The sequence below is a fragment of the Rhodamnia argentea genome, chromosome 4, assembly GCF_020921035.1.
Source record: "Rhodamnia argentea isolate NSW1041297 chromosome 4, ASM2092103v1, whole genome shotgun sequence".
NCBI lineage: Eukaryota > Viridiplantae > Streptophyta > Magnoliopsida > Myrtales > Myrtaceae > Rhodamnia > Rhodamnia argentea.
Window position 1 is genome coordinate 16,276,282 of NC_063153.1, and position 69,282 is coordinate 16,345,563.

Sequence of the window (69,282 nt, forward strand, 5' to 3'; positions counted from 1 at the left end):
GTAGTGGGAGCTAGAAACTCTGGTGGAAGAGGCTCCGTTCAGGCTGGCCCATTGTAAAAAATGCTTCCTTGGCCCATTGTGGCCGGTTTGCAAATCCAGTTGCCGATTGGATAGCTAAGGCCCAATGCTGAAATTCCCTCCCCTCTTTTTGGGTTGTCAATTCCCCCGACTTTTTTGGGATCTTTTATGTTTGGATGCCTTCTCTTCAGGCTTTTCGTTTAAGTACTATTGAATTTAATAAAAGTTCGCACTTTTTCCACTCCCTTTATGGCTTTCACATTTATTTTTGTGTGTTTTGACCATCTTATTCTTTGCATGGCCCACCACTTCTGGTACAATTTTATAAGATTCCTTTTTTTCGCAGACTCTTTTATTTCATTTCTTTTTTTTTTCCTTGCGAGTCTCACTTTCTTCCTCCTTCGCACTCCTCTGTTTTCTCTCTTGCACGATATTCCCTTCTACGCCTCTCACTCCTTCTAAAAACCCACTTGACGTTCTCTTTTTATTATCTATGATGCCAATTCCATCCTCCTCCACACTTTCGTCGGCACCAACATCGGGCTCACCGGTGACCTCCCTAGCGCGAGCCCTTGTTCTCCTCCAAGATTACCGTTCATGGACGGGCATTAATCATCTTCAGCCTAAAGCAATGAATTGAACTTGCGATCAACAAAACTCTATACGAAGAGAGCCTTGTTATACGGGAGAGGCATGAAACATCTTCATCCTCAAGCCATGAATTGAACTTGGTACCAAGAAAACTCTAAAAGCCAATTGACGATCGGTGCTCTCTGGACAAGAAGCAAAAAAAATATTTCCCCATAAATTTCTCCATCAAAGTTACAGGCGAAGAAGTAAGAAACACAGAGAGGGAAAAGAAAACGAAATCAAGAATGAGCAACAGACAGTATTAGACACAATTGGGTGGTGGCAAATAAAACCCATGTCGATGCGGATGAAGAACCCACGAACGAAACAACTGAAAAAAAAAAAACAATAATTATGGAAGAAACAAGCAAAAGATTGGAACTTCTTGCACCATGGAAGGTAATATTGGAGGGGAAAAGTGGAACCGCAAGGGAAAAAAGAAAAAGAAAACGAAATAAAAGAGTTGACATAAAAAGGGAATCGTATAAAATTATATCAGAAGTGATGGGTCACTCAAAGGATAGAATGGTCAAAACATATATATAAAAAAAAAAGGAGTGTTAAAGCCATAAGGGGAGTGAAAAAAGCGTGAGCCTTAAATAAATCATCGACCTCGACCAAAAAAATAAAAATAAATCATCGATGACATTTTCGATTAAAAAAAATTGGCACAATTGAAGGTTTATGAATAAATTGGCAAATTGTCAAAATGTTAAAGGCTAAATTGGTTAAAATAAAAAAGTTTACGACGGAATCATCGCAAGTACGACAGATTAAGGACTATTTAGAGAATTTCACTGTCGAAAGTGACATTATCATCGGCCTTATCCACACAGGTGTTTGGCCTTATCAGCGACGAGGGATCGGGTCCTCCAGCAAAGAAGCGGGAGGGCGCCCTCTCCCATCCAACAAGTAATGCTTCTCGAACTTGAAACCTCATTGCTAATAGGATTCAAAAGGCTTTTCCTTTCCCATGCAAAATCTTGTTCAACCAAACTTGATTCTGACACATCAGTAGGCACAAAAAGATTTAGAGATAATGCATAATAAAAGGATAAAATTAAATATTACAAAATAGAAAGGAAACTCAAGCGGCCAAAAAAAAAAAAAAGAGAGAGACCGGGATTGAGTCAAATCTGACCCGGGGTTTTGGTGACCCTGGACCAAGCTAGCGAAATCACACAACCCCGGGACAAATCTGGCCGTCGCGGGAGTCATGCGACCTTGGTGTTAGCGTGTCACCTAGTCGAGGTTGCACAACTTGAGGTCGGATTTGGGTCGAGTCGAGCAACCTAGGCCAAATCTAGCCCTCGAGGTCATCGGATCCCAACCATTCATCGCTTGGGGTCCCCCGACCCCGCCGAAGCCTGGAAAGCAAGTGTTTGGCTGCCTTGGCGGTGCCTCTCCCCGCCCATCTTCTCTCTCTTTTTTTTTTTTTAAAAGGTCTCGATAATTTATCTAGTTTACACCTAAAAATTACAAGTAAGCTTCAATTTATACGATCAGTATTGATGTGGTGCTTACCTATTTTTCCACGTCATCATTCCCACTTTATTTCAATTCAAACAAAAAACATGTACTTTTTTTTTGTCAGAAAAAACATGTACTTTAAAAATCCAATTACGCAAAAGGTAGTTCAAGGACCTGATCGAACAATACGAAACAATTCGGCAACTTCTTATACTTTTTCCCTCCATTACATTGCGACTCTATTTCCTTCTATTAAATCCACAATAAATGTGCTTATCGAAATATAAATTTGAAGTTTTGGGTTTATTAGAGCAGTATATTCTATACGATCTATCAAATTACTCAAAAGAGCTTTGCCTAAGGATACTTATATTCTCACAATGTGAACGTTGAATGTAGTCACACTAAAATTTTCAAAAAGAGAAGGTACTCGTTTGTTTTAAAGTCAATCTGGTACTCTTATTTGGGTTGGGATGAAACTACATAGATGTTCTAGAAGCGCCACACGTGACCATTACATGCCCATCGCATAATTTCGAGAAAATTGTCAAATAAGTCCTAAACATATTTTAATTATATCAATTCAATTTGAAACTTTTTGTATTTGTGTCAATTCAGTCTATTTAGACGGCTGATCTTGAAGTGACACTGCCGACATTGACGTTAATATTTTTAAATAATGTTTTAATATTTTTTTCTCTTCTTTTCTTTAGTTTTTTTTTTCCCCAATGCTTAGGGCCGGCAAGGGATGGGACACCCTTGCCTAGATCTAGCAAGGGCCACGACACCCTCACTAGATCTAGCCGGGCGAGGGGCACGATGGCCTCGCTCAATCTAGGCAACCGTGGCCATCGGCCAATGCCAACGATGGCGTCCCGACCCTCGGAGGTCATCATATCCCAACCATTCATCGCTTGGGGTCCCCCGACCTTGCAGAAGCCTGGAAAGCAAGTGTTTGGCTGCCTTGGCGGTGCCTCTCCCTACCGCCTCCCGCATGTTCTCTCTTTTTTTAAAAGACGGTCTCGATAATTTATCTAGTTTACACCTAAAAATTACAAGTAAGCTTCAATTTATATGATCGGTATTGATGTGGTGCTTACCCGTTTTTCCACGTCATCATTCCCGCTTTATTTCAATTCAAACAAAAAACATGTACTTTTTTTTTTTTGTCAGAAGAAACATGTACTTTAAAAATCCAATTACACAAAGAGCAGTTCAAGGACCATATCGAACGATAAGAAACAATTCGGCAACTTCTGATATTTTTTCCCTCCATTACATTGCGACTCTATTTTCTTTTATTAAATTCACAAGAAATGTGCTCATCGAAATAGTTTTGGGTTTATTAGAGCAGTATATTCTATACGATCTATCAAATTACTCAAAAGAGCTTTGCCTAAGGATACTTATATTCTCACAATGTGAACGTTGAATGTAGTCATACTAAAATTTTCACAAAGAGAAGGTATTCATTTCTTTTAAAGTCAATCTGGTACTCTTATTTGGGTTGGGATGAAACTACATAGATGTTCTAGAAGCACCACACGTGACCATTACGTGCCCACAGCATAATTTGGAGAAAATTGTCAAATAAGTCCTAAACATATTGTAATTATGTTAATTCAATCTTAAACTTTTTGTATTTGTGCCAATTCAACCTATTAGGCAGGCTGGTGCTGAAGTGGCTAGCACTGCCGACATTGACGTTAACTTTTTTAAATAATGTTTTAAATTTTTTTTCTCTTTTCCCAATCCTTAGGGCCATCGAGGGATGAGACACCCTTGCCTAGATCTAGCAAGGGCCACGACACCCTCACTAGATATAGCTAGGCGAGGGCCACGACGGCCTCGCTCAATGCGGGCGAACGAGGCCGTTGCCCAATGCCAACGAGGGCGTCCCGACCCTCATTGGCCCTAAGGGTAGGGGGAAAAACTAAAGAAAATAAAATAAAAAATTATTTAAAAAATTCACATCAACGCCGACCGGTCAAATGGCCTGAATTGAATACAATAAGTTTATGACTAAATTGCAAAAAAAAAAAAAAAAAATTATGACTTTTTGTTAAGGTAAATTACTTCAAATCATTTGAAAGGCTGAAAACTCCAGAATCGCTTATGCGGAAGATTGCTCAGAGCGCATCAGTTTGTCATCTATTGAGAGCCAGGAATTTGATGGCCCATGAAGGCAAATTGTCTGTGGACGATGATGTTAAACCCGTCGAGCATGATGCCGGTATTCACGATGATAGTCCCAACAAGTGAGGAAAGGTAGCCCAAAAAAAAAGCCTTGAATTGGAATTAGAAACTGCAGAATCTTGAGTTCATCCATTAATTTTCCTTCAGGAGAGGGATGGATTGCTGGAACTAGTTGGCTAAAACTTTTTACTAAGCATTCGAAGCGAAGTGATCGAACGGGGTCAACTACGCAACCAAGTTACTCTATTGCCAATGAAAACTCTTTACGCTTCATCAGCTGTATAACCTTCCCAGCACTTTTGGTTGTGAAGCACTCCAACGTCCCCACAAGTTCTCCAGAAGTGAAGCAAACGCCACCCAGACCAGATTGAAGTAGAGAAGAATCCTTCCCTAAGCCAAAGATCTCGCCGACCCCCTCAGGAAGCCTGCGTATTCGAAGGGTACAGTGCTCGTAGACGACCCGAGCTGAAAATATAAACGTTGAAAAGTTTGACAGCGAAATTTCATGGTTTATTATGCACGTCGTGATTGACCAAGTTCATCATGATGCAAGGTTAGGCCGAAGTCTAGGGATCAAGGAAGCAGGTTCCATTCCATGCTACAGCCCCTCAAAAAATGTCTGATACAGATCGGTCCAACCCTACTTTTTATTCACATTTTGCAATCAACCTAACTCCTTAGATATTAGTCTTGGCCACGGAGTAAAAAATGATAGCCGTGTGGCCCAAGTCCACCTTGATCTTGAATCAGAGACATCTGATCTGAGCTGTTGAAGACCCATGTGGGAAAATCCCTAACCAAATTCTTTTTTATTGCAGAACATGGAGTTGGTCACCTAATAACAATGTCTGATGTGACATTGGTGTGGAGGCTCATGGTTGACATTCTAAGGAAAAAGAAACGAAACTGCAGCTGTCTTACGTTCAATTAATTTGGCCGGGAGCTGTCAGCCTCTTGACTTTCTTATTTTTCTGGAAGAGAACTCATGGCAAACTGCGATTTTCTTGTTCTTTCTGTCGTCCCCCTCAAGTCTGCCTGAGCTGGTCCATGTCCATACAGGGAGCAAGAACTTAATATTAAAGGGTAGAACAAAATTTCCCAGAAAACATGATTAAAATATGATTAAACCCGGAAAACATCTCGAATGTTTCGACCATTATGACTTCTCCAAATCGAGCGAAAACCTTTCGAAGTCACGTCCGCTGATTGCCAACAGCACTGTATATCCAGAACTTCTCACACCAATCGCAGTTGAATGAAGACGCCTTCATGCTGAAGAAATCGCCAGAACTAATTCAATTTTCTTCCATTTTTCAGGAGATTTAACGAGGTAGTCAATTCCTTAAATCCATGACTATTTTCCATGTTAATGATTCCAGCTGACTCGAAAAAGGATTCCTTATTGTGTAGTCCCTTAAAATTAGTTACGTGAGGATTACTGCAATTAATTATGAATTGTTCAGTTGATGCATCTACTATTCTTTCTTTCTACGCCCAGCACACCAACTGGTCATTTAGGACAACCTTAAGAATACAGAAACCTTCCGGTGATATGCGTGAACTCAATATAAACTTCAAGGGTTTAGCTTGTTTTCAAATTTACCGGTGAATCTGCAATCAAAGTTAGTTGATTTCTATCTACTCATCGGACTAATCTGCAGGGCATCTTGAGAGAATTGTGTTGACATTGAACCAAAGAACTCCTCTGTTTGATCAGACTGGGTAAGTCGGTGAATTCATCAGCGTCGTTTGGATTTTCCTAACCAATTGTAATTGCCTTTTAACCTTTCCTCTGATGAAATGACAGGCGATGGTTATGGAGGATGTGCTTCTGCATGGAACGCTTAACTTGACGATATTCGAAGTTGATGGAATTTCTGGAGGAAAATCTGCTGTTTTCTTTCATAAGGTATACAATCTCCTACCGAAAATGTTAATGCCGTTTTGAAGCAAATGTATTGAGTTAACTCTCATCTTTAATAGTCATCTTTTCTGCATATCGTTTTGCCTTTCGACATGAAGAAGGGCGGAGAGGATAGTAGGGAATATATCTCTGGCAATAGATTTAATGTAAGCAAAGTAGATCATGATTCCAAGTTGAAAATTTTCTGAAGAGGATAATTACTATGCTTGAAAAATGATCTCTTTAAAAGTTTCCGCTGAAATGCTCACTAGTACAAGCTTGTCTAGCTTCTCCGGGTTTCAGAACATTCTCTGTTCTCTGTCTTCTGTGAGCTAATGTTGATGTTAGATCCTGTACCTTAACTTCTAGTATGTCTTAACAACTCCACGCAGCTAGCAAAGGAAATTGGAAAATGTATCGGGTGCGGAAGACCCACGTTCAAACTTTATACTACGGTCGATATAGGCAAAACTCGAGTTTCGCAAACCCGACTAACGGAAAGTGGTCACTGCAACCCAATATGGAACGAGTCCTTCCACATATACTGCGCCCACTCGGCTTCTCAAATTACCTTCTCCATCAAGCAAGCTGATCCTATCGGAGCAACTGTGATCGGAACTGCTTCGCTTCCCATTAGGGAGATCGTGAAGGGACAAGAAGTCGAGAGGTGGCTGGAGATATCAAGGGGAGAACACACATCCCTCCACCATGGTTCGAAGATCCATGTCAAGCTGAAATTTGATAGCGCCGCTGGAGACCCGCACTGGTCTAAAGGGATTCGGAGTCCTGACTTTCCGGGAGTGCCTCACACATTCTTCGAACAAAGGAAAGGTTGTAAAGTCACTCTTTATCAAGATGCTCATGTCGAAGACGGCTTTAGCCCGAAGATCCATCTGGCCGGCGGCAAGCACTATGAGCCTCATCGCTGTTGGGAGGATATTTTTGATGCGATATCAAATGCCAAGCAATTGGTTTATATAGCTGGATGGTCGGTGTACACGAAGATCACATTGATCAGGGATCTAAAGAGGCGAAAACCAGGAGGAGACATGACCCTCGGAGACCTCCTGAAGATGAAAGCTGACGAGGGCGTCACTGTCCTAATGCTCGTTTGGGATGACAAAACCTCGGTTCGAGATCTTAAGAAAGATGGAGTGATGGCTACTCATGATGAAGACACTAGGAGTTTCTTCCATGGGACTAGAGTTCATTGTGTCCTATGCCCTCGGAATCCAGATAATGGCCGGGGCCTTGTTCAAGGTACGGAGATTGCTGCTATGTTCGCGCATCACCAGAAGATGGTGGTGGTTGATAGCGAGGCGTTGGGTGGAGAATCCGGGAAGAGAAGGGTTGTTAGCTTCATCGGCGGAATCGATCTCTGCGACGGGAGATACGATACTCCTTCCCATCCCCTGTTCAGGACATTGGACTCGGTTCATCACAGCGATTTCCACCAGCCGAATTTCAAAGGCGCGTCCATCAAGAAAGGCGGACCAAGAGAGCCTTGGCACGATGTGCATTGTCGGCTCGAAGGCCCAGTAGCCAGAGATGTGTTGATCAACTTCGAGCAAAGATGGAGAAAGCAAGGACAAGGCGACAACTTGCTTGTCAAAGTGAATGCCGATGTATTCATGTCACCATCTGAAGAAGTTTTGCTCGATGATAGCGAATCGTGGAACGTTCAATTGTTTCGCTCCATCGACGGCGGGGCGGCTATTGGATTGCCAGACATCCCAGGCGATGCGGCGAACCACGGCATCGTTAGGGGCAAAGAATACCCCATTGAGAGAAGCATCCAAGATGCTTATATCAACGCAATTCGACGGGCGAAGAATTTCATTTACATCGAGAACCAATACTTCCTGGGAAGCTCATTCTCGTGGGAGTCTAGCGACACCAAGGTCGAGGAGGCCGGCGCTCTTCCTCTTCATCTTATCCCCAAAGAGTTGTCGCTAAAGATTGTTAGCAAGATTGAAGCAGGGGAGAGATTCGCAGTGTATATCGTCCTCCCGATGTGGCCGGAGGGAGTTCCAGAGAGTCAGTCAGTTCAAGCTATATTGCACTGGCAGAACCGGACGATGGAGATGATGTACAAGGATGTAGCACGGGCCATCCGCGACAAGGGGCTCAACGCAGACCCGACGGACTACTTGACATTCTTCTGCTTGGGCAATAGAGAGACTGAAAAACACGGGGAATACATACCTGCTGAGCAGCTAGAACACGATTCAGATTACCAGAGGGCACAGCATGCGAGGCGATTCATGATATACGTGCACGCCAAGACGATGATCGGTACGAAATCTTTGTATTGTCAGTTCACTCCTAAGTTAAAGTTTGCTGTTAAACAGATAGACTAACTCTTGTGCTGTTTAGTCGACGACGAATACATAATCGTTGGATCAGCCAACATCAATGAGAGGTCAATGGACGGTGCCAGGGACACCGAGATTGCGATGGGAGCGTACCAGCTGCATCATCTAGCCAACGAACGACACCGAGCCAGAGGCCAGGTCTACGGCTTCCGGATGTCCTTGTGGCACGAGCACCTGCGCGAGCATCACCACTCCTTCGATCACCCCGAGAGTTCGGAGTGCGTCCAGATGGTGAACCAGATCGCTGATCGCAATTGGAGGCTATACTGCTCGAAGAAACTTGATCGAGACTTGCCGGGTCAATTGCTCAAGTACCCAATTACAATCACTGAGGATGGAAAGGTTGCAGAGCTACCTGGTATGGAGTTTTTTCCAGATACAAAGGCTAAAGTTCTTGGGTCCAAATCACATGTCCTACCATCACTACTCACTACATAGAAATAAAATTCAGTGCATAATAATTGTTCACTAGTCACAGAATTACTCAATTTTTAGTTGTTCTTAAAAAAGATTGATTTATTACTTTCCGTATATATGTCAATGTATTTACATTAAAATATGCTTTTTCAATTAGTACGAGGTTAATGCTGTTGTGTCCATGTCGTTGCAAAACATAATCTAAGTTTTGGATATTATGTTGTGGTCCATAAATGGCTACTGAATTACTTGAAGAGTGGAATTTATGGCAAGAAAGGATAAGAGCTATGTTGCAGTTTATGGCCAGTGAGGATGATTGCTATGCCAACTTCAATAAAAGGAGAAAAAGGCAAGTTAGAATTTCGTGAAAGCATGGTGCTGGGTTGGCTTTGGTTAACTGTGACCCAGATTATGGGACTAATTTGAAGCATTAAATATTGATCAATTCGTATAATTGGTTTATTTGGAAGACGGTTTCAATAGGGAATTATGAGTGAATCGGGCCGAGTCGTTACAGATTGTATTAGCCCCCTTTTGTTATATATATATGATTTGACAAATGTTAGCCATCATAGATAGTGGAGGTGAAGGGAAGCGGTCCTCATAAATGTCGGTCAGCATAGATCCGGGTGAGGGTCATGAGCCCTCATTGAAGGGCTAGTGGAGGTCGCCGGCCCTCAATCGGTGGCCGGCAAGGCTGCCGGCCAACACCCTAAAAAAAGAAAATTAAAAAAGACAGAAAAAATTATTAAAAAATAAAAAGTAATTCAAAAATTTTAAAATATTACAATGTTACCGGACACGCCAACGTTGACCGGACAAATGGACTAAATTAGCATGATTGCAAAAAATTTATGACTCTATTGAAAAAAAAAATTATGGCTGAATTAACACAATTATAATAGATTTATGACTTTTTTAGTAATTTTCTCTATAAAAAATTGAGTTACGCATGCTATGTACTTAAAAAGACTAATCTATGTCCAAATTCTTCGTATCCTTATTTCCACAAGAGTAGTCAAAGCCCACTCACATCATCCTTTGCTAATCTCCAATATAATAATCTTGTTCTAATCACTTTATGAGGAAGAAAGAAATTCGACGTACATGATCTCATCTAACAAGTTAGGCGTGGGAGATGAGATGGGTGACGTGGAAGCCCCTTCTTCTTCTCTGGTTTTAAAATTCTTGGCCAATGAGAGAGAGAGATCCAAAAGATACGGATTAGTGATCGTAATCATTAATTTAAGTTTGACACCACGTACTTTTCTTGGTGACAAATGACGATTGTCTATGTGGTTTGTCCAATATTGGAACATCCCCTACATAAGCTCCCACGACAAGCAAAGTAAAATGAGTACATGAATACTGCCCCCTTTATGTAATTTAGATGAAGTAATTCTAGAAGTAGGGTTAAGATATAAATGATAGTAAAGGTGTAGTCTTTTTTCGAGATAAATGATGGAAAATGTGTGATTATTTAAGATAAATGATGCAAATTGTGACGACACCTAGGCAACATGAAGTAGAAGTGTAATTCTCGTTTTGTTTAGTACATTAAGAGAAAAATTACCTGAAAAGTCTTAAACATATTGTTCATCGATCAATTCTGTTTTAAATCATTCAATTGTGATAATTTAGTCATAAATATTTAGACAATTTACAAATGTAATCCTTCAAGCTAATTATGCCCGAAAATCGTTGACGTGATTGTTGAAGTTGTCGTCTTACATTGCTTGACAACGGGTCGACAACATGTCATATATACTCTTTATATTCATATAGCCTTTCTCCACCTATCGGTTTAAACTTTTGGGTTTGACTTTCGAATATGGTATCAGAGCCCTTTCGTGAATGTTTGTCAATCCCCTGTTAGTCAAATTTCACATATTGCTCGTAATCCGGCTTGCATATGAGAGGGTGTGTTGAAGTTGTTATCCCACATCGCTTGAAAATGGGTCCCACATGCTCTTTATATTCATGTGATCTCCCTTCACCTATCAGCTTAAGCTTTTGGATTGAACTTTTTAAAGCCCAATCACTTAGGATGCATTTATTTAATGAAAACTGGGCTTGTATCGCTTACAAAAATAAATGAATGTAAAATATTTCGTCTTTTGAAAATAATTAAACACGAATTATTATTGATAATAAAAATATTTAATTAATCATTTTAAATCTTAAGTAATCCGTAAACCAAACGCTTTAAAAAAATCGTTCTGCTTTCCCAAGAGAATAATCATAGTTTCTACTTCGTTGTCAACAATAGTTTCCTTTTACTGATGACTATATAAAAGGAATCTACTTGTCGAGCACCTATTGCAGCCTCAGCCAAAGACATGAAATTACTTTGACTGCAAGTACAAGTTCACTTCTAATCAAACCATGGTATTGGCCCAAAAGAAAAATCAATTAGATTATTAATAAGGGTATGGGGTTAGGCAGCAACTTATGGAGTTTATCATTCTGCTTCGCCCTAACAAGAAACTGACATCATCCAAGACCACTCTTTTCTTGGCACTGCCGTGTACAACACCAACACAAGACATAGCAATCCGTGATTGGATCTCATGGGGTGCTTTTTCTTGGGTTGTCAGATTAAACTAATCAGATGTTCCATCACGATAAGACGGTTATTAAACTCCGCTTAGAAAACATGAACCCCATTTTCTCCGCCGATTTTCGGATGGTGACTCGTTCGGCTGCGATAGCAAAATGTTGGAGAAGAGTTGCGATTGCTCGAAAGGTTGAATCGACGAGTTATATGGGCTAACCGGGTGTTGTGGCTTGCTAAATTACTTGCTAAGTAGTCTTCTACCCTAACAAATCTCAACATCGATATCGAGTAGCTATGAGGGCTCGTTTGGCCACGAGGGCGATTCTCACTCTGCAATGACAGTAATCCATGAGATCTCTTATATAACCCAGATAGATACCGATATACATCGAGAGAGGGCATATCAATCAACAATTCCTTCAAATATTGATATACATATGGAGGATCCATCAACCGAATATTATACGAAATTATCAACATTTTATTTGAGCTAATAACCAGCTTTTTTCTCAACAAAGTAACCCAGTGAAAAAGCTGGTAAATTAAAAGAAAGTCAAATGAAGCGTAGGTAACTCATTTGGTAATTCGTACTTGGTTGATAACTTAGTCGGAGAAAAGTAGATAAATCATTTAAAGGACAAAAAAAAAAAAAAAGAATCACATGCTTACGTAGGTGGTTCCATAGTTGATGAATGTGTTCTCTCTCTCGATTCAGCACTATATAAACCTTCACTCTCCACCCTCATTATCTCATCACCTCACCCTTCACTCTTGCTCATTCCCCTCTTCTCTACACCATCGACCAAGCCAAGACACCAAAACATGAACCTCGTCCCGAGCTCCGACGGAGCATCGTTGGCCACGGCCATGGCGGTCTCGGGCACGTTGATCCTCTTCGCCATAGGCTTCCAAAAGTCCTACTCGACCACCCGCGGCATAGTCGACCACATCGCTGAATTCTCGGACCCAGACATCCCGTCTTGCACGATCTCCGGTACGCTTAAAAGCTTTCGACTACACATATGTAAACTCTAATCTGCACTGCAAGTACTCCATAACTGATCGGGCCGTGGCCCTTGTGCAGGCGCAACCAAGAAGAAGAAGAAGATCAAGAGAGAGAAAGCAAGGCGGAGTGTCCACTTCGAAGAGGATGTTGCAGGCCCTGATTGTTACAATGAGGAGTTCGAGATTCGTCGTGACGGGAATAATGAAAACGATTCTAAAATTAATGATTATCGTTCTTCGTCAAGCACAAAGTCCAAAAGCTCGTCCAAGTTCGGAGGAATGCCAGCGAACAGAGCGGCGCTTTACGAAGCAGTTCTCAGGGATCGCATCCGTCACAGAGTGGCCAGTTGCTATCGATAATTCGCTTTCTTTATTTTCACGTGAAAAGAAGAGGATGAAAATATCACGTTTGTATAATATCTCCATCATCAGCCAATTAGTATATTCCGATAAATATTCTATATTTTCTCTTCTTTTTTTATCCTTTTTTTTTCTAGCTCTTTTTTTTTTTTTCCTTATGTTCTACCTTGGTATGAAGCAAGGATGTGTAAGGAGCCCATAGAGATTGATATGTGGGCTCAAATGTGTATTTTTTTTAATGAATGTGTGGAAGGAGGAGGTTTTTCTTAAGTAAAATCTTTTGGTTGGTTGTCCCATTTATGTAATTGTAGTAAGGCTATCTAAGAATCACAAGTGCCACAACTTACTTAAACAGTTAAACTTAATTTAGATGTCATGCTATATGGAATGCTAATTAATTGGGTAGCTAGAGACCAAAGCAGAATCACTTTGTTTCCTCGACCCAAAAAAAAAAAACCGAAAACTCAGGGAAGAACGCTTGACCAACTAGCTCTCCTCGCTCGACCAACCAGCTCCACCGCCGCCAATCGCACCGCCGCCAACCGCCGTCTGTTGGAGAAAAAGGAAAAGAAAATAGAATACAATTACCTTTTTAAAAAAATAAAAAAAAAATTAATTTTTTAGAAAAAATTTAACAAAATCACTAGATTTGTATTGGATGAAAGTGTTTTAGCAAATATTCAACGATTTGGTTAAATATAGAAGTGTTTAAGTAATACGGTCGGGTTAAGTATGGGTCGTGTCGAGTATGGATCATTAAATTTATACCGCATGAAAATAGATCAATATGGATCCGACTAAACCCGACCCGACCCACCCATTTGACACATTTAGTCGTAGTCCAATTCCATCACTTTATGTTTCTGACTTTTGTAATCTTGTTTTTTTATACTTTGCAACATTTATGTTTATCGTAGCAAGCAATTTAAATGCAAACTTTGTGGAGCAGTACCATTGAGCTTATGTTCAATCCGTCTCTACATGATAAACACTTGAAGGAGTCTAGGGTTATTCAAACTTCTTTCATAAGCTAATTTAAATGTAAATTCGTGGCAAAAATTTAAGTGCAAATTGCCTACTAAGCTTATGTTTTTTTATTAAGGATCTTGCATATTTCTTCATACTCAAAAAAATAAATAGACTAATTATGGATTATGCATTATCTGTATTTATTTTAGTAGTGATGCTATATAAGTTGACTTTATAGTGGCAAGATGTAATTATTTGACTTGAATAAAAAAAATGGGAAGAGAAATTGTTTCCGGAAACATAAATTTTATACACTTACCAAACGCATTTCTGTTCGGGAATGGAAATTTTGTGCAATTATCAAACACGTTCTGATTTTCTAAAACTCGTGTAGGAAATAGAATCAGGAAAAATCAATTATTTGGATCAGAATCATTATGAGACACACCTCAAGTGCCGGAGAATACATGATCAATGCAAATCAAGATGGATTTGTGGAGGTGTTTTAAGCATCCCAGTAATGATTCGCATGGAAAATACAGTTATTTCGAGTAAAATCCGGTGGACCAAACTTCTTTGCATCAATTCAAACTATATGTCGAATAGTTAGAGAACCCCGAAACCACCTTTTCTGTATTTATTGTTGAAGTTTGTTTGTAAAACAAACAAAAAGTTGCCTTTTCAAATCCTACATAAGATAGAAAGAAGAATGCAAGTCTTTTTATTAGTTAGAAGGCTACTATAGTCTTTAAAATAAAAAAAAAAAATGAGCAAGTGGGTTAGACCCCACTATAACCCGCATGCATAAATAATTAACCGACAACTGTTCACGTAGGAGTTAAAGTTAATTTCTATTTTATTCGTAGTATTTACTTTTGAATTTTAATACAATGAAGAGTTACAATTTTTCAGACACGACAGTTTTCGGACAATGAAAGGTTGTGTCCGTCCGAATGGTAGTTTTCACACATGAATAGTAATGTCCAAATTGTGATTTTTCGGACATGAACGGTTGTGTCCAAATGGTGGTTTTTACACACAAACAGTTATGTCTGAATTGCAATTTTTCGGACATGAATGGGTGTGCTTGTATGGGTGGTTCGAACACCAAGAGGTGTGTTTTATTCGTATTATAAAATGGACAATTCTGTTCATTTTCAGTTGTTCCTTTTCATTCTTCCGTTTTCATTCAAAAGAGAAACAATCATTTTTTCAATTATTTTCGCAGAGAGTTTTAGGAGATTTACTGGAATTTCTATCACGTATTCTCCCGGTGATTTTGTTGTATCTTGAAGAGAATTTGCCAGAAACCTATAGCCATTTCGTAGGCAAATTGATCTTAAAAGAAAGTGATTACACACCTCAAAGTCCAATTATATTGTTACTCCATTTGCTTTGATTATTTTCCAACATTTATTATTGGGTGACTGATTTCTACTAAGATAATGACCTCATCATCATGAGGATGGAAATTTTTATATGTAAAAGAAGTAATCAACTTACTTTTCTCAGCTATGGCAGCTGATTGGCCATGGGAGGTAAGAGAGAAGCTCCCAAGTCTTATCCTCATCTTCCCCGTTCGTCCTCTAGTGTGATCACTTCAAGCATTTGCATCAACATAGTTTTGCTTTGTATGTTTTTCTAATGGAGCATTAATAGATTCGTTCATGTAAGTTGGACCTGGCGTATGACCTCATCTAACATTGTTGGTGGGGCAAAGTGGGTGGTGACGAGAGAGCTCTCATCTTTCCTACTATTCGACGTATAGTTTGAGTTGCTTAGTTTAAGAACGAAATGGCGGAAAGCGGATTTCCCCATTCTTCCTCTTCTTAACGTAGGATATTGGGACAATTGACGCGATTGGTTTCTATTGATACACGCAAATTTAACTCATGCGCGCGTATCAAATGAAGCTCGACTAGTAGTTTTACCTACATTAGCTCGAAGTTAGCATGAGCGGGACTCGTGGGAGAGGGCGCGATCTGAATCGTCGAGATCTCGCGCGCCCGAACCGAGTGCTTGAATATTCAACCAACTCTCCACCAACGAAAGAAATTTTGTCATTGACTAATTTCAGGTAAGCTTGTGAACTATTAAATGCAAATGAATTCGTTAAATAGGTGATGGGTAAGTTTGGATTGGCTTTTAGGAAAACTTTTTGTGAATATACAAAATGCCTTTAGGTTTAAGGGATTTTTTTATATGCAAGTGGTATTTGGTAAATCATAATTTGAAAGTGCATTGGAAAATAACTTTGATTTAATGCAGTATCTGGAAAAATGACACCTTGAAAAGCACTTTTACTATTTGAAAAACAAAAAAACTAAAAACCGACGAAAGATCGGCGATCGATAAGGTCAAATCTAGCTACTGCCAATCTCGCTTGGGTCGCGAGACCCCGGGCGATGCTCGCCTAGGTTGCGACCATAGGCGGCGATTGCTTAGGCCATGTGACCCCGGACAACCGCCACCTGAGGTTGCATGCCGGGGGTCGCGCCACCCGGGTCCCAAGCAATCGTCACTTGGGTCGTGAGACCCTCGCCTAGGATCAAGCAACCGTCGGCCAACCGTACACAACTCTCGATGGAGCTTCACCTACGTAGAATATTAAACCGTTCTTATGAGGACAAAATCGAAAAACCAAAAAAAAATTGGCAATGGTAGTTTTAGAAGAAACAAAAATTGACTAACCGCAGAGCGAGCTTTTCGAAAATGCTGAGAGCCCAAAATATGTGTGGACTTACCTTAGGTTCACAAGGCCAGCATTTGGCCAAAGGATTGGGCAAAAAATTTGCAAATAATCCTAATTTTCCCTCGGCCCTTTGGGAAAGTGGTTCCCAAATGCAGCCGGTATGTTACTTTGCTCTTGGTCTAGTCAATCCAAGCATTTTACTGCATCAATTGGACTGAATTCATCTCGGCCGTCAATCATACAGACCCTACCTATGGAATTCCACACGTCACCCAAGCGATCAACGGTCAAGATCGGCCCCATTCCTCGTAAATAAGCCGTAAAGTAAACTCCCCCGAGCAATTCCGACCCCAAAAGAAAAAGAGAGAGAGAGAACCTCGGAGCAATCAGTCCTAATCAGTCCTTTGTAATGACCATATCTTCTTCCATGGAGGACTTGAGGAGGCGTACGTGGCACTTGGAAATTGGGCTCGAGTCGTCCCAGTGGCCTTAATCCCAAATTGAGTTCGGATGTCAATGGAAGAGATTCGACGGTCGGTGGTGTCCATCTCCGAAACCAGCTGAGCCATTCATTCGACAAAACCACATGATTCGGCAAAGCTCGCTCTACAGTTTGCGATCGCGCCTTAATCTCTCCAAAACTTGATTCGTCGTCGTCTTCCTCTCTTTTCTTTTTCTTTTAACCTCACGTCACAGATTCTCGGTCCGTTTCTTGGGCCGAACAAGATTCAATTTTTGGGCTCGAGCCCGGGACATCATCGTCGTCGGAGGGCTCTTGGCCATCGTCGGCGCGCTCGGTCAACGAGAATTGGGGGGAATTCGAGGTAACAACTGCACCCAACGAGACGAAAATAGCCGCTACTTTTCTTGGCTGCGACGACCGAGGATCGACTTCTTTTTTCTTCTGATGAATTTTCCTTTTAATTTTCGATCCGAAAGCGACAGTATTCTTGCAATTCTGACTCCCACTTCTCGCTTCGGCATACGTTATTCGTAGCGTAGGTATCTGTTATTAATAAAGAAGAAACAAAATCCCATCTTTCGGTGTCATCGTTTTCTTGATTTGGGTCTTGACAGTAACATGGTGTTGCTCAGTAGCTCGAGCACAGTTTGGATCCGCCACATTCTCGCTTGCATGGGGTAAGCCCTCGATTCGTTCTTTTCTGATTTGTTTGGGTCCTCAGGAAGTGTTTTTGGCTGGTTTCTGGGAGAAATTTCTTGCCTTGATCGTGGTAGTAATTGTTGGCTTGTCGGACTCTGTTTTGTGCGTTGTTCTCTGCTTAATTTGGATTTACTATTTGGGTTGCGTCAAATTTGGTAATTTGTGGAGTTTGATTCTAGATGGGTTCCTGGATTTATCCATAGCGCTCTTGCCTCTTGACTAGTAGTCCTGTTTATTGAAATTGAAAGTGGAATAGTTTCTCCCTCAGAAACTATTTCAAGAAGAGAGCGCTTCTTGGTAATTTATCGTTAAAATGATTTGGAATGGATTTGTGATGCCCAATACCGAGAATAAGACCGGGGTTTGAATAATCGTATTTCTTGATCAGGTTCAATAGTGTGTTCCTTGCTGCTGGTAATTCTTGCTTACGTGATTAACATGGTTTATGACGTAGCAGTGGCTGCTTTGGATGCTATTCTAAGCCCACACCAATCATAGCTGTGGATGAACCGACCAAGGGGCTTCGAATTCAAGGGCAGACTGTGATGAAGCCCAGCTTTTCCGATGATTTCTGGAGCAGTAGCACTTTTGATGTGGATAATGGCGCTTTTCAATCTCAGAGAAGCCTGTCGTCTATCAGCACGTTGACTATTAATCAGAGCAACGACTCCGAGTTTGTAAATCACGGTGCGCTTTCAACTCCATGTTGCTTGTTCTGGTATGGGGAGAAGTGCTCCATCGTTGTGACAGTTTTTGCTGCTGATGAGCTTAGTGCTTCGCATGAATTTTTATGCCCACTTTAAGGTGTTTAGTCTGCTGTTACTCTTGTCACCTTATGTAATGTTGCAGCTTTACTGTTGCAGGCCTTATACTATGGAATGAGAGCAGGCTGCAATGGATTGGAAATGGGAGTTCCAGGGATCAAACTAAACAGAAGCGTGGGCGTACATTGAGGTGCGTACTCTAGCCATCTCCTCCTCTTTGTTTGCAAAATCTTGCTCGCTGCTACTTTCTCTCCATTTTCTTCGGTGCATCTTCGTTCTAACTGATATTAGCAACTCAATCAACCCAATTACTATCACGTGGAAGTAATTAAGAAAGTTCAAAGAGTTATGCCATCTTTTAAACCCGATTTGGGGTCTATAAATCAAATTGGCTCAGTTGCTAGAGAGGCCTTTCATTTTCCAGAGATCAGATTGGAGCTTTTATCTCATTAAACCCGTCCCATACCTCACGCAATGAGAATGAAAACGGGAAATAAAATAATAATTAGGCTTGCGTGTAAAGAAGATTTAAGAAGATTATAATATGAGGAAACTACCTGTAGAGGACTGGTTTGCCTCACATTATACAGCTCGGGTCAACCAAATGGGTACTATAGGGTGTGTGACCCCGTCAATCCCCGAACCAACTATTTCGATCCTCAGATTCCATGGATTCAGCTACATGATGTACTTCATGAAGCTATCCATCATCTCATTATTAAGTTCATGGCATATAATGTCATGCTGTTCCTTGCACACTGACAAGCTGTCAGCATCTCGGTATCAAGTTTTGTTGCTTCAAAAATCACTTCATATTATGTTTTCTACTGATATAAAGCATTTACTCATCATATGCTTTTGGAGTGAAGTGAGAAGAATATATTGTGTGGTAAGCTTATGCGACTGTCGGCAGTCCTATATGTACATATCCTCACCTTCATTTGGTCCGTCACATTCACAGAACATGTATATAGTTATACACTTTCAGACACCTAGTATTCTTCTGTTTGTGATTATACTTTCTGAATATATGCAGTTGGAATACCACTTATGAAAGCGTACTCGCTAGGAGAACTCCTTTCGCCAGGCCCGTCCCTTTATCAGTAAGTATGACAGAGTTGTATATTTCATCAGACATAGTGATGCCAATGCTATTGTACCAACAACTACTGCATACTTGCCAACTAAAACCCGTGATTTCTTCTTATGCTGAATTCGCAGGAAATGATAGAATTTCTGGTTGAAGCCTGGGAGCAGGAGGGGATGTATGACTAAGGAAGTATGTCCTGAGAAGTTCCCCATGTGTATCCTGCATTGATTCGTGATCTTACTCTGCCTCTTTAATGTTAACCGAGAGGTATTTGTATAGAGCTGAGAATATCAATGAAACACAAGAAACAGCCAATGATGTGAAGAAAGGTCTGTATCTCAGTTCTACCACCCGCTGTGATTCTGCCCTGGTCCGCGTGAACTTATGTGTTCTCTGTGCAGCACGCCGATCATGTTCTGTTGTATATCTGATCTTATATGTACAGATTAAGCTTGTTGGTTGTTGTATATTAGCCTAGATTCTTACACTTTGCAAACCTGGCGGGTCGCTCTAATATGATCAAACGCTTGATGGGTGCAGTATCAACTATCAAGATTGGAAAGCAGATGATGTCGTCGTCGTTCCGAGATTGTGATGGCTAGTGAAGCTATGTCTGTGAATTTGGATTAAGTTGCAAGTTCCATGACGCTACTGACGATCCTGAAAGCTTTCAGAGATAGAAAAAGCTGTTGCAGAAACTTGCTTTGAAAATTCAGCAGAGCAATTCCGTTTCGTTTGCAGGATGAGATTGCATTGTGGACGATGGTACGGTGTCTTCTTCAGAAGCAAATGTGGCTTCTTATCAGATCTCAAGTGTTATAATCACCGGTTTGGTCCATTTAGTAACTTTCCCCAATCTCGTTCTCAAAATGTATTAAATCATGACTTTTTTCGACACGACAAGTCGGCAAATTAACCGCCCAGGGTAATTGCAGATGCCCTCTTGCGAATTTCAAATATTTCATAGCAGTTCAAAATGCTGGGCGCGTTTTTATGCAAGGATTGGGTACAATCGGTAGATATGGCAGGAAGAGAATTTCAATTTACTGGGGTCAAAGGCATTAATTAAGTCTACCAAAATCTGTAAACGGATATTTACAGAATTTGAGGATTGAAAAAGAAGATATTTCACTGAAGCGACGTGTTACGAAAGAAATTTTCAGATTTTGCGAAACACGATTCACGACTCTGTGCTTTGAGAATACTACTCTTTTAACATTTTCCTTCTTCATTTAATTGCTTTAAGCAGGTCTATTTTTATCAAGAAACTAGTGTGGCTCTTCATTGCCAAGAAATCACTACATCAAAGAGTACCAGTGGCATCATCTCTGGATAGAAAGCTAAGAACCCTCGTAACGATTTCGTGATCATCATGACTACCATAATCTGCAGCGCCAAACATTTACAGCTTTTTGTTTTATTATTTATTTACTAGATTTGTGGGTGTATCAACCCGAAATTGCTGTATTTTCAAGGGGTCGATCATCTCGGCGAAGGAACAGCTGTCTCGGAGCAGTCTGCACAGTGATTTGCTTCACGCCCTCTACATTGGATCAGCAAGTCATTGTTCTAAGCAGACTGGCATTTGCCAAACTCTCCGTCGGTTTCAAGATGATGTCTTCCAGCTTAGCACAGAGGTTCTTGTAGAACTGTCACAGACAACAAAGAAGTTAGCTAAACCGGGTTAGATTCACGATGCATTATGGTGTGAAAGGGAAATTGAGATGCTTGTGGACTACAAATTGCACCCTGGGTGGAGTCGGTCGACTCGAAGAGACAAGATCAAGCACCTTGAACCAGTAGATCAACTTGACCAGAAAAATGTTAGTAGTTCAACAAGAACTATTGGTTCAAGAAAAATTCAATGGAAGGGCACTAAAATATCAATCGACCTCAATTAGTAATACCTTTTCCAAGGCTTTGATTAGATGAAGATTAAATACTCGGCTTCAGCAATGTAAATCTGATGTAATTGATACTTTCAAACTCACATGAACCGAGATAAATAGGTCAAATTGCATAGACGAAGTGAGATCATTGAATGAACTTCTGCTCGACTCATCACCTACTCGAGATTGGCTCGAATTTTTTCAGGCTCGAGTCAGTTACGAGCCTAAAGATACCTGACTTGATCAGCTCACAAGCCTAATCAAGTTATCTCATTTGGTATATAGTTTTTTTTTTTTTTTTAATTTTGTACAAGGTTATGACTTATAATATTGCTTCTTTAGTATGTAGTTACACTTTCACCTTTTAACATAATTTTAGACACTAACAGAAAGGTGGAGTGCAAGTATTTCAAGCCAAGTCAAGTTCAATCAAGCTGGAAAAGTTGAGTATGTCAAGAAAGTTTTGAATCAACAAGTCGAACTCAAATCAAGTTTCGAGCTCCGAATTTATGAGTCCAGTCAAGCTTGAGCTGCCTGACATGTCAGCTTGACTCCACTGGACTCGAGTGGACACCTAGTCATTACTGGAGGTGTGTTTTTTATGGATCCAAACAGGGATTACCAGATAGAAGATCCTGAATCGAATCACATATTAAGAGCTAACCTTATGATACTCGAGTGTATCCCCAGCAGCCTTCCTAACATCAACCATGAACAGAGATGGTGCCACTTCATACACCTAAGGAAGAATTACTCAATCATGTTATAAATGACAAGGCCAGAAACCAAGTTTGTATCGCCAAAGATAGTCTGAAGTTAATGCAAAACTTATAAGAGTTACCTCCAAAACGACTGCGAATTGACCAATCCTATTTGCAGATATTCCTTCAATTCTCGTCTTCAAGGACAAAGGTATGAGGTTAACAAATGTCAGAATACAAAACCGAATGTTATTCACTGAAACTGAACTTCTTTAACACATTGATAGTACACCGAAAGCATAAGAATGAATAGAAAAAGATCATTAAAACAAGTAAATTTAAACGTTCAACCTGCGAAAGCATGCTCAACCACATAATGTTTGAAGTGAGAATTTCTAATTATGCCATCTCAGGCATGTTAAGTAATTCAAATAAAAAACAAATAGAGTTCCCTATGAGAAAGAAAAGATTGATAGGATGAATATTACTGCTCTTTCTTTCTACCATCTTCAATAGATCTTCTAAAGAGTAAGGTTAGTAGAGTGGACATCCCATCCACTTCTCAAACAATCATGAATCAGTAAATAATCTAGTTATTCCATGAGCTATAATACGCTTCTAGTTGAATTGGGCATATTATTGGTTGATGTTCCTAAGTGATGGAAAACACAACATGCCATATGATTGATACTCTGAAGTATTAATCCTTGGCAGGGGAAATGAAAGTCATGAACCCACAGTCTAGCTTGACAGAATGAATGGCGCACAGCGTTCTTCTATTGACATTATTTGCCATGTCTCCAACATATGATTTTAGTATGGATGTGGATTTAGGAACACTGCAGCTCAAACTCGAGTCTCAACAGTTAAACACACCATAATCATGTCCTATTGCAAATTTACCGTTGTACTAAGTGCTCATAGTATAAATGGCAAAATCATGAAGCACCATCACTGGATGTCCTAAAAAACCAAAACAATTCTAGCACAGGTCGCCTTCTAAGAGAGTATATGCTTATGTGTTTGCCATGCCTAAATATATAGATTTGTCCCGATTCAAATATAGGCGTCCACACATTTGATTTTACAGTACTTCAAGATGTTTTCAGGAAATAAATGCTGTCTGACTTTGAATTGTGTCACGCGATAGACAGATACCTTGAAATTACGCGTATGGACTTTGAGACCCATTGATTTCCCAACAGCTTCAATCGATGAAATAACAACTTGTGCTGGTTTTCGCGAAACAAAACGAGTTTGCCGCTTTACATGATCCTGCCACAGATATACAATGAAGAGAGAGAGAGAGAGAGAGAGAGAGAGAGAGAGAGAGGTCTCCAAAATGGCTACTTTTTTATTTCAACTCAAGACATGTAAATGTATAAGTTGATCGAAGTGAACTGCCAAATGAATAATATGATGAATTTTGTTTCACTTTTTCATTCCCATCCCTGCAGACTCACCTATTATGGACCTGAAAAGATGAGAATCATATAGACAGACTAATTCATAGTTTAACAATCCCTAATTTGTTGATAGTAGCAAGTCTGCTACAGGTTAGCTTTGAGAAACTGAAGTAGCAAATGGCTAGAATTACTTTTTGGGACATAATGATGGGAGAGAAGGATGAATTCAAATGCATTACCTGACCCCTGTCAAAAAGAGCTGATAGATTCAGCCCTTGAGATAGAGTAATCATCTCAAATGCATTCATCATTAGAGGGCTCCCTTCTATGGTCTCTGAGTTCTCAGCTACATGCTTTTCCTGCAAATTATCCACGACTTCTTTAATAATTTAAGCAAATACAACCATAATCATTGAACTTTTAGAGCTTTAAAAATGCCACAAGTCAGCTTCTATTGAACAATTTTTATCATGAAGTAATACCAGAAATAAGACAGCTCTTTGGAATTAAATCAGAGAACAGTACTGAAGCAAACCTCGATATCATCAAAAACCGCATGCACATCATTTAAGTCCACATCTTCATGTTCTCTATGTTTGACAGGCACATAGTTCTTACAAAACCATGGATGCTTCCTGATATTGTCCATATCAATGCGCTGTTTTAAGAAATATCCACAAAGTTATGCACCAGCATTAAAAATAAATGCTTATGCAAGCTCAAGAAATATGCAAAACAGTGATGTACTATTGTTTAGTGATATACAGACATTTTTTTTTTTTTTTGGTCCAAAGTGATATACAGACTTGCAAGAAGATAAATCTCACAAAATCACTTAAGAATATTAGTTGACTAATAATCAAATCTCAAATTTAACATCCCACCAAATACTTCGACAACATAATGCATAAAGTTCACATAAGATTATCACTGCACACATGGAGGAGATACATTCGATCATGCCACAACATCAACCAGGCTAAGCAAAACTTAAGTCATCCCACCAATGGGTCTAATGAAGTTTATGAGGTATTATCATAATAAAAGTAGACTGTCAAGTTGAACAACTTACTGTCTTGGGATTCGGATCAAGAATCTTTGGGATCAAGGACTTTGCACCCGGAGAAAACCAAAAGGGGCAAGAAAATTCAGCAGCATTTATCTATACATAAACCAGAGAAGTGAGAACTTTCAAATCATTAAAGTGGACAACTATTCACTTATATAACAGAGGACAAAGAGATCATATGCAATGAATTAAAATGATGAAGGTCGATGATCTAAAGTTCGATACAATCCAGGAAAAGCACAACGAAGAAAGGATCAAAACAGAGGGGATAAGAAAGAAAAAATAACAAGTAGCCATTCATTGCAAGATCCCATTCAGTCAGTTACCCAGTAAAATGGACCAACTTATAATTGAGCAGACTATCATATGGCCAACTACTTTTTCTACACACCATCCCGATCAAGAGGAGGAATGCAGTAAAAGTAAAGAATTACATCACATTTAGTTAACCTCTACTAGCACTATGTTGCTGTCCACATGCCATCTACTCCAAAAATGACACATGTCTTCCAAGTCTAAATGACAAGAAACTCTAAGCTGGTAACCTTTTCAATGACATATCCGTAAATAAACAATGGCAGATAATTTATGCTCACCACGTTTGCCAATACTTTTTCTAATACACTCTTGACTATACTCAAAAGGGAACAAGAGAGGTAAAAATGATTACCACAGATCAACAAGGAGTCCAGGTCTACCCATATCTAATTTGGAAAAAATAAAGGTAAGAACATGACCTTTTTATAAAGACTTGGAAGGTCCATCTCATCAAACGGGAGATATCCAGCCATTATAACAAAGAGAATAACTCCACATGACCATATATCAGCTGCTGCGCCATCATATCCCTGCTGCCCAAGCACCTGAGGCGTTTTTAAGCATTAAAAAATATGACAAATTGAGAGGTAGAACGTAGAAACAACATAATCCCAAAAGGAATTCAAGTGAACAACTATTGCCACAACCAACAAAGCGGGCTCATTGAATGGCCATTTACCATACAAATAAGCAATATGAAGAGTATCCACCATTTGATATAGCATGCTAGCAACCATCAGGCAAGAAAGCCATGAAGGGAACAAATGCTTTAAGAGTTCCAACCTCTCCGATACATTTTTTTTCTCTTTTATCCTTTTATTACCTACTTCAAAAATGCAATCGCCAGCATTCAATAACTTTTCACAGGCCATAATATCACAAATGAATCTTTTGAGATTTTTGAAGCGTCTCCAATGGTTTCCATACGACATCTTCGCACATGGTGAGGCGAGGTGACTGATGTTCACGTCAGCTTCCACAGACCAGAGTATGCACAGAAGGTTACTTCTACAGGATTGTCAATCTTATCCAGAATTTAGCTCCCATAACAATCAACTATGGTAAAGAAAAATGGCGACTGAAGCTTCTTTACTAATGGCAAAGGGAAACTAATACCTAGTGAAACAAAGCCACTGTCCGGATAGGATCCTCTGAGGGAAAGCCCACTAAAGGAAAAGGAAACTAGGTGCTAAACAAATCTAAAATAATATGCCTAAGGTGAAACATACAACCAAAATGAGGATGAAACAGCACATCAAAATGTCAATTTTACTAAACAGAAGGTGACTACGTTAATACCTCAGGAGCAACATAATTTGGTGTTCCACATGTTGTGTGAAGGAGTCCGACCCCCTGTATACAAGTAGAAGCATATTCAGAACGGAATACAGATGGGAACGGAGGAATAAAGAATAATAAATCACATAAGATCTCAATGATTGTGAAGTGAATATCATAATGCTTACCGGCTGGGGCAGAGCACTCAATCCAAAGTCAGAAACTTTTAAGTTTCCATGGAAGTCGAGAAGAAGATTCTCAGGCTTTACCAAACAGCAAGGAAAAACTAGTCAGTCAATACATTGTGCCAAATGAACACATAACATGAAAGATAATACATGCAAGGTACAGCTCACCACCTTTAGATCTCTATGATAGACGCCCTTGCTATGACAATGAGCAACTGCATCTATAAGCTGCTGGAAATATTTCCGACACAAGTTTTCAGGAAGTTTTCCTTGGTGAACCTGTGAATCCGAATAAACATAAAATAAAATAAAAGTCAAGCATCGGAACTTCATGATTGTTTACAATCTATATATTAATGTTTTGTGATCAAATACTTAAGAACAATCCCGATCTTGAGTAGAATTTCAGTTCTGTTAAAATTGTTTGAAATTTCAGATATTGATTTATTAAATCATAAAATCAATGCTCTTTTTCGATCTTAACAATTCGATTCTCTTGCAGCTTTGCTACACCAAAACTCAATGTCACCTTTTTGAGGTTTTGACATTAAGATTTAAAGACTCTGCTAGCATTCAATTGCATCTCAATTCTGCTTACTTTCACAAGTATATGTAAATTCTCATCTCACAAAAGACACGATTACTTACTTTCACAAGTATATGTAAATTCTCATCTCACAAAAGACACGATTACTTACTTTCACAAGTATATGTACATTATGATTATTAATTATTTTGACAATTTCTAGAATCTCAATATTCTCTATTGATCTCTGAAACCTCCATCAATCTTAAGTAGAGTCCCCTTTTATTAACCTTGTTTCTATGGTTGCAAAATATATCTTCCACATGCAAAAAAAAAAAAGTTTGAACTGAATTATTTTTAGCTTAATTTTGAATGTAACAATACCATGTTGCTGCATCAGTAAATAAAAGACGCATGTTGTAAAAGTTGGAACTTGCAGAACTCAATCATTCTCCAACCAGGATAAAATGCATACAAAGGCAATCGTAGTTCTTACAATTTTATCAAATAATTCCCCGCCAGTCACAAACTCAAGGATGATATATATCTTTGTCCGGCTTGCTAGAACCTGCAGCGATTAAATAATGAGGTGAAGCTTACATTATTCAAGTAAGAGTCACAAAGAAGTAGCACAATTCATAGAGGTCATGAAAAAAGGCACGGGGATCATAAAGAAAGGAGAATATGTTATACCTCATGCAGCCTAACTATGTTAGGATGCCTGACTATCTTCATTATTGATATCTCCCGTCTGATCTGCAATAAAGAAGACTGATTGTTAGAGAGAGACAATACTATTGACAAGCTAAGAATAAGAGTTTATAAGCTCGAATGGACATAACGATTACTTAATCTCACTGGATGTCTGTTGACCTGGTTGTCCTGGAATAACAACCGATTACAAGTAACATGGGCAAGAATAATGCCCTGCGTTACATTATATACTGCTCAGCATGTTAGTGCTTACGGCAACATACAACCTCATATACTTGGAGCAAAGTAAATGTTAGCATTACGGTCCAAATTGTAAGCACATTTTGGACAAGCTAAACAACCAGGATTGAGTGATGTAGCTTTAAAGCAAAACAGTTCCCTAAAATCTCCAAAACTGCGAAAATCGGACATCAAACAAATGCCAGTCTTCCCTCTCACATGAGTCGGACCAAAGCCCTCAATTTCATCCTTAAGAGTTTAGCAATTTAACCATGTCATTGCTCTGACTGCGTTTCTTCAAAGAGCACCAAAGTCTTGGTCAGACTTCAATTAAGGGCCACGCAAGTTTCAGATAGCCAATTGGCAAGCTAAATTTATCCAAGCGACAAATTCATCTCTTTTTCTCCTATTGTCACAATGAAATTCTGCCTATTTAAAATGGACCACAGGCACAGGAAGAGGAACAGCTGTCCATCACCTCTGATGACTTTCTAGTTCCTTTATCAAGTTATTGTCCACTCTGTTGTTTAAGTTAGATCAGTCATGAAACTAAGAAGTGGCCTGGGAGGCAAAACATTTTATATCTAAAAAAAAATGAACTTGAACTGTTGCCAGCACCAAAGATTGAAGTTACGACTACTATCAGCCTAGAAATTGCCGCATCGACTATCAACAGACAGAAGAGATTCCGGATACATATGCGAATGAAAAGTCGTTCTCAGGAAGAAGGCCAAAAGGTAAGTACCTGATCAACCATTCTGTGCTTAAGAATGGCGTTTTTGGCCATAACTTTTATGGCCACGCTCTCCCCAGTTTCCAAGTTCTGCGCGAACTTGACCTTGGCGAAAGTCCCTTCGCCAATTGTCCGCCCGACTTGATACTTCCCGACCTTTCTTGGTGTCACCATTTTCGAGAGGTGTTCAGGTCATTGTCCTGTACCAGTAGCGACAGAAATCACAACTCACTCGCTTAGCTTAGCGGAAAGAAGATACTACAAACCGCATCTGCCAAAATCAAGAACTTGAAAGCTGCTCTATTAACCAATCTATCCATTCTGGAAAAACATCCAACGCAGAAGAGCTCCCCGAAACTCGACGTAGAGCACAAAACTCGGTAAAGTTAAAAACCTCTCAGCAGCGACAACTGCTGACCCATGGAACACCAAAACCGGCGGCGAATTAGAAGATATCACGACACCGGAAAACCCAGAAACCGCATTGACGAAGCGAAAACCGATAAGGAATCGCTCATTCTTTGGCAAATCACATGCGATCGCTCCCGAGCTCAAGCAGCAGAAAACACGAAGAGGGCAAAGCAAGGCAAAGCAAAGCACACAGTAGCTCCCGCAGACAATCAACCAGAGCAACAATTCAGAAAGTAAGCTACTCCATCGAAGGCTCGATTTGATCTCGAAAACCAACCAGAGAAAAAGGGGGGGAAAGAACAAAAAAGGAGAAAAGAAACAGCCGAAGGAAGAAAGCGAAGCGATCACGGAGGACGGAAAACCCACTCCGATGTTTGGACAAGGTAAAATTGATTTTGAGCCCGTTTGTGACGGTCTATGGATTTAGTCGTTGGTTGTGCGAATCATGGTGGGCCCCGGAAGAGGACGAACAAGACGAAGATTTCGGCGGCACCATTCATGAATGGTAGTAAAATGGCAGCCACCGTTGAAGAAAGAAGAAAGAAGAGCGGCCTCGCTGGTTTTGCATTTATTGTCATGCGAGCATGGTGTCGTTTTTTTTTTTTTTTTTTGGATTTTCTTCCGCACACGAGGTTTTAACCTTTTTTTTTTTTTTAACTTTATGTACGTGTTTTTAAATTTGGGCAGGCTGATTTTGTCGGAAGATATTTCAATGACTCAGAGTGTTAAGTATTATGCTATAAATACGTAAGAGTGAGTGAGTATGTATCCATCGGATCGAAGCCGCGTAACTCGGCTTCGAGTTGTAGCGAGCATTTTGTATTCCAATAAAAGAATTTCGCCCCTCAATCTGTATTTGTTTCATTGTTTTAAATTTCCTCAAGTCATCGCTAGTGTTTTGGTTCCAACATTTGGTATCAGAGGCAGAAATGGCATCCACTAGTTCCGTTCATTTGCGGCTTCCAAAGTTGAACGGAAAGAATTTCAATAGTTGGTTCGTCCAGGTGAAGGTTCTTTTCAAATAGCAAGATTTATGGAATCTAATTGAAAATGGCTACAACGAAGTGGCCGATGCTAAAGCATTCGAGGCTTTAAGAAAGTAGGAGAAAGAATCTTTGGTGGAGTCTCGGAAGAAAGATCAGAAAGTATTGTATGCGATCTTTCAAGCCATGGAAGAAACGATATTTGAAAAAATATCGAGTGCGAAAACCACGAAAGCCACCTGGGATATCTTGCAAAAAATCCTATAAAGGCGATGAACGCATTCAACGTGTGCGGCTTCGGGCCCTTCGAGGTGATTTCGAGTCTTTACGCATGAATGACTCGGAATCAACATCGGTATATTTTGATCGTGTGCGGGCCATTGTCAACCAATTAAGGGTTAATGGTGAAGAATTTCAAGATGTTCGTGTCGTAGAAAAATCTTGAGGTCCTTGATAGAAAGATTTGACTACGTCGTCACCGCGATCGAGGAAGGGCAAGATGTGTCAACCTTAACGCTGGAGAGATTGATGAGTCCATTGCGGTCGCATGAGCAAAGAATGAATCAAAAGTCGATTAGTTCAGTTCCCGAGCAAGCATTGTGAAATCAAGTCGCTCCATCAACTCAAGGAGGCTATCAAGGAGGTCCATATCGTAGAGGAGGCCGAGGTAGAGGTGAAAATTCAAATTTCATCGGAAAATTTAAAACACGTGACAAATCAAAAGTCAAGTGTTTTGAGTGCAACAAATTCAGACATTAGAAATCCGAATGCCATGCAAAGGCGACGTACAAGTAGGCGGAGCACGCACATACCACCGATGCTGAAGAGTACATGGTACCGGCATGTACAAAGGATGACTTGAGTATCATAGATACCAACACATGGTACCTAGATACTGGGTGCAGCAATCATATGACTGGCCAAAAGAAATTATTCTCACAGTTAGATGAGACGAGTCGTGGTGAAGTCAACTTCGGGAATAAATCGAAAATTCCAGTGATGGGCAAAGGTAACATTAATATTAAGTCAAAAGATGGTACTAATGTTGCTATTGCGGATGTTTACTTTATGCTAGGACTTTTTTGGAATTTGCTAAGTGTTAGGCAACTTTTCGAAAAAGGACACAAAGTTCACATTGAAAATGGTGTTTGCGCCATCGGAGGTGTCAACAATAAGTTGATCACAAGCGTGCCAATGACGAAGAACAGGATGTTTCCCTTGACTCTCTAAACGAAGAGTCACTTGAGCTTCAAAGCAATGATGAAAGAAAGCAGCTGGCTGTGGCATCTTCGATTCGGGCATCTAAATTTTCGTGGAATAAAGCTATTAGTCTAGAAAAATATGGTGACTAGCATGCCATTGATTAACAATCCATGTCGTCCTTGCAAAGGATGACTCGTGGGAAAACAACATCGAGATTTTTCCAGTCGAGAAAGCCAGAAGAGCAAAACAACCATTGGAGTTGGTACATACCGATATATGTGACCCTGTTGAAGTGGAATTGTTCGGATAGAGGAAGAGAATTTACCTCAAAATGAATTTCACAAATATTGTAAAATTCATGGAGTGAAACTTCAGTTGACTGCCAACTATACTCCTCAGCAAAATGGTATAGCATAAAAAAAATACAATTTTTGAAATGGCAAGAAATATGCTTAAAGCTAAGAATTTACCCAAGAATTTTTGGACGGAAGCCGTTGCGTGTGCTATATTTTACTAAATAGGTATCCAACAAGGAGTGTTCTTGGAAGAACCCTAGAAGAGGCTTGGAGCGGTAACAAGCCGGATGTTTCGTTCCTAAGAGTATTTAGGTGCGTGACATATCCCCATATATTGGATGAACAAAGAAAGAAGTTGGATGATAAGAGCGAGAAGTATACCTTATTGGCTACAGTGACACGACTAAAGGTTATAAGCTATATAACCCAGTCACTAAGAAGGTCATCATCGGTAAGGATGTCTAATTTTTTAAAGATAAAGCCTGGGACTAGAACTAAAAAGGTGACCATAAAAATGTCACCATCGAAGATGAAACCACTGGTGGGTGAAACAGAAACACTTCCATCATCTTCAAATAGTGGTCTATCTTCTCCATCATCTTCGATCGATAGTACATCATCTTCACCAGCAATAGCTTCAAGACCACCATTATGGCATTCACATCGATTATAGGAGACACCAGCAAAGTTCCTGGATTATGTGATCACAAGAGACGATGATAGTGATAGTGACGAAATCACTAATGAAACGATGGTGCACTTTTGTTTATTTGCTGAATGTCGCCCTGTAACCTATGATGAAGTAACTGCAGATGAAAAGTAGATCAAAGCAATGGATGAAGAAATTTACTCAATTGAGAAGAATGACACATGGGTGTTAACTTCTTTACCACCTAGTAAGAAGCCCATTGGTGTCAAACGGGTGTATAAGACGAAGTACGAACCTGATGGTCACGTGGACGGTTACAAGGCCAAACTGGTTGTAAAAGGCTACAAGTAAAAGCCGGGTATTGATTATTTTGAAGTATTTGCACCAGTGACCCGAATGGATACCATTCGGATAATCTTAACACTTGTATCTCAAAACCATTGGAGGATCCATCAAATGGATGTGAAGTCAGCATTCCTTAATGAAGTCATTAAAGAGGAAGTCTACGCGGAACAACTACGGGGTTATGAGAAAGGGCATGAAAATCAAGTTTACAAGTTAAAAAAGGCTCTGTATGGGCTAAAATAGGCACCTCGTGCTTAGTACACACGGATTGACAGGTGCATGTTATAGCATAATTTTAAAAAGTGCCCATATGAGCATACACCGTATATCAAGTCAAATACTAATGGTGACATCATAATTGCGTGCCTTTATGTTGATGACTTGATATTTACAAGGAGCTGTGAAAAAATATTTGCTGAATTCGGGTAGGCTATGACTAGCCGGTTCGAGATGACAGATTTAAGATTGATGTCCTATTTTCTTAGCCTTGAAGTGAAGCAGACATAGTATGGCATATTTGTTTTACAGAAAAAATATGCAAGTGATATTTTGAAGCGATTAAAAATGGAATCACTTAAATCAATTCAGGCTCCCATAGTAGAACGGTAGGAGATGAATAAAGAAGGAATCGGTGAACCGGTAAATCCCACTTATTTCAAAAACATTGTTAGTAGTGGGAATTATTAGTAGATTCATGAAAAAACCGTATCAATCACATTAGCAAGCAACAAAAAGAATTTTACGGTATGTCAGTAGAACTCATGACCATGGAATTTTATATTCTTATACTAATAACTTTGGTTTGCTGGGATACATAGATAGTGATTGGGTAGGTGATACCGAGACTCGAAATAGTACTTTTGGATATGCTTTTTTTCTCGGATCGGAAGTAGTTTCTTGGTCCTCAAAAAAGCAACAAGTTGTTGCACTCTCGACAGCTGAAGTAGAATACATAGCATTGGCTTCAGCAACGTGTCAAGCCATTTAGCTTCGATGGATGCTGCGTGAATTGATGCATGAACAAGTAGGTCCTACCAAAATAATGTGTGACAATAAGTCGGCTATTGTATTAGCTAAGAATCCTGTATTTCATGGCAGGAGCAAGTACATCGACATCAAGTATCATTATATTCGTGAGCAAGTCAAAGATATTGAAATTGAACTTAATTTCTATAGATCGGAAGATCATATTGCAGACATTTTGACAAAAGCATTGAAGGTGGATTCATTCGGTTGAATTTCAAAATCAATTTTAAGGGAGGCTGTTTGAATATGGTAAAATTGATTTTGAGCACGTTTGTCGCGGTTTCTAGATTTAGTTGTTGGTTGCGCAATTCATGGTAGACTTCGAGAGAGGAGAGAGAAGACGGAGATTTCTGCGACACTATTCATGAATAGTTCTCACTATTGATGAAGAGTAGTAAAAAGGCAATTACCGTTGAAGAAAGAAGAAAGAAGAGTGGCCACGCTTGTTTTGCATTTATTGTCATGTTAGCATAGTGTTGTTTTTTTTGTTTTTTTGGATTTTCTTCCACACACTAGGTTTTATCCTTTTTTTGATTTTATGTGTGTGTTTTTAGATTTGGGCTGGCTGATTTTGTCGGAAGAAATTTTAATGGCTCAAAATGTTAAGTGTTATGCTATAAGTACGTAAGAGTGAGTACATATCCATCAGATTGAAGCCATAGAACTCAGCTTCAAGTTGTAGCGAGTATTTTGTATTTCAATAAAAGAATTTCTCCCTCCGATCTGTATTTGTTCCATCATTCTAAATTTCTCAAAGTCATCTTTATTGTTTTGGTTCCGACAACGGACGCATTCCGCCGATGTTCTGGAGCAGAGTTCCTTAACGGAGGTGAACAAGCTCGCCAAAGCTCCGTCATGTGGCGTGGCACGCGGAGAGTGAGAGAGAGATGATCTGGACAATGGACATGGCGGCTTGGCTTAATACACGAAAACATCAATTTGTTAATTCGATTACGACTTTTTTTTTTTTTTTGGGTCAAACTTTTCTATTTATTGAGTTGCTTACAGATTGCTCTTTAAATAATATTATTTTTTTGGCTTCGCCCCTTTTTCATTATAAAAAAATTTATTATTTAACGATTTGCCACGTCGTACATCTTCTATTCAACGACTACGGAGAACAACATGATAGGTTGAGGCTTGAGAGTCGAGAGCATTTATCAATATTATACGCTGATTAGTATGTAATTTTCTTTTCCAAAATTAAATTATAAAAATATATTTTTATGTCTGAACATTGGTTGCCATAAATGATAGTACAAGGAGATAAAACACTCAGTAGAATATTAATCATTTACAGTAGTTACGACGAATCGTTGTAAGTTATTATTTATTTGATACATGAACAGAATAGAATGCTATCCAAATTAGTCGGAGTTCCTTAAACCATATAGGAATAATACTAAATGTGTAATACTATCAAACTGGATAGTTATTATTTTATTAGCGAACATTACTTATTTTATTGAATATAACTAATATTTCGGAGCTAAGAGAAAAATATAAAATTTTCAATTTAGACAATTTAGTTTTAAACCTTCTAACAATTTGTCAATGTAGTTTTTCAAACCGCGTTAAGCCGAAAATCGCTGACTTGGTGATCCAAGAAGCGTTGGTTGCCTACATGGCACGGCATACAAATGGTGTTGATATGGACGATTTTTATAATTTTCTTTAAATTTAGTGAAATTTTTCTTTTCTTTTTTCCTATTTTCTTCCTTACAATATGAGGGGATTCCTGACCGGTCAATCACCATCACCAACGTACCATCAATCCCCACTGGCCCTTTTTTCGAGAAGGTGAAAGAAAAGAAAAAATTTACATATAATATAGAATTTTTTTGAAAAAGTAAAGAAATTATCCACATCAGCTTTAGTGCTACATAGAACAGTTGGCATTCACGTCATCAATTTTCGATTAAAATTGGGCGGAAAGACTATATTGACAAACTGTCAAAAGATTTAGAACTAAATTAATTAAATTAAAAAATGAAAAATTGAATTGATGGCCATAAAAAAAATTTAGAGTGTTTTGGGGTAATTATGCCTTGGAAAACACGGTAACACAAGACAAATGATTAGCTTGCATTTGACCATGCCTTGTGCTGTCGCCGTCATGTAGGGAGGAAAAGCTAACGAAAGAAAACAAGGATAGATGATCGAAAGTCTACGAACGAAACAAGGACAAAAGATGAAAAGAACTGGATGCGATTTGATGGCTACCCAAGACACAAAGATAAATTTTGATCCTTAACATTTTGTTCCTACCGATCTTTGAAATGTCCAAGGTCAAACCTAAGAGGTTATTCAATTTCATTTCTGCGCCGGAGGCATAGTTATTAGAATCGGTCCATTATCGACTTCTATCTTATGACTAGGTTCGATTTGAGGTGAAAGCTGTACATATTCATTAGACAAATTGGTAACATCTACGGTCGCAAGCATATTCATTACTCCACTGAAGAATTTATGGCTCAATACGTACCTATCGATTGGATTAACTAGTCATTTCTTATATGTTTACATATCAAATTGTGTCTAGTAACCTGGGGTATTAGGCAAACAAATCGGTTACTAGACATTGTGCGAAGCACAAGTCCACCTAACAGGAAGCCGAAGCTTCCCCTTTATGACTCTAGGAGCCGCTAGCCATAGCTGGCCAAAGGTCTATCTTTCTATACCAAAAGTCCCTAAGTTCCTTCCGAATCTTTTTCTTCCCTAAAGAGAGGAACACTAAGAGAACTTACGGGGAGATCCCTCCACCAGATCGGGGAGTTCTTTCCCCTGTCTCCTCTTACTATAGATTAATAGGTATAGGATGGTCAAAAGATAAGTTTTGGAATGTTAATTTGCTCACGTCACAATTGATGCTAACACCGCCGTGAAACACAATCACCACCTCTTTAAATCCCGGTCACCACCAACACAACAATAAACATAATCGCTATCCCAAACCCGGAGTTGCAGGACACGTAGCCACAGATGTTGGTCAAGCGACCTCCATCATCGATGAATCTTGCGCGCGCGCGAGAGAGAGAGAGTTGGCCGGCAGAAGAAAAATAAAAAAGAAAAGGTAAATGCTTGTGACATGATGCTAAGGGGGGAAGAAAATGAAATGACGTCGGGATTCATATCATTATGTTTGCACAATCAATGCTGATTTAGCAGCTCACCCTTAGCAAGATGCTTGTGACATGGTGCTCCACTTAATTGAAGAAAATCATAGTCAAATGTCATAGGAGCAGGTCATACGGTAATTAAATAATTATGTCTCACCTGTGTGCTTTAAACGTGGAAAATGATTTTACATACCTATGTAATTATTATTATTATTTTTTTGGTGACCCAGGGAACCCCCGTACGGCCGGCAGCCGGGGGGTAAACCTTGGGGGCAATACGTGCTAGCCACCACACACGTACCACCGGTTAAGTCACCCTGCAACGCCCCTGGGATTCAAACACTCGACCTTTTGCGAGAGGAAGAGTGCGCGAACTAACGGCGCCACCCGGATGGGTGGTCATACCTATGTAATTATAACCTTATCTATTTCAATTAATCTAAGGCTCCGGCTATTTTGTGATAAATTAATGATTTGGAAAACATATGCTAAAAAATAATCGATTATATTACTTAAAGAAAAGAAAAAATAAAATTTTCATCGTCCATGGAAGTATTTAGACATAAATTGATGGCGATAATTAAAATATTTTTCATTGGCTAATTATTTAAGAAAATATTTCCTAGATCATTCATTTTTCGTAAAACAAATGCATCCTAAAACCGTGCTTTTTTCCTCAATGTATGATCGACTCAATCTCTAGAAGTTGCTTACGGAACTGCATTAGCTTCTTATTATAGTCCTCTTTCTTTTCTTTTCTTTTCTTTTCTTTTACTTTTTTCTTCGTTTGTTAAGCAGATATTTTCATGTAATAAACTACGTTAGGGTTTTTCTTTACGCTTTAAATAACTAATTTATTGAAAGTCTCTCTTTCATCATTGCTCTTATAACAACTTACCTATTTGTTGTTTCCCTTTTCTCCAAAGCTCTTTCTGGGTGAATTTTTTATTTTTAATTCATTTGTCTAAAATATATATCGAGTCTCTTTACTAACTATATATGTTTTTTGGTTCACTAACTATATTAGAGGATTTGTCTTTTTTTTTTCCTTTATAATTGGCGAGATAGTTTTACACAAAATATGTAAGATGTTATAGAAGTATCTAGGAATACACTAAAAGTATTATGCACGATAAGACATCTCGATATATTTTCATAGACACTTTATAGATGAATTTAATTTTTGTTAATCACAATAATGTGATTTTACTGGAATTTTAAAAAATGTTTTATGTAATGTTTTGATTTAATTGAATTTCATCTTTAAAGTTTCACGTCGGAGAATGTAATTTGTAATTTTATTTTGGAAAGTCTTCAAAGAACTTTTTTTTGGCTTCATCTGATCATCATATATTATATACATGGGATTTGATGGTGATATGCACAACAAAAGTGATTTTTTTTTTTTCGAAAAAAGTGAAAATTTATAAACAACTGATTGTGCTAGAAAATTGTATGTGTTAAATTATTTCTAGATTCTACTCGATAATTTATTCGTAAATTTTTTTGACAGCATATAAAAGGATTAATTTCTTGAAAATTTCTCTTAATAATTTTTATGGAACTAACAATTAAAAAATATAGTGCCTTTTAGTATACGTGAGAATTTTGTCTTTTTGGTAACAAATTCTACATTGAAACAGAAAAACTAAGAAAAAGGAAAGTAAATAAAATTGGGACCATCACTTAAATTTGTTTGGAACGACAATTGATATTTTTATTACATTAGCTAAAACTTATTTGTTCTCGTTTATTTCAATCACTACAAGATGGAATTTATCTAGACTACAATTGAATGATTAAGGGCTATTTTTTCTTTTTATTATAAAGGGTGGATTTAGTAATATAGGGAGTGAAAATAGCACCATCCTTGAGCAAATGGATGAAGTACATGTCACGGTTCAATTTCCCCATACCCAGGGAGGTTGAAAACTGGAGCTTTGTGGAATTGGGTGAAATGTGAGAAATTCGAAAGAGTTGGTACATATGGATAGTAGGAGCAGCACCAGGATATTTGTGCTAAGAACCAGGGATGGATGATTATCATCTTGGGGAATTTCTGAAGGCCAGATAGCCTCCTGCGCGCAAATAGGTCTTTGGAGTTGATGCTGCTCTTTTGACGATGATCATGATAAGTCGAAATTAAGTGCAGTACTAAAATGATCCATATATCTCACTCGAAAAATTGAATGCATGAGCTAAATGGGAACCGGATCCCCTAACATTGCTAAGACCAAATAAAAAATGGATGGCCCGGATTGATTTACATCACTTTTTTTTTTAAATTTTGAAATTTCCCACCAAAAAAATTTTCCCCTTTTAAAAAGTGATGTGGATGAATCCGGGCCGTCCATTTTGAAATGGACAGCCCGAATCCCTCAATGTCACCCCTAAATTTATGGTAGGGGATCCAGATGGAGAGGGGTGCATCCAATGATGATAATGCAATTAGCCATCCTACTCTTGGGAATGATGTTGAGACTTGAGATTTGAGAGCACTTATTAAAGTTGTTGGGTAACTCTTGTCAAATCTTTTTGGGTCTCTTCTATTTTATGGAAAATTGTGATTTAAATTTTAATTTGGCGAGAAACACCAAATAATTTGAAGACATTATTATTGATATGTTGATTGATTTAGAATTTTTTTTCACAATGTAAGTATGAAAATACTTTTATTTTCGAATTTTGATAGGATAATAGAAAAGAGATAAGCAATTAATTTTTCCCAAGAATCTTTGCTAGTCGACAAATCACCATTAAGATAATAAATTTTGTTCTCATGTGGTCTTTCATTTTTTATTTTTTATTTTTGCCAAAGTTCTCGTGCAGCCTGAGTTTGGAAAAAGAATACACATTTATTATATTCGGAATAAATGCAATACTTTATGATTATTGATTTATTTAAAGAACTTTTTATATAGTCAATGTGGTTTCTTTTAGATAAGTTGCTCTAATCCCATTAATTTAGATAATTAATTAAAACAAATATCAGTTTATCTATATAAATTTTTAGAATATATAAACCAAAGCGACGCATGGACAAGGACACTAGCTATATGGGAAAGTTCAATTGAAATTTGAGGAACTTTTATGGGTAGACATAGAATTAATTTTTTTTTTTTGAATTATTGAAATATGGTTCTGATCGACATTACAACTCAATCATCCTTTTAAAATGTCTTGACTATGTCTAAAAAAGATAATTCATCGACATAGGTTATCAACAATAAGGCCCCAACCAAGCATCTTGACCTATAAGGGTGCCTATGATAACACTTTTGGAAGTGAATTTCTGCTCTAGAAGCACTTCTGGGGTAGAAATCCATTTGGTAATTTAACTTATGAATCAAAAATCCGTTTAGTAAAAATATTTACTTTTGAAAGAAATTTCTACTTCTGAAATTATTTTTCCCCCAATTTGAAAAGTTAAAAATAGTTACTTCTCAACTCAAGAAGTACTTCTTGTCTCATCCTTTTTCCATTCCGCACTCATCCGCTTTTCGACTAGCCCTACCTCCGCCACCACCCACCATTGACCACCGCCAGCCATCGGCCATTGCCACCCGCGACCACCGTCAATAGCCGACCATCGCCCGTCGCCGCCCATCGCCAACCTCCTCCGGCCGCCGGCCGTCCCCCGCCGCTAACCACCACCGATAATAGCCGACCGCTGCCTGTGACCACCGTCACCAACCAACGACCGCCGACCGCCTCTAACCAACACCACCATCGCCCACTGCTGCCCCTTGCCGCCCCTCTCCGCCAACCACCACCCATTGCCCATCGCCGACCATCGCCCTGCCCGCCCTCGCCAACCAGACTTGTGACCACTGCCATCAAGTCGCCGTCCCCGGCTGCCGGAGTAAAAAATAAATAATTTTTTTATTTTTAAAATGTAAACAATATTTTAATAATAAAAATGATTTTTTATAAAATTTAAAAAGTTTTAAAATGAAGTTTTAGAAATTTTCGGCCGCCAACAATAATTTTTCATAAATGATTTCAGAAGTATAAATTTTCCACCAAACAAATTTCTCTAATAGGAAATCAACTTTTGAAACAAAAGTAAAAAAAAATCAACTTTTGCTTTTGAGTAAAAGTAGAGAAATCAACTTCCGGCCAAAAGTTGATTTCTGAAGAAGACGTGTTGCCATGCGCGCCCTAGGAGTTGTGTACGGCGTCTCAAATCATTACAACAGTGTATTCAATAAAAACTAAGATCCACTTGAAATGAAAAAAAAATGGTGCTAGTGCTGGAGTTTGTTTGCAAAACAAACAAAATGTGCCATTTTCCAATCCCACATAAGATGGAAGTCAAGTGCGAGTCTTTTTATTAGTTAGAAGGTTACTATGATCTTTCAAAATAAAGAAAGGGGCAAGTGAGCTAGACCCCACTATATCTACGTGCGGGTGCGCGATTATTAAGTGCACTTTCCAATTCAGCAATGAGAAACAGTGTGATTGTTCACATAGTAGTTGCAATTGTTTTTATCTTTGAATTTTAATTAGTTTATTATGTCTAATGGTTGCAACTTTTTAAATATAACAGTTCTTTTGGACAACGAAGAGGTCCTTCACGAAGTGGTGCGTCCAAATTAATTGTTCTTCGAACTTGTAGAGTTGTGTCAGTTGTGTCCAAATTATAGTTTTTAAGACATGAAAAGTTGTCTTCTTTCGACTATTATGTATTGAGCAATTATGTTCATTTTAGAACTTCAATTTTTCAGAACTTATATTTTCGTTTTTCTCAAAAGATACACAACCATTGTTTTCAATTATTTCCCTCGAGAGATTCTAGAGAATTATTAAAATTGCTATTTGATATTTTCATCGAGACACTATTATATCCTTGAGAATATTTTCCGGAAACCATTAGTAATGTTGTGGGACAAATAAATCCTTAAAGTGAATGTTATCACGCCTCAAAGTCTGATTCCATTTCATCTCGTTTCCGACGAAATTTGTCAACAGCTAGGTGTTCTTGAAATCCATATAGAATGCCTTGTTTTCAATTTTTCTATGTCAAAATATCAAATGTTGCTTGATTATGGGGTCTATATGCTCCTTATATATATGGGTAAGCTTTTAGATTAGTCTTTCTAACGTACTGCCGGAGCCAGGTTTTGTCCCATTTTATTTCTAGTGAGTGCATTTACCCTGCTTGTCAAATTCAACATGTAGGCATAAGTTTTTGGGTCGAGCTTTCTATCATTGTCATTCCTGATTTTCAAGGGGCTTTTTTTTTTTTTTTGGTTGAAGTTTTTAGACACTTTAATCGCTTGGATAACGTATGTCTATGTTCCGTGGTTCCTCGGGCATGGTAATATTTTTCTAGATTTACTTGATTAATGAATCTACTCGGCTTTTAGACAGTGACATTTAATTAATTTTCAGAGAAAACCAAGATTAGTGCTAATCACGCGATAAGCTGGAATTGGCTTGAATTTACGCATGCCTCGTGTGACCGTCGCCATTGAGGTAGGTAAAGTCCACCAAAGAAACAACGACAGATGACAAAAAAAAAGTCAACAAAAGAAACGGAAGGACGATTCGATGGCAACCTAGATGGTGCATGACAATCAGTCTATTTCTCTGTTTCTATTCCAAATCTATTTCTGGAACAAGTTTGGAATAGAAACTCGTTTGATAACTCAATTCTATTTTTTCATTTATGAAATAAAAATTTGTTCCAAAAATAGATTTGGAAGGGAAATTAGAAACAAAAAATTTTACCTTCTCGGAGAAACAAAAATATAAAATAATAACCTCTCACTTTTTCTCAAGTACTCGTTGCCGCCGACCACCATCCCCCGCCGCCCACCGTCGCCCCCTGCCTCACCGCCGCCTACCGCCGACCCCACCGCCATCGACCACCGCTTGTTGCCACCCTTCGCCGGCCGCCGTCGACCTCCGCCGGTAGCTTCAACCATGGTTGACCACTGCCAACCTCCACCGGCCGCCGCCAACCACCGCCGACCTTCGCCACCGCCAACTACTTCCATCAATCTCCCATCGCTGGCTTCCGCCAACCACCACCCGCCGCCGCCGCCCACCATATCTCTCTACCTCAACATTGGCCGCCACCAACCTCCGCGAGCCACCGCCTCCTAGAGCTGTGACCACCAGCACCGCCGCCAACCGTTGTCAACCACCGCCAACCTTTGCCACCGCCAACCACTATCCTTGGTCTCCCGTCGTCGCCCTCCATAGGCTCCCGCCTCACCACTCGCCACCGTTGACCTCGCCGCCACCAACTACCGTCCGCCGCCCATCGCCTCTCTCCGCCGACCGCCGCCGACCACTATCAACCTCCTTCCGAAAAAAAAAATAATATTTTTTATTTTTAAATAGTAAATAATAATTTCTAGAAGTAGAAATTTTCAATCGTTGTCAAACGAACTTCTGTTCTAAGATCAGAAATTTTATATCGTTATTAAATGAATTTTTTTGCTAAAAAATCCATTCAAAAATAGAAATAGAAAAATATATTTATAGTCAAAAATCTATTTCTGGAAAAGAATGATTGCCATGCACCCCCTAAGATCACGTCTCGGAGACCACATGAAAACAACTTGTCTCCTTGTTTTTTTTTTTTTTTCATTTGCTAGGAATTGTCGGTGTCCCATCCTTGTGATGTCCAAGTTAAAAACCTTTTTCATATGGAGACATGAACGACGGTATGTTGATGCTAAAAGTTGAGCGGATAAACTCTAAAAGTGAATTTACGACTCAATTCATATCTATCGATTCAATCGATCTGTAGCCTATCGAGTGATGTGATAAGATTGGTATCTATGGAATAATTACAAAGTTAATCTTGAAATATATGCTACCACCGCAATTGATACTAATACAAGCGTTGAACACACACATCGTCGCCTCACAATCCTGATGACCACCAACACGATGGTAACCACAATCAGCAGCATCGCCACTGCAAGGAGACATTTTCTCCTCCTTTAAACGTCTGTCATGTCTCAAATCTTGCGTCACGACCTTGGGATCCGAAGTCGCTATTCCAAATCTGAGTCACACGACCTCTGATCTGGGTCGAACTTGATCTTGAATTATGGCCATGTTGCCTCAAATGTGGGTCGAGCGACCTCAATCAATGGAGAGAGAGAGAGAGAGAGAGAGAGAGAGAGAGAGAGAGAGAGAGGACCCATGGGTGTGGTGGTATTGATTACAAAGAGATCGGCACGGCAAGTTGCATTCCATAGGAAGAAAAATAAGAAGAAAAAGAAAACGCTAAGTCGGAAATAAAAATGAAATGAAATGGCAATCCATACATCCATTTTAGCGAGGTACATATGACATGACACCTAATAGAAAAGTGTATAGTAAGCCAATATTGGAAAATTCCGCATTAAATTAATTAAATATAATATATCACACTAAACAATATGAAAATGTTAATTAAAATTGCGGTGCCATTATCTTATATTCTATTGAAAATGTTCAAATAATTATCCTCCCCACCATCTACTAGCATGAACTTTTAGGTGGATTTGGATGGTTCCACAAATTCTACTTATGGCATCAAATCAATAATGCTTTAGGTTCAAATTTGTTGGGGCCCTAATTATCTTGCCATGGATTTTGAGAACTGTACTCTTCAAAATATCATAGTCAAGTGTCTGCCTCCGCATAAAGAGCACGTGTTTCGGTGATTAAATAATTAAAGGCTGGTTTGTTTCGTGGAAAACTTATGTTTTGGAAAATATTTCTTTAAAAATGATCGCTTGTATTAACTTACAAAAATGTATGAATGGAAGAAATTTTCATCGTTCACGAAAATATTCGAACATAAATTATTATTGATGAACTTTTTTTTTATTGGTTGATTATCCCAAGCGATCTAACTAATCATTTCTAGGAATATTTTTCTTCAAATCGTTTATTTTTCGCCAAACAAATTGATCTTATCACGTGCTTTAATTTCTACATATATTATAAGGTCTTTTTGCCTTAGCCTAAAGAGAGGAAATATACAATTAAAGTTTAAAAGATTTGAACTCAAGATCTCCTACTTTAGTTTTAGTGGGATCACCGTCAACTGTTCTAAAAACTTAAGTAATTGATAAAGTCGTGATTTAACATTTAAATTTTCTAACAAGAGTGAGACCAAATGATATCTTTGTTTTTAGGGATCAATATAAATTTGTTTTGTTCCTCACAATAGATAATTGACTTGATTGATAACTACAAGTCGCCGACGCAATCGACCTACTGTTTTCCCTAGATACTTCTCTCGGCTTAAGTACACCCCAAGTGCCACAACCTGTGTACAGCGCTCACTTTAGTGCCAAAACTTTCAAATCGATCACTTCAGTGCCTAGTTTTTTGAAAATCGATCACTTAAGTGCTAATTTCGGATAATTGGGCACTTTAGTGCCAACCTGGCTAAATGAATTACGTGGATTTTACAATACATTTTTATTATCTTATGTGGAAATTTTTTACAAGCGGCTGCCACAGTGGAAATCCGACGTGTCCCGTGCAAGGGTAGAAATGAAAAAATGACATTGCTCGGTTTCTCTTAGTCTTCCTTGGTCCTCTCTATCGTGCGAAGGAGTGACCGTCTCGTGTAAAATCCAGTCGCTTGTGGAGTCATTGCCGTCACTCGCTCGCCATCGTTGGTCTCCGATCAGCCGTCGTCGTCGCCCCCTCGCCGGCATCGGGTTTGCGTCTTCTGTCCCCATATGAAGTTTGACCCCGAGTCGAAATTAGGGCAAAATTTGGGTGAAATTAGGACTCTGAGGGGAAAATTATGGGAAAATTAGGGTTCGAAGGGCAAAATTAGGGGTGACATGGAAAAATGAAGGCCCCAAGTTGATGCGTCGGGAACCTATACTTGTCTAATCACAGCATGTGCCTTCGGTTTCTTGATAAAGGAAGATAGTGCACCCCCATAAACAGAGGTTCCTTTTGTCCCTTCCGAAGTTGAATTGTTTACACCCCTTTCGGTCTACTTGTTTAATCACACCTTCAACGCCTTTGTAGTGTGAATTTTTTTTTATTTGCTAGGAACTAGTGAAGTTAATGTCGTGGGGACCTCTAATTGTTGAGTCTGAAACATTGTGCACTGGTTGTCATGTTGTTTTGTTGATACTAGACGACAAATAATAAATCTTTAATCAAAAGTACGCATGTGGGGACCTCCATGTGCATTTGTTGATTGTGGTCCCAAAAGCTAATACATTTATTGATTTTTTTTTCCTTTGGTACAAACATGGACAATAATCTTGTTACTGTCATTATCTATTATGATGGGAATTTTGTGATTGGCGCCAACAAGTGGGATTACAAAGGTGGAAATGAAGGAACAATTTTCCTTGATATAAGGACGTTGTCGTATGTCCAGTAAGATGTACATTATTTGTTGGTCTTCTTTTACACTATGCAATAGTCTAACCTTGTTTCTACATTTCGGATGAGAAGAAGGCCAAGAGCTGACCAAACTGCTCAGCTGCCACCATCTGAAGAACCAATAGAACCCGCTGCAGGAGGAAATGCTGTGCAGCCATCTCAAGACCCAATACAACCTTCTGCAAGAGGGCATATTATGCAGCCACCTCAAGGGCCAACGAAAGGACAGGTTGGACAGCCAACTAAAGTGCCAACAAGAGGGGATACTGTGCAACCACATGAAAGGCTAACACAAGACCACACCGAGTCTACCGTTGAACAAACGAGGAGAAAATATCCAATAAGATGTACATTGTTTGTTTGTATTACTTTATGGCCTGTAGTGTAACATTGTTTCCACACTTCAGGTGAGAAGAAGGCCAAGAACCGAGCGAACAGACCAGCCGCCGCCACCTCCGGAGCCAATACAACCTGCTGCACAACCACCACTTCCTCCGCTAACAAAAGGGTCTCTTGGGAAGAGGTTGAAGGAATATGGTTATGACCTATTTACCGACGAACGCATTGGAATGACTATCTTGCACATAAGTTTCGTAGGACTTATCCATTTAATAATAGTGATTTCAAATATTGTGAATTATTTGCTTATGTCATTATGTTATTATAGCCCAGGGAGAAGCTCATAAATACTTATCTCCGAAGGTGGGCCAACTCAAGAGTCCAGGGCTGCGCCAAAGAAGAGTTTGATAAAGAAGAAGACAACAGCTATAGCTCCCAAATAGCTACTAAGGAAGAAGCCAGCAAGAGCTTTATCTCAACAAGAACCGATACGCCACTTGAAGAATCGGAACCTACATATGTTAGAAAGAGTGTTAGGATTATGAACCAAGTGAAAAAGCCATCGAAAGGAAAAGGAGCTGGAGGGTTGTCAATGTTGAGTGATATGAATATAGGATTGGAGTGGAACCACAATTACCTGTTAGTATTTATTTTTTGTTGGGAACTCGTCTTGCTTGTATATTGTTATTTTGATATGAAGGACACTGTTGTTTATGTAAACTATAAGTTCAATGTCAACGGAACTTCTTGTTTTTGAATTATGTTTTTGCTATTTACATTGCTATGGTGGCTGTTTATATTGTGTTGGTGGCTGTTTGTGGATGATTTTGGCGGCTAGTTATGCTTGCTAGTTGTAGTGGGTGCATGAAGATAGCTAGTACTGGCTGGTGCAGGTATTGGAATAGGTTTTGCTAGTGCAACATTTCGCATTGTAGATTTTGGTGCACCAACAAATTGCTGGTGCATATTGTTAATGCACTAGCAACTACGTGGTGCATATTGTTAATGTGTCAAGCAAATTAGTTGTGCACAATGGTACTGCAGGATTTGTTGGTGCATAAGTTGCTTCATTTTGGTCACATCTGCAGGTCGGGTACACAAATGAGCTTCTGCCGCACGAATTGGTTATTGCAGGTTTTGATGATGCACTTAAGTGATCACTTTCACAACAACTTGGTACCCAAGTGATCACTTTCAGAACAACTTGGCACTTAAGTGATCATTTTCAGAAGAACTTGAAACTAAAGTGATCACTTTTAACCCCGATTAGCACTTAAGTGATCAAAATTTACAAATTATGGCACTTAAATTATAACTATGTGAACCAGCATTTGTAGCAAACCACAAACTCAGTTACCCGCAACATTTGCAGATGTTTGCATGAAACTAAATCAAGCAAACAAATGTTGAACAATACATTTAACAAATTGTAAGTTGCTCAAACAACTCAAACCACTAAATTCGAACCACATAACTAATGTAGCAAACCAGCAACTTGAGCAACGGAGCAACAAACCAAGAGCCCATTTGCATAAAACCATTAGCCACTTTTGCAGTAAACCAAATGAGTAATCCAAAAACTATGCAAAAATAGATTGACAATACATAGCTAGTCCAAGAACTGGCAAAAAACTAAGCAAACACTGCATTACAACCTTCCATTTCCAACAAAATACTGCAGCAAACTCTTTCATCCATTACTTATACATTATCGAATACAAGTACATATCTAATTAAATTTCACCCACGGTAGATTGAGAAAGTTCCCCTCATCACACACCTTACACTTAAACATTACATAGGTTACACAAAATAACAAAACGGCAATTAAGGCTCGATGACGCTTTCTTTGTCTTTTCATTATTGACACTTCCTTCTTCAATTGATTGGTCGGGGATGCTATAGCCTTCATCTCAGCTTCCCTTGAATCGCGTCGTTCAACTCGTCCATGAATGTAGGTGGAGGTTCATGCCATCTTTCAAGAAGCTCCAATATCACTTCGGTGGCTCGACTTAAGAATTTTTTATCAACCCATTTGAAATATTTGCACTTCGACCCCTCTCTATACCTGCCACATCCATGGAATATTCTCCCTTGATTCAACCGAGTCCAAGATGTTTTTGTTGGACACGGTAACCCATAATAATAGTAAATCTCATCATTTTCTTCAATTGGTCGAAACGAATTTGAGCTGCTACTAAAGCTCCTTCCTTCAATTTCAACCTAGAGCTGTTAATTTTGGGGCAAAATCGAAATGGGGACTCAATTTTTCTTCAGCTGTGGTAGGGTTTCTAATTTGGGGTTCAATTTGGGGATGTAGGGTTTATGTTTGTGCGAAATCGGTTTCAGCGACGTCGTGTTGCTCTTCAAATTGCTGAGTCGGCCTCCGGCGAGCTATATCCTCCTGCTTTTTTATGTAAAAAATCCATGTAGACTCCACGTTAGACTTTCCGGTAGCCACGTATGCTTCGGATTGAACCTAGCACTTAACCGATCGATTTCCAAAAAACTTGGCACCGAAGTGATCGATTTGAAAGTTTTGATACTAAAGTGAATGCCGTACACAAGTTGTGGCACTTGGGATGTACTTAAGTCTACTTCTCTCGATACTTGAGAAAATGGCTGAGTAGGTAATCAAATTGTCCTGTCACGTAGATGGACACGATGTATATTTTAAAAGAGCAATTACAAATTTTCCCCTCGAATTTGGGATTGGTTTCAATCCTCGCCACCTTTCTCTGTCTCTTTTTAAATTTTAACTTATTTTTATATTTAATTTAAATAAAAAACTGATTTTTTAATCTTTTTTTAATCTAATTAAGTTTGTATTTTTACTTTCTAATAACTTTTTTCCTAATTTTTATCTTTTTTATTGCTGATTGGACACTTGGCGAGCCACGTCGGCTTTAAATATTAAAAAAAATGCCACGTCATATTTCCACCTAAAAAAAAATTTTGACACTAAAGTGGGCGTTGTATATAAATTTTGGCATTTCTAATGTCCTTTTGGCTAAAAGTAAGTTTTCTCATGGACATATGGGCAAGTGTTTATCATTCATGTTGAGCCTCAGCAAAGTGGGGATGATGGTTGAAGAATGCAAGGGAGTTGCAGAAGAGTCTACAATGAGGGCATTGTGGAATTGGTTGGGGTAGAATGTCACCATTTGATTTCTTCCATACCCATTGGGCTGAAAACTGGAACCTCATGGCATTGGCATGAAGTGCAAGAGATACATGAAGGTTGTTGTGACTCTCTCGAGGTGAACCATCAAGGGAAAGCAGATGGATCACTAAGTGGGTGGGTAGTCCCTCTTGCGAGATGGTGCATTCGCCCAGCACAGCCATCCAAAGCCCTACCAATCGCAATTTGTTTTTCCGATTCAATTATGTAATATAGTTAACTTTGGAGTGGCCAATAATCAATTATGGGCCGATTAGAGACTCAAGTAAGGTTTGGGTGACTATGCGAATTAGATATTTTGAAAGCTCGGATTTGATTATGCTAGAGTACTTTAACTTTCTTTCGGTAATTTCTTTCTTTGCATGCAATCTTCATCAAACTGTATTACCCCTAAACTTCTTACATGTGAAAATGATCATGCACGGTGTGCGAACGATAGATAACACCCCATAATCAAAGCAGTAAATATTGAACAACATGAAATACATCAAGCAAGCTTAAACAAAGCCTCGTCATCAAGCCTCAAAGCCCTAGGGACTAGGAATCAAGAGATAAAGATGCAATGCCATAAAATATGAATGACTATGCATGATTATGCATGGACCACCAAACTAGGACTTACTTATCGCTATAAGGAAAACTTGTAAGGAAATTATATTTGATTTTGAAGGAAACAAACTACCATGTTTTCTGAAAAGACCTTGATTTATACTTTGATGATTCACCATAAATATATCTCTATGTCTTTTGTTATTAACAATTATATTTTGATAGAAGCAGGATTTGTGGCAGAAGAAGACTGATACGAGAATCATGACGAGATATATTTTGATCTTTGATTTATATCCTCGTTGTTTAATCAATCTTATTCTTGCTTATTTTAGCAGATTAAATTTTCCTCACTAACGGTCAATTATCTGATTAGGATTGCATTTCTAAGTTAAATTGATTGACCATCAATCACAAATATATTCTCGTGACTTTCCATACGAGGAATCTTGATTGATTGGCAATCACCCTTAGATAATTTCCTTTGTTAGAAGCTTGATTTATGGTGTTAAGGATTTGATTGTATGGGCGAGCAAATCCTCTCAAATCTCCGATTCCTCTCACCTTAATGACTCGTGATCTTTATTCGACAATCAACCAACATCTAGTTTTGGAGTTTGATCCTCGGAGTGATTCCGTCCAGCGGGAAGCTTGGAAGACGAGGAGTATATAAAGAGCACCAGGTTTGAAGAGAAGTGAGAGAGATTAAGAGATCAATATCCATATCTCAAGAGAGCTTCATCTGTTTCAATTATCTACTCGTGCTTAAAGTGAGATCTTATGAGAGGTGTAATATAGAGTCAAGTGTGTAGAGTGAGATAGCCTTGGTAGAGGCAGAGCTCACTTCTGTTGGAAGTGCTTGTGTTAAAGCGATCACATCTTTTTGTAATCTCTCATTTGATTACTTAGTAGAATCCAGCTAGTAGGCTGTTAGTGTGGGAGAGTAAACGTAGGCTTACCAAAAGCCAAACCACTATAATCTCTTGTGTATTGTCTTCTACTCTCTACTCGCCTCTATTTACTGTCTACTAGAAGCATTGTATGGTTCCGTTAACTACATCGGTGCCTATCAAACTTGAAGTTTTTAATTCCGCATTATCTTATTAAGTTTAATTATATTCACCTATTCACCCTCTCTAGGCGATAGGTCTAGCCAAAACAACAATACTAACTGACATGCAACTTAGCCTAATGTTTTTGGTTTTTTCTTCATTTAATTTATACAATCAACTCGAAGTTAAAACTCTGTGAACATGATTGGTGCACGCAAAATTTAAATCAATATGAATGACATGCATGATGAACGACAAGAATTAATCCCGGAATTCTATACCCATGACCAACATAATGAATTCGAAATTGTCTCCTAAAATGCTACATGGCCGAAACTATATATGCATGTATAACTTGAATCACTAAATGACAAGTATTATGAATACTATTCTATATGAGGTTGGATTAAACATGAATGTGTTCGAGGTGTGACCTATATGTAACACAAATCACAAAAATCAAAATTAGACTCTAAAGAATATCACATCCTAAATTACCTGCAAAATACATTACTAAATGACACGAATGTTAGTTTATCAAAATAGAATTAGACATGAGTTAATCCCACAATTAAACAAAATCTATGTGAGACGCTAATTCACTTTAAAAATTTTTTTTATCTTATTAACACACGTGAATGAAAACTAACCCTAAGGATACGTCATGCAACAAATCCTAGATATGCAAAAACTTAATATTTTATGGATAAACTAAGGTGCTACATGATAAGTACAAACAATTTTAAGATAATTTTATCTTGGTTATTATTACTAACCTAGATGCAATGAAAATTATTTGAATAATTCCTATTATGCAAAACACTATCATGAATATCCAAGAATGCTTAAGAACATGTAAGAACAAACAAGAAATAACAAGAACATGCAAGAGCAACCAAGACTACTAAGATTCATTCTTGACATAACTATATAGAATGCAAGAACAACATGCTTGATGGTCCGAAACTTTTGGCTTTAAGATCCGATTCCTCGGGCATAAAATATGCAAGGCATGATGCAAGGTCATTCTTACGGAATCATGAATATCCTAGGGCATGACCTGACCAATATATGCAATACATTATAACCAACAAGCATCGCATTCAATCCTACTAGAACAAGAATACGAGCAATTCTTTTAGGACTAAAAAAAGATTTTGCTAGCATAATAGTTTTTGGGTGACCGTGAGAATAACATTATGTTGTTTGAGCCACAAATTCTTAAAAGAGCGGATCCCACATAAATTTTTATTAAGTTTTATTAATATTTTTATGGTCCAAAATAAAATATTAGCCTTACAATCATTCAAAGACTGTTATATAATTAATTCTCCAAAAAAATTCCCAATCCTATCTTAGATGGAACTACCAAAATTGAAGGCGTAGAGAAGATGAACAGACGAGGCACAACCAAGTGACGCCAACGGAGGAAGGATGACCGTGAGTGACGCCAAGGGAACAATGGAAACTACTGGAGGCGAGAGGAATGCTGGAACTCCCTTGGACCGAGGGGGAGAGAAAGCCTCACGGGGGAGAGAACTTAGCCGGAGAGAGAAGTCCTTAGTAAATGGGTTTTGTGTTGAGTGTCTGCCCAAAGGACTCCCATTTATAGTAGGGATGAGTGATTTTAGGTTATGTACAAGTTCTATCTGAAATCTATCTTTCGAAACAAGTTTCATCTAGAATTTGAAACCTACCCCGTCACGGGTTCTAAGTTCGAGTCCAAGGTCTATCCAAGTTTAACCTGTATTCTTAATTGAACGATTGCAGTGAATTATTAACTTTAATGACCACCACTTACTTCTACAATCTATTTACCATAACTAATATTTAGATAGACGAATGAATATGAATTATTAACAAAACAAAAGTCTCACACATAAATATCGCTCGAAATGAAAGCTCGGACTAATGGTTCTAGATTATACACTCATCATCGGACATAATAGAGTACCGTAGGATCATGTGAAGATATATTACAAAAAATAAAAATAAAAACTTGTTACAGGTTCCACCTACCTAGAATCTGGAACCTATCCATCATAACATATCCTTTGATTTTTGGAACCTGAAAAATACCCTACGTATCTTGCATCCTGGAACCGCACCGATGCACCTGTCCAGTTTCAAGTTTCAGGTTTTACCCTGGCAAGAGAGGATGATTCTCTCTCCCTTTTGCGGGTTATCATCTCATATTAAGAAATAAGTATATACGCCCTCTTTTTTCCCCATCCCTAGTGCACAATCCAACTGTTCCTTTTCCCATATTATAATTCAGATTCATAGGCCCCTATCTTGGAAATGATTGGCCAAATATCTCTTGTGATTATAGTTTTTCTTTCAATTGTACATGTGCTGAATGAGTGATGAAATTATTTCTCTACCCTTGACCGGCGGCCATATTACCTCTTTGGCACACGTTTAATTAATCAAATCACCTTAGTCTACTCATGAATTGTGGAGTCTTCAAGGTAAAATAATTTAGGTGTCATCCCTGGATCATGGGAGTGGTGTTTGTGCTAGGATCTAGGGATGAGTAAAGTATTACTTTGGAGGATCTCTAAAGATGGGGTTGCTCTCTCATGCACAAGCCTTTCGGGACACGTCACCACTCTCTCGATTGGGGCCATGATAGGCCGAACCAATTGGTGTCTGAAGCGTTTCAGGCGCCGTACGGGCTTGTCGAGCAACAAGCTTTGACCTTATTTTTTTTTCTTTGACATTGCTAATTTTTTTTCTTACGAAAAATTAGGCCACAACAAAGTACTTTGATGACGGATTCCCACGCCCCCGCCACACGCGCACGCGTGTTTTGGGTCCAAGCAAAGTATGGCAGCTATTTTACCTGATTTGGGACGTATTGCTCCCATAATCATTCTTAACTACATGTAATTTAACCTCAATATTTTTCGAGTTTTGATACCTCCTAATTTTTGCAACAATCTAACAAAACTCGAAGAAGCTAGGTTACTTAATCTTATAATAGGTACTGGTGATCATTTATAGAAAAATATTCTTCTGCGAAACGAATGTACTCGTGGTTGCGAATGGCTAGGTGTGGGCCGGCAAGCATCTTTTCTAGGTTCTCACGCACCCTTTTGAGAAGTTATTGAACTCTTTCCAAACATGTTGATCATCGCCCCCATACCATAGCACTCATTTCCTGTACGTGCCTTCAAAATATTGCAATACACACACAAAGATTACATTGCCATAAATTCATCAAACATTCGGGGAAGTCAGAACACGACACTCCCAAAAGCTCCGCGAAACGAAGAGAGATCGCAAAACGAAATGCTACGAGTTTTAATTAGAACGTTTAATAGCAAGACCTCGAACATTTCCTTTTCCCTTCCCTTACTTAAATGGAATCCATCAAGTAGTTTTGGCCATCATACGGGAGGCGACCTACCGGCGAGGACTGCCCCGTCAACATCCGGCTTGCTAATTCACATAACTTGGAGCTAACCCAACGCAGGACGGGACGTAGCAGCTCCCACAGCTTGGATGGTTGCGTGACCGCGGTCCAGACGTGGCGGCCGGCACGGCCGACTGGAGTGTCGGCCAGCTGGGTAATCCCTCGGTGTATCTTGAGAAGCAGCAGTTTCCACAGGCGCTTAGTGAGGTCCCATAACTCGCTAGAGCCAGACCCCACCCCTTCCGTCAGAGCTCCCAGGCCGTTCCCCAGGGCTGCGATTATCTGATCTCTCAGGGCTGCGGCGAAAGGAGTGTTCCCATTGGCGACGTCCTTCATTATGAGATCTGACGCCGTCTGCATTGCCGATTCTGAAGGATCGGCCTCTCTTTCTTCTTTCTCGTCAATGGGGAGCTCGATGTTAAGGCTTAGGCATGTCGCGAAGTTGGCAGTGTTGTCCTCTTCTTTTCCTCGGACGGGCTGATCAATCCCGCCATCTCTCCAGCTCTTGCACATCATTTCTTGAACGCACCCGACGTGAAAACGGCGACCCTTGCTCTTCGAGACATATGACCAGCTCGGGATAACAGCTCTGCGTGCCCGGGTTGACACCGTCTTGCACCAGTTGCATTTCATTGATATGTTCTCCATCTTAAGCTTGAGCTTCTCGCTATCAAGAAACAAAAATAAAAAAAAAAATGGTACAAGGATACTATGACATAAGACGGCGATTGACTAATGAACTTACAAGAGAAGATAAATAGGAAACAATCGGGACCACAAAGATTTACGTGACTTGGTTGAAGTTAATTCCTACTCCATGGGGATGCATGCCTCAAAGAATTTCCTAACGATTGGAACATTACATGAAGAACCGCTCAAATGTTCAAATATTTTTCTGCCCTAGATTACACTCAGCAATCTGACAAAGATCGGAATCTCGCTTAAGAGAGAAAAAATTAGAAAATTACCAAGAAAGTCCAAACCTATTACAATTGTCTCAATTTAGTTCTAATTTTTTTTCCCAATTGAATACTAAACATTTTGCATTTTTGTCAATTCAATTCATCAGACCAATTTTGATTGAAAATCGATGACATGGACTGAGATCATCTTACGTGGCGCGATCGGTCTTGGCGTGGGAACTTTTCACTAATATTTTAATTTTTTTCCAACTTATTTATTCCTTTTTTTTCTTTCATTTCTCTTTCTTTTTTTCCCTCCCTTCATTCTTGCCGAACCTCAGCGATTGGCTAGAAAGAAGGGAAGAAAAAAAAAAAAGAAAGAGAAAGAGAAGAAAAGAATAAAAAAATAAAATAAAATAATCAACAGATTATTAAAATTTTATTAAAAAATATATACATCAGTGCCGACCGCACCACATAGGATAGCCAGCATCCATGTTGGCCATTTTTGAAAAAATTAGCTGGATGAACTGAATTGGCACAAATATAAAAATTTTAAATTTAGGACTTTTTTTTTGGTAATTTTCTCGAGAAAAAACTCTAGTTTCTCTCTATTGTAAAAGAGTAATGGATAAAAGTGCAAACCAAAAGTTTAGTTATATTGAACCTTTCGGAGTAAACCTTTCTATCTAAGCAATCATGGGGCTTCGGTTAATTTACATTGTAATCTTGGAAATAAACTTTGAATTCGAAAAGAACTTGAGACATTAATTTAACCCTTCTCTACCTTGGCTCGACTTTGACAGCCAATTCAAAGTGCTCATCATTCATGCTAGCTTACCCAACGGCCGTGACAGGTGCACGTCTTTTGCAAACACCAGCCAGAGTTCCCCCCGGCTCCGACGACACCGCTAATGATAGCGGAACCCTTGTTATACGAGTAGCCACGGGATGAGGAGGGGCAAGCTGGGCTAGTTGTCCTCCCCCTCCCCTCCTCTTTCTCCTCGGCTCTTTTGCGACTCGTCGCGACGGCCCAAAAGTCAAAATTTTGAAACGGACCAAAGTTCGGAGACATTTATGTCATTTTTCCTTGTTTATAACTTAAGCAAGTAAGAACTCACAACATTTCATAAAATTGATCTTTTTAAGTGAAATACTAACATTTGCAAGTAAATTTTAGAGTTTTCATACTCAAAAAAGTGAAATATCACAAAAAAAACTTGAAACACTTCACTAAATTAAAATTCCTTCAGTAATGATATTTTTTTAAATTTCAGTCTCAAACAAAAAACCAATTCACATCATATTACTGTGAGCAGTGGCCAGGTCACCGGAATTTCTCCGACTCCATTAAAATTCTGGCTCTATCGCCGACTATGGGCAGTGGCAAGGTCACCGGACCGTCCCCGCAGCCCTTCTTCCGGTCATGTGGATAAATTACTCACCTTCTTACCCTAATAAATAATAGATAAAACAAATAAAATTACGCACCCGTTAACTTTTATGGATCTGTCAAGGTGAAGACAACATGGGTGGAAGCTGCTCTTTCCATCAGCAGACATGTACCCGCAACCACGCAGCGGCTTGGAGCATGCCCCGCAAAATTTGCCGCCACTGCCTTCGTCATCGTCGGTATCAGTATCGGTGTCATAATTTGTGACTCTTCGAACAAAAGAGAGATCGCCGAGATCCAGTAGAGGATGGTACATGATGGTAGGTGGAGACATGCACTCCTTGTGGACGTGGACAGCGCACGGCTCGCACGAGTACGAGCGCACGAACCCGATCTCCTTGCACGCCGTGCAGTAGAACGGGTCGTGGCACTCGGCCGGCTGGAGCGTGTGCTCCGGGTGGATCCATGACCCATCGGCAACGGCGCCATCTCCAAAGATAAACATTAGCTTGAGGACTAGGGCTTCTAGATGATCCCAGTGACCGCAAAGAAAATCAAGAATCGACATCTTTTTCTTCGTTCTCTCTTTCCGCTTCCCTCTCTGTTAATCCAAAGAAATGAGATGCGGAAGTGGAACTGGAACTGGAACTGGAACGGAATCTGAAGAGATAATGGCACGTCTGTCCATCTTCCAACCTCTCCTGCTAGCAAATATAAAACAAATAGAAAAACAAAACGAAAAGTCAAAAAGTCAAAGAAAGGATAGAAAAGACAAAATAATAAAAAAAAAAACCAAAAGAAGAAAAAGAAGCTGCTTTGTGCGTCAGTGCCAGACGAGAAAAAGAAAAAGAGAACAGGCGAGGTGTGAAGGAGCCTTCGGTGAGAAGGGAAGCAGGCACAAAGAAGAAAGAAGAAAAAAAGAGGGTGCGGCTTCGGTCATTGATTCAAAGGCCAAACCTTATTGGAATTTGCTCAAATTTTGATATATTGTTGTTGACACTTGAATTTCAACTAACCAATTTTTTTCATATAAACTTAGAACTACTATTAGTTCTTATCAAATCATTTTTACCTTTACCGTTCATGCATCGCATTAGCATTCATTTAGACTAGCCGTGCAAGGATGAGCTGAAATTGACAGGCGATTTGGACCAAAGTTCATCACGATTTTTAGCAATTCAAAGGGATGGTGTGCCGAAATTTTCAAGGCCATTAGAACCTATTTTGAGCTTCATTCAGCCTATTTTAAATGATTAATTAGAAGAGGCTTGATTTAAATGCACATTTAATTGGAAAAAAGCCTAATTGGAGCCTAAAATTGAGCGAATCGACCCATAACTAAAAGGAAAATTCGGCTAAGCCCATACATGTGTTGTGCCGAAATTTTAAGGGGTTTTAAACTTATTTTCATATTTAATTTAGCCCATAAGGCTTTTATTTAATTAGTTTTAATTAATTGAAGCCCGATTGGAGCCCGGAATCGCACAAGATGGCCTGCAAGAGCTAGGAAATTCGATGCCTCATATACTATATCCTATTTGGCCGAAATTTATGAGGAGCTCTAAGGGCGCGCGCACATGATAACACTTCTGCTTCAAAAATCAACTTCTGGTTAGCAATTGATTTTTCTACTTCTACTTAGAAGCAGAAATTGATTTTTCTCTTTCTACTTCAGAAGTTAATTTTTTTATCATAGAAATTTGTTTGGTAACCGTTAAAAATTTCTACTTCTAAAATGTTATTAACAGAAAATCTTCTATGAAGAATTATTGCCGGCGGTTGAAAAATTTCTACTTCATTTTTAAAAATTTTAAATTTCTTTAAAAAATAAATTTTATTATTAACAAAAATATTATTTACTTTTTAAAAAAATTATTATTTATTTTTTACTCCGGCTGCTGGAGACGACGACTCGGCGGCGGCGGCCGCCAGAGGGCGATGGGTGGCGGCATGGGTGGCGGCGGTGGTGGTCGGCAATCACAGGTGGCGGTAGGCGGTGATCACGAGAGGCGGTGAGTGGTCACAGTCAGCTGCGAGTGATGGGAAGTGGTGGTCAATGGTCGGCGGTTGGCGATGGTCGCATGCGGTGACGGGCGGTGGTTGGCGATGGCGGTGGTCGGTGGTTGTCGGCGGTGGCGGAGGGTATCGGTGGTCGGCGGTGGGCGGAGGTACGCCTTTGTCGTCGTCGGTATCGGTATCGGTATCGGTATCGATGTCGGCATCGGTGTCATAAGTTGTGACGCTTCGAACAAAAGAGAGATCGCCGAAATCCGGCAGAGGATGGCACATGATGGGAGGTGGAGACATGCACTCCTTGTGGACATGGACCGCGCACGGCTCGCACGAGTACGAGCGCACGAACCCGATCTCCTTGCACGCCATGCAGTAGAACGGGTCGTGGCGCTCGGCCGGCTGGAGCGTGTGCTCCGGGTGGATCCATGACCCATCCGCAACGGCGTCATCTCCGAAGATAAACATTAGCTTGAGGACTAGGGCTTCGAGATCATCCCAAAGACCGCAAAGAAAATCAAGAATCGACATCTTTTTCTTCGTTCTTTCTTTCCGCTTCCCTCTCTGTTAATCCAAAGAAACGAGATGTGGAAGTGGAAGTAGAACTGGAGCTGGAGCTGGAGCTGGAATGGAATCTGAAGAGATAATCCCACGTCTGTCCATCTTCCAACCTCTCCTTCTAGCAAATATAAAACAAATAGAAAAACAAAAGAAAAAGTCAAAAAGAGGGTGCGGCTCTTCCCATGGGAAAGGAGCGATTTTACTTAATGGACTGGACTACTGTTCTTCTGAGCCGACGACTATTCCAAACGGTATTGCACCGGCACGGGCACAACACGGGACATGAGACACGATACGACATGTTGACATGTTATTTCTCAAAAAATAAAAAATTTTGACACGCTGAGACACGTTATATATTAAATGTTATTTTTATTGATACATGTTAAATTATTATATTTATGATTGCACAAATAAATAACTAATAATAAAAAGTCCTAAAATGAATTTTCATAATAATTCCGATACCCTCTTGTTTTCGCCACCAAAATCCAACACAAGAGAGAGAGAGAACAGTGTGGGATTCATCTCATCAGGTCTCCTTCTCCATGCTGAACCCGAACCCTACACCCTCGTCGATTGAGCAGCTCCCACTCCCAGGCAGAGAAATGCTGCGGTCCATTGTCAGAGCCGTGACCACAACATCAAAATGTGGCTGCCCGTTCGAACCCACCTCTTCAAAACGTCCGGCCGTGCATCAAGCGTACCTCAACTTGGCGTAACTTGTCGAGGAAGAACGCCAAGTTAGCACCGATAGTAGTCCCACATCGGTCAGCAAATAGAGAAAGAGAGGGGCACATCCTTATAAAATAGGACCTCGAACTGGTGTGGTGTGCTGGACGGGGGCCATGGTGTTAGGGCCAGATTTTGATTTTAAAGTACAAAATCTACATTAATAATTCGTGAGACGCGAACGCGAACGTGTACGTGTAAAGTGATTCCAAAGGGGGCTGCCCCTCGAGCGATATGGTGGGGGATATCCTGAACCGCGTTTGGTTTGGAATATTATTACACAACGCGATATTCGTTAGGTGGCGATGACTTTGAAGGAGTCTCTGGTCTCCTCCACTGGAAAACCCACCCCTTCACTTCACCCGCTCTTCCAGCAGCAGCCAAAGGGATGGCCGCCCCTCTAGAGAGAACAGACAACTGTTTGACCGACTTGCGTCGTTCTTGGCCACTTCACTTGGTTTCCAGCCACTTGTCCCGCAGCTTCCTACTCCCACCCCTATTTTCTCCTATTTTCCATGATTAATGAGTAAAGGATGAGATTCTTGCATTTGGCTTTTTGAGGGATTTGGGTTCTTTTGTTTCGCGAAAAGGTAATGATTTGAATATTTTTTTTAAATGATTATTTACATCATTTGAAAAAAAAAATCAGAAAACGAATAATTTTCATTATCAGCGAAAATATTGAAGAATAAATTTTTATTGTTAAGTGGATGCAAATTATTCATTGACTGATCTTTCTGAAGAGTATACACAAACGTTTTTAGAAAAATATTTTTCAAAAATCGTCATTTATCCGTGAAACAAACGCGCTTTGTGTATCTCATTAATGTCCTTACCATAGGTGTTCATGTTCAGCAACCAAATGGGAAATGTCCATACCTCTTGAGGATTTTACTTTTTGTGTCTCTGTGTGTGTGTGATCAATGACGTATAAAGATAAACCATACCCATTTGTTAGGTATGTTGAAGGAGTAAGAGGCCATTATTCAAAGGAAAAGGTTAAGAGGCACCGTTTTAGGGTTACTAATTGTGCTTTGAAATGTGATGATTTTGATTCGAAGAAACTTATTTCCCTTAGTTATGTTAATTTCCAGCTTTCAAGGTGCTTCGAAATGTGTTTTTACTACTTTTACTCGTCATATCTAGTACCCTTATGACACTTTTTTTTTTTTTTGGGGGGGTCCAAACAAGAACTTTTTATTGAAATAACTCAGGAAAGAAAGCCCGAGGGATGGGCATCAGTACATAATAGTTCCCACAAAGCAAGGGGAGGGGAAGAAACCCAGTTTAAAGGTAAGGTACTTTTCCTATGGTTTTTAGCCACCCAGTCAGCAACGGAATTTGATTCTCTAGGGCAATAGGACACTTGGGCATTTGGGTAATTCAGCAAGATATCTTTGCACTTAAGGATTGGCACAAGGGCTTCCCACATGTGCTGGTTGTTAGCAAGGTTTTTATGAAAATAGTATTCGAAGGGAAGAGGATGCGCAAATAGTTTTCGTCGGCTCGGTGAGAAGGGAAGCACGCACAAAGAAGAAAGAAGAAAAAAAAGAGGGGTGCGGCTTTGGTCATTTACTCAAAGGACAAACCTTATCAAAATTCGCTCAAATTTCGATATATTATTATTGACACCTAAATTTTGACTAATTATTTTTAGTCATCTTTGCATAGAAAATTAGAATGACCATTAGTTCTTATCAAATCATTTTTACTTTTAACATTCATGCATTGCATTAGCATTCATTTGGACCGGCCGTTCAACGATGAGCTGAAATTGACAGGAGATTTGGACCAAAGTTCATCACAATTTTCGGCAATTCAAAGGGATGTTGTGCCGAAATTTTCAAGGCCATTAGAACCTATTTTGAGCTTCATTCAGCCAATTTTAAATGATTAATTTAGAAAAGGCTTGATTTAAATGCACATTTAATTGGAAAAAAGCCTAATTTGAGCCTAAAATTGAGCCAATCGACCCATAACTGAAAGGAAAAGTAGGCTAAGCCCATACATGTGTGGTGCCGAAATTTTAAGGGGTTTTAAACTTATTTTCATATTTAATTTAGCCAGAAGGCCTTTATTTAATTAGTTTTAATTAATTGAAGCCCGAATGGAGCTCGGAATTGCGTAAGATGGCCCGCAAGAGCTAGGAAATTCGATGCCACATACTATATCCTATTTGGCCGAAATTTATGAGGAGCTCTAATGGCGCGCATGATAACACTTTTGCTTCGTAAATCAACTTCCGGTCATAAGTTGATTTTTCTACTTCTACTTAGAAGCAGAAGTTGATTTTTCTCTTTCTACGTCAGAAGTCGATTTCTAATCATAGAAATTCGTTTGGTAACGATTACAAATTTTTACTTCGAAAATATTATTAATAGAAAATCTTCTATGAACAATTATTGTGGGCGGTCGAAAAATTTCTACTTCATTTTTAAAAATTTTAAATTTCTTTAAAAATTAAATTTTATTATTAAAAAATATTATTTACTTTTTTTAAAAAAATATTATTTATATTTTACTCCGGCGGCCGGAGACGGTGACTCGACGGCGGCGGTAGGCGGAGGGCGGTGGGTGGCGGAGTGGGTGGCGGCGGTGGGTGGCGAAGTGGGTGGCGGCGGTGGTGGTCGGCGATCACGACCGGCAGGTGGCGACGGTCACAGGAGGCGGTGGGCGATCACGGTCGATCGCGGACGGTGGGAAGTGGCGGTCAATGGTCGGCGGTTGATGATGGTCGCATGCGGCGATGGGAAGCGGTTGGCGAAGGCGATGGTCGGTGGTTGTCGGCGGCGATGGTGGATGTCGGTGGTTAGCGGTGGGCGGAGGTGGGCCCGATCGAAAAGAGGGTGGGGCCATAATAAAAAGAAGATGAGGCGAGAAGTGCTTTGTGAGGTCTTTTTTTTTTGTCCGAAAAATACTTCTTGAGTTGAGAAGCTACTTTTTTTAACTTCTCAAATTAGAGGAAAAACAACTTCAAAAATGGAAATTTCTTTCAGAATTAAAAGTTTTTACCAAATAGATTTATGCTTCAGAAGTTACATTACCAAACGGATTTCTACTCCGGAAGCACTCTCGGAGCAGAAATCCACTTCCGGAAATGTTACCATGCGCATCTTAAGAGATTCGGACTCTTGAAAATCCTACGGTCGATAGAGAATCCTACTCCAACGAGGATTTCTAATCCTACGATCCATAATAAATCATATTCCTATTGGGGTTAGTAAACTCTTTGCTCTATAAATAACAAGCTATTCTTAGGGTTATGGATATAAACTTCCACTCAGAAAATACAGAGCATCCTTCGGAGAATAATCAAGGAGTTTGAAACATGTAATAACAAACAAGAAATACCAAGAACATGCAAGAGACTACTAAGATTCATTCTTGACATAACTATATATGTTGCATGAACAACATGATTGAGTTTCCGAAACTTTTGGCTTAAATATGCAATGGATGAATCGAGAATATCCTAGGGCATGACCAATATATAACAAAACACTTATAACCCATGAGTATCGCATTCAATCCTACTAGAACCAGAATACCGTAGCAATTCTATTAGGACTGAAAAAACTTCCCAATCCTATCTTAAATGGAACTACCAAACCAGAAGACGCAGAGCAAACGGACGACAGACGGTGCATGGACATGCAAGTGTAGCGCCGGTGAAGGAAGGATGACCGTGAGGGACGCCACGGGAGCAATGGGAACTGATGGCGGTGAGAGGAACGCCAGAATTCCCTCGGACCGAGGTTGGGAGAGAGCCTGGCGGGGGAGAGAGCTTAGCTGGAGAGAGACGTCCTTTTCCTTTTCTTTCCCTTAAATGGAATCCATCAAGTAGGCTTGGGCATCATGCAGGAGTCGACCTAGCAGCGAGGACGTCCCCGTCAACATCCGGCTTGCTAATTCACATAACTTGGAGCAAACCCAACGCAGGAAGGGACGGATCAGCTCCCACAGCTTGGATGGTTGCGTGACTGTGGTCCAGACCTCGCGACAGCACGGCCGACTGGAGTGTCGGCCAGAGAAGCTATCCATTTGCGTATCTTGAGAAGCAGCAGTCGCCACACGACCTTAGTGACCTCCCATAACTGGCCAGACCCAGAACCCACCCCTCTCGTAAGAGCTCCCAAGCTGTCCCTGAGGACCTCCATCATTGTGTTTGCCGGATCTCCCACGGCCCCGGCGAAAGGGTTATTCCCGTCGCGGACGTCCTTCATTAGGAGATCCGCCACCTTCTGCGCCGCTGATTCCACGGCGTCTCTTTCTTCTTCAGGGTCAATGGGGAGCTTGATCTTGAGGCTTAGGCATGTCATGAAGTCAGAGCTGTGGTCCTCTTCCTTTCCTCGTTCGAGCTGATCGATGCTGCCGTCTCTCCAGCTCTCGCGCGTCACGTCGTGGACGCAAACGACGTGAAAGCTGTGATCCTTGCCCATTGAGACGTATGACCAGCTCGGGATAACAACTCTACGAGCCCGGATCGACACCGTCTTGCACCAGTTGCATTTCAATGATACGTTCTTCCTCTTAAGCTCGAGCGTCTCGCTATCAAGAAGCAAAACAAAAGGTACAAGGTTATTGTGGCGGAAGATGGCGATTGTTATGCAATAAGACGCAAACTAACCAAGTAAGAACTCATGACCTTTCATACAATTAATTTTTTTATTAAGTGAAAACATTTATAAGTGAATTGGAGTGTGTTCATACTTAAAAAGACGAAATTTCACAAAATAAAATCAAAATACTTCACTAAATTAAAATCACTTCAATAATAATAATTTTTATTTCAGTCTTACAAAAAACTAATTTACAATATTTTGCTACGCAATGTTGTTTCTTGCATGTAATAATTATATATCGACAAAAAACTAACCAAGTAAGAACTCGCCACCTCTCTCTCTCTCTCTCTAGATTTTAACTTATTTTTATATTTACTTTAAATAATTTTTTTCTATTTTTTAATCTTTTTTAATCTAATTAAGTTTGTATTTTTACTTTTTAACAACTTTTTTCCTAATTTTAATCTTTTTTATTGCTGATTGGACATCTGGCAAGCCATGTCGGCTTTAAATATTAATAAAAAATGCCATGTTAGTTTTTTAACTAAAAAAAAAAAAAAGTTTTGACACTAAAGTGAGTGTTGTCTATAAATTTTGGCACTTCTACTGTCCTTTTGGCTAAAAGTAAGTTTTCTCATGGACAGATGGGCAAGTGTTTACCATTCATGTTGAGCCTCAGCAAAGTGGGGGTGATGGTTGATGAATGCAAGGGAGTTGCAAAAGAGTCTACAATGAGGGCGTTGTGGAATTGGTTTGGGTAGAATGTCACCATTTGATTTCTTCCATGTCCATTGGGCTGAAAATTGGAACCTCGTGGCATCGGCGTGAAGTGTGAGACATACATGAAGGTTTTCGTGACTCTCTCGAGGTGAACCATCAAGAGAAAGCAGATGGATCACTAAGCGGGTGGGCAATCCCTCTTGCAAGATGGTGCATTCGCCCGGCAAAGCCATCCAAAGCCCTATCGATTGCAATTTGTTTTGCCGATTCAATTATGTAATTTAGTTAACTTTGGAGTCGCCAATAATCAATTACAGGCCGATTAGAGACTCAAGTAAGATTTGGGTGACTATGTGAATTAGATATACTGAAAGCTCGGATTTGATTACGTTAGAGTACTCTAACTCTCTTTCGGTAATTTCTTTTTTGCATGCAATCTTCATCAAACTATATTACCCCTAAACTTCTTACATGTGAAAATGATCATGCATGGTGTGCGAATGATAGATAACACCCCATAATCAAAGCAGTAAATATTGAAGAACTTGAAATACATCAAGCAAGCTTAAACAAAGCCTCATCATCAAGCCTCAAAGCCCTGGGGACTAGGAATCAAGAGATAAAGATGTCATGCCATAAAATATGAATGTCTATGCATGATCATGCATGGACCACCAAACTAGGACTTACTTATCACTATAAGGACAAACTTGTTAGGAAATTATATTTGATTTTGAAAGAAACAAAACTACCATGTTTTGTGAAAAGACTTTGATTTATACTTTGAGGATTCACCATAAATATACCTCTACGTCTTTTGTTATTAACAATTATATTTTGATAGAAGCAAGATTCGTGGCAGAGCGGGATCGATATGAGAATCATGACGAGATATATTTTGATCTTTGATTTATCCTCATTATTTAATCAATCTTATTCTTGCTTAATTTAGCAGATTAAATTTCCCTCACTAACGGTTAATTATCTGGTTAGGATTGCGTTTCTAAGTTAAATTGATTGACCATCAATCACAAAGATAATCTCGTGACTTTCCATACGAGAAATCTTGATTGATTGGCAATCACCCTTAGATAATTTCCTTTGTTAGAAGCTTGACTTATGGTGTTAAGGATTTAATTGTATGGATGAGCAAATCCTCTCAAATCTCTGATTCCTCTCACCTTAACGACTCGTGATCTTTATTTGACAATCAACCAACGGCTAGTTTTGGAGATTGATCATCGAAGTGATTTTGTCCAACAGGAAGCTTGGAAGATGAGGAGTATATAAAGAACACCAGGTTTGAAGAGAAGTGAGAGAGATTAAGAGATCAATATCCATATCTCAAGAGAGCTTCATCTGTTTCAATTACCTACTCGTGCTTAAATTGAGATCTTATGAGAGGTGTAATATAGAGTCAAGCATGTAGAGTGGGATAGCCTTAGTAGAGGCAGAGCTCACTTCTATTGGAAGTGCTTGTGTTAAAGCGATCGCATTTTTCTGTAATCTCTCATTTGATTACTTAGTGAAATCCAGTAAGTACGCTGTTAGTGTGGGAGAGTGAAGTAGGCTTACCAAAAGCCGAATCATTATAATCTCTTGTGCATTGTCTTCTACTCTCTACTCTCAGCTATTTACTGTCTAGTAGAAGCACCGCATAGTTCCGTTAACTACATCCGCTCATATCAAACTTGAAGTTTTTAATTCCTCATTATCTTATCAAGTTTAATTATATTCACCTATTCACCCCCTCTAGATGATAGGTCTAGCCAAAATAACAATACTAACTGACATGCAACTTAACCTAATGTTTTTGGTTTTTCCTTCATTTAATTTATACAATCAACTCGAAGTTAAAACTCCATGAACATGATTGGTGCACGCAAAATTTAAATCAATAAATGACATGCATGATGAACGACAAGAATTAATCTCGGAATTCTATATGCATGACCAACAAAATGAATTCGAAATTGTCTCCTAAAATGCTACATGGCCGAAACTATATATGCATGTATAACTTGAATCACTAAATGACAAGTATTATGAATACTATTCTATATAAGGTTGGATTAAACATGAATGTGTTCGAGGTGCAACTTGCATGTAACACAAGTCACAAAAATCAAAATTAGACTCTAAAGAATATCACATCCTAAATTACGTGCAAAGTACATTACTAAATGACATGAATGTTAGTTTATCAAAATAGAATTAGGCATGAGTTAATCTCATAATTAAACAAAATCTATATGAGACGCTAATTCACTTTAAAAAAACTTTTTATCTTATTAACACACGTGAATGAAAACTAACCCTAAGGATACGTCATGCAACAAATCCTAGATATACTAAAACTTAATATTTTATGGATGAACTAAAGTGCTACATGATTACTACAAACAATTTTAAGATAATTTTATCTTGATTATTATTACTAACCTAGATGCAATGAAAATTATTTGAATAATTCCTATTATGCAAAACACTATCATGAATATCCAAGAATGCTTAAGAACGTGTAAGAACAAACAAGAAATACCAAGAACATACAAGAGCGACCAAGACTACCAAGATTCATTCTTGACATAACTATATAGAATGCAAGAACAACATGCTTGAGCGTCCGAAACTTTTGGCTTTAAGATCCGATTCCTCGTGCATAAAATATGCAAGCCATGATGCAAGGTCATTCCTACGGAATCATAAGTATCGTAGGACATGACCTGAACCCACAAGCATCGCATTCAATCCTACTAGAACTAGAATACGAGCACTTCTTTTAGGACCAAAAAAGGGGATTTGCTAGCATAATAATTTTTTGGTGACTGTGAGAATAACAGTATGTTGTTTGGGCTATAAATTCTTAAAAGAGCGGATCCTACAGAAATTTTTATTAATTATCATTATTATTTTTATGGTCCAAAACAAAATGTTAGCCTCATAGTCATCCAAAGACTGTTATATGATTAATTCTCCAAAAAAACTTCCCAATCCTATCTTAGATGGAACTACCAAAATGGAAGGCGTAGAGAAGATGAATAGACGGGGCACAATGAAGCAACGCCGGCAAACGAAGGATGAACGTGAGTGACGCCAAGGGAACAATGGGAACTGCTGGTGGCAAGAGGAATGTTGGAACTCCATCGGACCAAGGGAGAGAGAAAGCCTTATCGGGGAGAGAGCTTAGCCGGAGAGAGAAGTCCTTAGTAAATGGGTTGTGTGTTGAGTGTCCGGCTATAGGACCCCCATTTATAGTAGGGGTGAGTGGTTCTAGGTTCTATACAAGTTCCATCCGAAACCTACCTGTCGAAACAAGTTCCTTAATTTTTGGAACTTATAACCTAGAATTTGAAACTTACCCTGTTAGAGGTTTTAGGTCGGTTCCAAGGTCTACCCAAGTTTCATCTGTATTCTTAATTGAACGATTGCAGTGAATATCACCTTTAATGACCATCACTTACTTCTACAATCTATTTATCATAACCAATATTTAGACAGACGAATAAATATGAAATATTAACAAAGCAAAAGTCTCACACATAAATATCACTTGAAATGAAAGCTCCGACTATTGGTTCTAGATTACACACTCATCATCGGACATAATATAGAACCGCAGGTTCATGCGAAGATATATTACAAAAAAATAACATAAAACTTGTTACAGGTTCCACCTATCTAGAATCTGGAACTTACTCATCGAAACATATCCTCCAATTTTTGGAACCTGAAACATATCCTGCGTACCTTGCATCTTAGAACCGTACCGATTTACCTGTCCGGTTTCAAGTTTCAGGTTTTAACCAAGCA

At 39.2% G+C, this 69,282-nt stretch overlaps 5 protein-coding genes across 8 annotated transcripts; 3 read left to right on the forward strand and 2 right to left on the reverse strand.

Annotated features, from left to right (window-relative positions):
* Positions 1–5,878: 5,878 nt before the first annotated feature.
* Positions 5,879–9,185, forward strand: LOC115757124 (phospholipase D alpha 1-like). Its single transcript, XM_030697231.2, has 4 exons — positions 5,879–6,036; positions 6,122–6,223; positions 6,610–8,512; positions 8,594–9,185. Exons 2-4 carry the CDS (start codon positions 6,125–6,127, stop codon positions 9,028–9,030), a joined length of 2,439 nt encoding a protein of 812 aa, XP_030553091.1. The 5' UTR covers positions 5,879–6,036; positions 6,122–6,124; the 3' UTR covers positions 9,031–9,185.
* Positions 9,186–12,340: 3,155 nt separating this feature from the next.
* On the forward strand, positions 12,341–13,174 carry LOC115757119. The gene is made up of 3 exons (XM_030697224.2): positions 12,341–12,560; positions 12,651–13,029; positions 13,063–13,174. Exons 1-2 carry the CDS (start codon positions 12,389–12,391, stop codon positions 12,929–12,931), a joined length of 453 nt encoding a protein of 150 aa, XP_030553084.1. The 5' UTR covers positions 12,341–12,388; the 3' UTR covers positions 12,932–13,029; positions 13,063–13,174.
* Positions 13,175–17,145: 3,971 nt separating this feature from the next.
* On the forward strand, positions 17,146–20,092 carry LOC115757105. Its single transcript, XM_030697203.2, has 5 exons — positions 17,146–17,732; positions 18,212–18,441; positions 18,618–18,708; positions 19,555–19,621; positions 19,740–20,092. The coding sequence occupies exons 1-5, from the start codon at positions 17,674–17,676 to the stop codon at positions 19,791–19,793; spliced, it is 501 nt and encodes a 166-aa protein (XP_030553063.1). The 5' UTR covers positions 17,146–17,673; the 3' UTR covers positions 19,794–20,092.
* An 800-nt stretch (positions 20,093–20,892) lies between these two features.
* On the reverse strand, positions 20,893–34,452 carry LOC115757104 (CBL-interacting serine/threonine-protein kinase 24-like). Of its 4 annotated transcripts, XM_048278262.1 has the most exons (16): positions 34,345–34,406; positions 29,384–29,425; positions 28,662–28,849; positions 27,677–27,739; positions 27,480–27,551; positions 26,629–26,736; positions 26,458–26,532; positions 26,291–26,344; positions 25,411–25,536; positions 24,677–24,766; positions 24,140–24,262; positions 23,844–23,963; positions 23,357–23,473; positions 22,339–22,395; positions 22,162–22,236; positions 20,893–21,257 (listed from the first exon to the last, which is right to left on the reverse strand). In XM_048278262.1, exons 3-16 carry the CDS (start codon positions 28,821–28,823, stop codon positions 21,162–21,164), a joined length of 1,338 nt encoding a protein of 445 aa, XP_048134219.1. In that variant the 5' UTR covers positions 28,824–28,849; positions 29,384–29,425; positions 34,345–34,406; the 3' UTR covers positions 20,893–21,161. The 4 variants fall into 4 exon arrangements, with proteins under 4 accessions (XP_048134219.1, XP_030553060.1, XP_030553062.1 ...); XM_030697200.2 differs by lacking the exon at positions 29,384–29,425 and having other exon boundaries at positions 34,387–34,452; XM_030697202.2 differs by lacking the exons at positions 29,384–29,425; positions 34,345–34,406 and adding an exon at positions 27,842–27,927 and having other exon boundaries at positions 28,662–28,800.
* Positions 34,453–54,532: 20,080 nt separating this feature from the next.
* Positions 54,533–59,475, reverse strand: LOC125314829. Its single transcript, XM_048278055.1, has 3 exons — positions 59,099–59,475; positions 56,983–57,116; positions 54,533–55,256 (listed from the first exon to the last, which is right to left on the reverse strand). The coding sequence occupies exons 1-3, from the start codon at positions 59,423–59,425 to the stop codon at positions 54,533–54,535; spliced, it is 1,185 nt and encodes a 394-aa protein (XP_048134012.1). The 5' UTR covers positions 59,426–59,475.
* Between the last annotated feature and the right edge of the window lie 9,807 nt (positions 59,476–69,282).

What these genes read in the sequence shown, in the direction of transcription:
- LOC115757124 (XM_030697231.2), top strand. Translation starts at nt 6,125, where the DNA reads ATGGTTATGGAGGATGTGCTTCTGCATGGAACGCTTAACTTGACGATA. An exon ending in CTGCTGTTTTCTTTCATAAG is followed by an intron (nt 6,224 to 6,609) that starts GTATACAATCTC and finishes AACTCCACGCAG; the next exon opens with CTAGCAAAGGAAATTGGAAA. An exon ending in GCACGCCAAGACGATGATCG is followed by an intron (nt 8,513 to 8,593) that starts GTACGAAATCTT and finishes TGTGCTGTTTAG; the next exon opens with TCGACGACGAATACATAATC.
- LOC115757119 (XM_030697224.2), top strand. Translation starts at nt 12,389, where the DNA reads ATGAACCTCGTCCCGAGCTCCGACGGAGCATCGTTGGCCACGGCCATG. An exon ending in CCCGTCTTGCACGATCTCCG is followed by an intron (nt 12,561 to 12,650) that starts GTACGCTTAAAA and finishes GCCCTTGTGCAG; the next exon opens with GCGCAACCAAGAAGAAGAAG.
- LOC115757105 (XM_030697203.2), top strand. Translation starts at nt 17,674, where the DNA reads ATGGTGTTGCTCAGTAGCTCGAGCACAGTTTGGATCCGCCACATTCTC. An exon ending in AAGCGTGGGCGTACATTGAG is followed by an intron (nt 18,709 to 19,554) that starts GTGCGTACTCTA and finishes GAATATATGCAG; the next exon opens with TTGGAATACCACTTATGAAA. An exon ending in CCAGGCCCGTCCCTTTATCA is followed by an intron (nt 19,622 to 19,739) that starts GTAAGTATGACA and finishes CTGAATTCGCAG; the next exon opens with GAAATGATAGAATTTCTGGT.
- LOC115757104 (XM_030697200.2), bottom strand. Translation starts at nt 28,823, where the DNA reads ATGGTGACACCAAGAAAGGTCGGGAAGTATCAAGTCGGGCGGACAATT. An exon ending in TCTATCATAGAGATCTAAAG is followed by an intron (nt 26,533 to 26,628) that starts GTGGTGAGCTGT and finishes TGTTTGGTAAAG; the next exon opens with CCTGAGAATCTTCTTCTCGA. An exon ending in TCCATACGCGTAATTTCAAG is followed by an intron (nt 22,396 to 23,356) that starts GTATCTGTCTAT and finishes TTGTCCTTGAAG; the next exon opens with ACGAGAATTGAAGGAATATC.
- LOC125314829 (XM_048278055.1), bottom strand. Translation starts at nt 59,425, where the DNA reads ATGTCGATTCTTGATTTTCTTTGCGGTCTTTGGGATGATCTCGAAGCC. An exon ending in CTTATGACACCGATGCCGAC is followed by an intron (nt 57,117 to 59,098) that starts ATCGATACCGAT and finishes GATACCGACGAT; the next exon opens with GACGAAGGCAGTGGCGGCAA. An exon ending in AGATCCATAAAAGTTAACGG is followed by an intron (nt 55,257 to 56,982) that starts GTGCGTAATTTT and finishes GTTTCTTGATAG; the next exon opens with CGAGAAGCTCAAGCTTAAGA.